At 51.1% G+C, this 67,589-nt stretch overlaps 7 protein-coding genes across 9 annotated transcripts; all 7 read right to left on the bottom strand.

Annotated features, from left to right (window-relative positions):
• Positions 1-4,280: 4,280 nt before the first annotated feature.
• HOXD4 (homeobox D4) lies at positions 4,281-20,979 on the bottom strand. 2 transcript variants are annotated; one of them, XM_074594433.1, is made up of 3 exons: positions 20,573-20,979; positions 12,375-12,401; positions 4,281-7,420 (listed from the first exon to the last, which is right to left on the bottom strand). In XM_074594433.1, exons 1-3 carry the CDS (start codon positions 20,625-20,627, stop codon positions 7,116-7,118), a joined length of 387 nt encoding a protein of 128 aa, XP_074450534.1. In that variant the 5' UTR covers positions 20,628-20,979; the 3' UTR covers positions 4,281-7,115. The 2 variants fall into 2 exon arrangements, with proteins under 2 accessions (XP_074450534.1, XP_074450533.1); XM_074594432.1 differs by lacking the exons at positions 12,375-12,401; positions 20,573-20,979 and adding an exon at positions 7,821-8,244.
• A 3,359-nt stretch (positions 20,980-24,338) lies between these two features.
• Positions 24,339-26,406, bottom strand: HOXD8 (homeobox D8). Of its 2 annotated transcripts, none has more exons than XM_074594732.1 (2): positions 25,705-26,406; positions 24,339-25,119 (listed from the first exon to the last, which is right to left on the bottom strand). In XM_074594732.1, exons 1-2 carry the CDS (start codon positions 26,261-26,263, stop codon positions 24,827-24,829), a joined length of 852 nt encoding a protein of 283 aa, XP_074450833.1. In that variant the 5' UTR covers positions 26,264-26,406; the 3' UTR covers positions 24,339-24,826. The 2 variants fall into 2 exon arrangements, with proteins under 2 accessions (XP_074450833.1, XP_074450832.1); XM_074594731.1 differs by having other exon boundaries at positions 24,339-25,122.
• A 4,138-nt stretch (positions 26,407-30,544) lies between these two features.
• HOXD9 (homeobox D9) lies at positions 30,545-32,773 on the bottom strand. The gene is made up of 2 exons (XM_074594498.1): positions 32,031-32,773; positions 30,545-31,620 (listed from the first exon to the last, which is right to left on the bottom strand). The coding sequence occupies exons 1-2, from the start codon at positions 32,683-32,685 to the stop codon at positions 31,379-31,381; spliced, it is 897 nt and encodes a 298-aa protein (XP_074450599.1). The 5' UTR covers positions 32,686-32,773; the 3' UTR covers positions 30,545-31,378.
• Positions 32,774-36,682: 3,909 nt separating this feature from the next.
• On the bottom strand, positions 36,683-39,136 carry HOXD10 (homeobox D10). Its single transcript, XM_074594721.1, has 2 exons — positions 38,395-39,136; positions 36,683-36,960 (listed from the first exon to the last, which is right to left on the bottom strand). Exons 1-2 carry the CDS (start codon positions 39,134-39,136, stop codon positions 36,683-36,685), a joined length of 1,020 nt encoding a protein of 339 aa, XP_074450822.1.
• Positions 39,137-46,538: 7,402 nt separating this feature from the next.
• HOXD11 (homeobox D11) lies at positions 46,539-48,327 on the bottom strand. Its single transcript, XM_074594992.1, has 2 exons — positions 47,721-48,327; positions 46,539-47,135 (listed from the first exon to the last, which is right to left on the bottom strand). Exons 1-2 carry the CDS (start codon positions 48,325-48,327, stop codon positions 46,900-46,902), a joined length of 843 nt encoding a protein of 280 aa, XP_074451093.1. The 3' UTR covers positions 46,539-46,899.
• Positions 48,328-54,792: 6,465 nt separating this feature from the next.
• Positions 54,793-56,172, bottom strand: HOXD12 (homeobox D12). The gene is made up of 2 exons (XM_074596264.1): positions 55,299-56,172; positions 54,793-55,031 (listed from the first exon to the last, which is right to left on the bottom strand). Exons 1-2 carry the CDS (start codon positions 55,858-55,860, stop codon positions 54,793-54,795), a joined length of 801 nt encoding a protein of 266 aa, XP_074452365.1. The 5' UTR covers positions 55,861-56,172.
• A 5,598-nt stretch (positions 56,173-61,770) lies between these two features.
• On the bottom strand, positions 61,771-63,565 carry HOXD13 (homeobox D13). Its single transcript, XM_074595765.1, has 3 exons — positions 63,481-63,565; positions 62,836-63,447; positions 61,771-62,021 (listed from the first exon to the last, which is right to left on the bottom strand). Exons 1-3 carry the CDS (start codon positions 63,563-63,565, stop codon positions 61,771-61,773), a joined length of 948 nt encoding a protein of 315 aa, XP_074451866.1.
• Positions 63,566-67,589: the final 4,024 nt, after the last annotated feature.

Consider the following 67,589-nt stretch of genomic DNA (forward strand, 5'->3'; position numbering starts at 1 on the left):
GAAAGAGGAGGTATTTGGGACCGGCTGCAGCTGAGAGTCTGCGCCAGGGGCAGCTCCGCAGCAGCGCTGCTCTGGCGGAAAGGCGCTGGAGCTCACTGACTGGCGAGCGCGAATTTTTTCTTTCTCCTCCGTGCCGGGAAGATGCGGGGCAGCGGGGACTACCCCTGTCTGGAGGCTAAAGAAGCGTTTGGGGGGGGGGGGGGGGAAGAAACAACAAAAACCAAAAACCCAAACCTCATGACATTTGTGCGTGTGTGTGTCTGCCCTGAGCCTGCCTCGCTTCTCCGTGTGTGTGAAGAGACATAGAGCAAACCCGATGTATATCCGTCATGTGTGCCCACAAAGCTTCCCAACAATTCCAGTTCGGCAGGAAAAAAAAATTTATATTAGCTCCTCTGTTTGATTTTTTCTAACATATCTGTAGCTATAAATACACCACACCTAATCTAACATCTGCTATGATTTCATTACCATCCAAAGCATGGGGATGTGACAGTAACGTATTACCTTACAATACTAACCGTAAGTGCATTGTAACATTTATCTAAATTACATTGCTTTTCCTGACTTTGCAAACCAGTTATAAAAAGATTGGAGTCCAGTGATGGAAACATAAGTTCAATGTAAATTATTGTGTACGGCTTCGGATTTATAATCCTATATTTCTTCCAAATGATGCACTTAAATCTCGCCTCAAGTAAGAGGTAATGGTTCTTTATATCCTTTTCCGTCAGCCATATATTTCGACGTCTGGGTAGTTTTGCAGAGCCCCCCGCGCTCGCGTGTCTGTGTGTACATACAGCAACCCCTACACGCACAGCGTGTTCTGCATACTTGTGTACATACACACAAAGCCGAACATAATTCTGGCCGCTGTTTAGACATTTTGGATGACGGAGAGGTCTTTCGCTTCCTACACAAAAGTGCGAGGGAGAAGTTGGGCACCGGTCGAGCAAAGAGCACGAAGAGGATTCAGAAGAAAATGCCTTTTTGGAGAACAGTTTGGAACCCCCCCGGAAAAGAAAGCCCCACAGCCCTCGGGTGTCTTTAGGGCTTAAAAAAAGAAAAAAAAAAAAAGCGAAATTTAATATGAAAATGGAAGACGGCTGAAAGAAAAGAGCACCTTCGCCACCGTCACCAGAATTAAGACATCGTAAAGGGAACTGAAAAAAGTATTAAGGAAATGTTAATCCTTTGGCTGGTGGGACTCCAGCTTTGCGTGAATTTGTCTCCAGTAAAGGATCTAAGACTTCTTCAATCGAAGCATATGTTCATAGAGCAATAAAACAGAAAGATTTACAGTCTCCGCCCGCCCCCCAGCAGCCTCGCACCCTTTCAGGAATTACTTATGATGATTTATAACAACAACTCCGGCAATTGTCAAACTGATAAAATAGCCCGGGCTATATGCGGGAATAAACGCTCTTATGAAAGGGCTGCGATTTATGTTCGGGTCCGTTTTACTGCGTGTCTTGGTGGAGTTTGGTTTCTTTCCCGGACCAACGGGATAATATAAAACTTCATTGATAAAAACGTAGGAGTTCTCGTGAAGTAGCAAATCTGTTCCTTAGTCACTACCAAAGCACATAAACATTTGTCATCTTTGAATAATTGAATTAATGTGTTATTGTTTGAATGTATAATTCATAACATAGGAAACTTTGTCTCTGTCCTGCCACCGAAACGGAAGTAATAAAAAGCTACAATCTAGGGTTTTTTAGAAATTACTCCAGCAAGGGATAATAAAGAATATCCTGTTTGCAGAAAGTATTTCCAGCTGACTCTGGGATTTCACAGCGAAATCTCAGCCTCCTTGTCCACATTCTACGGAGTTTCTAGAGAGTGGTTTTGTATAAAAACACAAATCCCATTTCCCCCTTAGTCCGGGCTATTGATCGGGGGCTTGAAAGGCGATGATGCCCCGATGCTTCGGTGCGGCTGGATGTGCCCGAGCTCCTCGGCTGCCGGGCGGGGAGGGAGGGCGGGTGGGCGGCCGGGGCAGGGCGGGAGCGGGCAGCGGGGCCGGGATCGGGCGGCCTTTGTGCGGGCGGCGGAGAGGAGGGGGGGGAAGGCGCTGGCTCCGGCCCCGCTGACAAGAGGAGCGGCGAAATTTACGACCCGGCTTGCAAAGGAGCTGAGGGCCTTTCCCAGCCGATGGGACCGGGCAGCGGCTGCCCTGACAGCCGCATTGTTCCTTCCGCGCCGCTCCGCGCCTCCCCGCGCAGGCGGCCGCCGCCAGCGGTCAGCCTGACCTCCTCCGCGGGGTTCCGCGGGGCTGCGCGGCGCTCCGCGCTCGCCCTCTTCCCCCCGCTCCCTGGGAAGCAAAGGTCACCGCTTGCGCCCGGTCCGGCTCCCGGCCGCTGCCGAGCTGGAAATCAGGAAGCAGCGTGCCCTATTTGTCAAGCGTTTGACAGCTGAGTTCATTAAGGCTTAAATAAGAAGGAATAAAAGTAAAAAATGTTTACGTACCGGGCGTCTCTTTTTCGGCAGCTACCAAAGAGCTAGGTGTGCAGAGAGAGGGACTGCACCCTTTGTATATTATATTCTTGGGATCTCTTCAGTTTTCAAGTCTGATAGAGTCCTTTGCTTGGCAGATTAATGACGACTCCGTGTTTCTTAAGGGACGTGCTGAATTAATTATTTCGCAAATCACGTGGTCAGGACTTGTAGAAATCTATTCTTATCATCTTCCTTGCACTTTGAAATTCTGCCTGTTATGACTGTTCCTAGCAAGATTATTTTGGTCTCTAGGCTTGGGGAGGTGGGGGGAGGGAGGGGGAAAAAAAAAAAAAAAAGGAAAAAGAATCAGGGGAAAGGGCTAACAAACATGGCCGTTGGAAGCGGTGTAGCTCTGCACCGAGAGGTCCCTATTTACTGTACTGTACAGTGAGTGGGGTTTGCTATTGACTCTGCCTTTCCTCTTCATTCTTACCTTAACGACTAGTGGTGATATAATATACAGAACTGTATTGATGTATCGGGGGTAACAGGAGGAGCCATTAAGCAGCAGAGAGAGAAAGTATAATCACAAAATGCGCCTCGATATTTAAACTTAGCGAGCGTGTGCAGAGAAACGCACCCGCAGCCTCCCCTCCGCGCTCTCCAGGCAGTAGGGGCACATCCCTTATTCTGCGCCCCACGCTCCTTCCCCGGCCTGAGCAAGAGACTCTTCTATTTGGACTCGTGCCTTGACCACGCTCCAGGAGAGGACAAGCCCTCAGTGACAAATACTTATGACAAAAATAGTGCCATCGACTTCTCCTGGCCAGAGGTATGTGTTGTTGTCTGAGGTGCTTACGCAGGGGAGGGAAGAAAAAAAAAAAAAAAAAAAAAAAAAGATGTTTAAGATGTTTGCCTTAGGTGCACGGGAAAGTTTAAACTCTACAAGTTTGTGTTTTCTTGTGATCTTTCGTTTGTATCGGCTGAAAAAAGTGAAGCTTGCACCTCAGAGAAAGCTACTCAATGCATTTCAGTTTCAAATTTCCATTTCTTTTTCAAATTGGTTTCTTCCAGGACTCACCTAAAAGGCACACATCTGTGTGGGGATCGAGGTGACTTCAGGTGTGGCTCCTTGCCTGCTACCACACACGCATAAATCCGGGAGTCATTCTAGGAGGGCTTGTTAAATGCAAAGCAGTAGCAAATGGATGACAGGCACTTTTAACTGCAGCCTAAATGTAAATATAGACTCCAGCTTGGCCTAGAGTCACACCATTATGGCTGGGGCAATCAGCAAACCTGTTCAAAGGGACATTTGGAAGGATGCTATGCAGAGTCACTCATCTTTTAACACTGATGATGGGAGGGACCAGCATGTTCACAGAAGAGAGACCCACCTTGTAAGGACTGTTTGTTCAAGGTACAAACCAGAATCTATTTCTCTACACTTTTTATTATTTCAAATGTATATGGAGGGCTTACATCAAAACTACAGGCGACAATTAGTATAAATAACGCTTTAATCAATGGCAGCAAAACATAGGTAAAGTCTATAAAAAGCATCACACTTTAACAGAGATGAGAGTATTGCTGGACAATGCGACCATTTAACAAAGGCTCTAATGCACAACATTTCACCCATGATAAACAAAAATAACCATCTCCCCTTCCTACACAAAATAACTCTGGATGAGGGTTAAAACCCAATAAAAATAAACCCCAGGTTTGTTTTCCACGGGAGATAATGACCTGTGGGTCCTTCTGATGGTTACTATAGACATTCCTGACCCTTCAGAGCATTGGCAGCTGGAAACTATTTCTTTTTGGTACTTTATGCCTCCAGTTCATGTATTCTCCGAGTTTACAGCGCAATTACAACTATGTAAACTTACAGTGCCCCAGCCTCACTCAAAGGGGACTTGCGAACAGGGTTGTGAGAGCTGTGCCTGCTGAACCCAACACTCGTCCTGGAGATATTAACATTTCAAAAGACAATGAGACAAATTCTGCTCGCAGCTACGTCCCTGTTTGACTTCAGTGGGCGGGGGAAGGAAATCTGGGAGCAGAATTTGGCCCTTTAACTTCGGGAGCCATCTCTGTCGATAAGAAGCACAAAGCAAGGATGTGCTTATCCAAGGCCATTATTTTCCAGCACTGTACCACAGATGCCAAAGTTGGTAGCTCTCTGTCGAATAACACGTTTGTCCTGCTCGCAGCCAACTTATCACAGACTTCAAGTTAAACAGCGGGGGTCCGGGAGGGGGATTTTCATGAAGAGCAGCCAGAGTGGGTTTTCTTTTTTTCTTTCCTTTTCTTTTTTTTTTTTTTTTTTTTTTCTTTCCACAGATTCGTATGAAGAGCAAAGGGAGGGCTTTGGACAACTCTGGAGACGAAAGGCTGCTACCGCAGGAACGGGGTGTAACAAAACTTGAAAACTTGTCTCAGGAATTCCCTCCTCAAGCGCTGCTGCTAGCTGCTCTCCATGCCAGAGAAAGGGAAGGGTAGTTTGGGTCCAAAAGGTTAAGGGTTTAGAGGTCACTCTTCCCGGCTGAAATACAACTAATCGAATAGAAAATTTGTCCTCTGGGTGAACCTGTTCCTGCAATTTAGCCGAACTTCAGTAAAATACCTTTTCAGCTTCTCAACGTGAAGGCGTCAGAAAAAAGACGTCTTTACTATGTATGAACTCGGTGCTTTTTGTCATAGAAACAATGATGCGAATAATGCGGGAATATCCATCTTTAATATCACGACGTGGAGATATTCAAGTATTGCCATGTGCAAGTCTGAGAACTGGGCTAACCCTAAGGAAGAACAAAGAGTTTTCTCCAGGCTCTAAAACAAAAGGCCAAGTCTTACAAGACACTTCGCGGACTTCTAGGGATGAGAAAAGGGCAGAAATTAACCGCTGGCCACAGTTAATGCTGCCGAATACACTCCTGTTGAAAAGCTCGCCTTTTATTTTCGAATTCATTCAAGCCCATTTTGGCCAGTGTTTTCCCGAGCGAGCCCAGAAAGCAGTGACTCCTCGGTGGGAAGCACCCAGCCTGGAGATGGGCACGTTAACTTACCCCCTACTCTTTCCACCTCCCTCCAGCGTTCGCTCTGGGTTTCCTTCTTTGCCCCCTTTTCTCTTTAATAAAAGGATCACCTCGTTACAATTTCGATGATGTGGTCCCTCTCCCAGGCTGCCCTGAGGGTACAGGAGATAAGGGTTGAGCTTTCAAATCGCCCGAGCGGAGGTGTAAGTGGTTGAGGGAGCTGGTTTGGCTGGGTTTGTTAGTCACAACGCACTAAAACTTTGGCACGAAGCAGCCAGGGACAAATCCGTGGGTATTAGACCAGCTCTGCTCCCATCCGAGCCTTTCCCCTTTCCTTGAAAGCAACTTGCTGAGATTTCCAACCATTGCAGTCATGTGTCGTGGTTTGCTTAAAAACAATCACTTTCTTCCAAAAAAAAAAACCAAAACAAACCCAAAGCAAAAACACTCAACAAACCAAAATAACCCCAAAACAAAACAAAGCAGCGACACACATAGCCTGCCTCTCTCTTGGGCAGAAAGTAAATTTAAAATCTGATAGAAAGAATGCATTCAGCTTTGAATGGCCCAGGTTATATGAGAAATATCAGAAATCGCACTAAATTTTCACTCTGGGGTTTCCTTTTTAGCTTTTTTGTTGTGGGAGTTGGGGGTTCTGTGGTCTTTTTTTCTCTTTTTTCTCTTTTTCTTTTTTTTTTGTTTTTAATTTTTAAATGAGGTATCGATGGTTTAAAGTACAGCGCTGAGCAGAGCAGACTTTGGAAACAGATTTCAAGCCTGTTAGCCCTGGATGGCACACGGTAAGGAGCAGGGACGCTTTCCCTATTCACAAAGAAGGAAATTCAAAAAAAGGGACAAGAAAGTTGTGTACGTTCAAGACAAGTAAACATTATACATGTGTTTATGAGACTGGGAAGGAGAAATACTGTATTTCAGCTCCCTTTCCCCGTTTTTGGTTTGACTATTTTTCTTTTTATCTCCACTCTTCTATGTAACAAATAAATAAATACGCTAACACTATCGGTACATAAAATAACCCGTTTTCACTTAATTCCTATGCACATCTTCTGAGACGTTATGGAAATGAGCAAGTATTTTCATTACACCAAGAAAGGTAAAGCAGCACAAAAAGTTCACAATTACTAGCCTTTATGTTCAAATAAAAGACTATACTATAAATTTCCTGTCCTCAACTTGTCCAAACGCATCCTCCCGAAATTGCATGGGATAAAAAGACAATTAAAAGTAAAAATCCCAGAATAAAGCATCAAACCTTCACTTTCGAATTCCACACTGAAACACAGGACAGTTTCATTTTCAATGATTTATTACTTTTTATGGACAGAAGGTCTCGTTTAATATTTTCCCAATTCCCACTGCCTGCATGATGTTTCTTTTTTTTTTCTCTCCCCCCCCCCCCCTTTTTTTTCCCTTTTTTTTTTAGGTTGTGCTAGCAGAGGCAAATAAAATAAAGTCCAAAGTAGCGTCATTTTGTCTCCTTTGTACAACAGTACCTTAAAGAAAGATGACAATTTCTCGAGTCCTTAGCTGCTACATGCAGGTTCTGCTTGGGCAGTGTCAGTTATGTACAGTACTGGTCAGAAGCGAAGGATGAAATGGAAAATTTCACCTCTTCTACAAAGTTGTCAAGTCAGTCTGATGGTCCTTGGAACCAGTCTGTAAATGGGGGTTTGAACCAGAGGAAGAAGACCTGCCCTTCGTGTTGGGCAGTTTGTGATCTTTTTTCCACTTCATTCTTCTGTTCTGAAACCAGATCTTGATCTGGCGCTCAGAGAGACACAAAGTGTGGGCTATCTCGATACGGCGGCGCCTGGTCAGGTACCTGTTAAAATGAAATTCTTTTTCCAGTTCTAGGACTTGCTGTCTGGTGTAAGCTGTGCGGGAGCGTTTAGGTTCCCCTCCGTTGTAATTGGGATTCACTGGGAAAAAAATACGGAGAACTTTACAAAGCTAATCTTGACTTGCCGGTTCGACTTTACAAAAGAAAACCTTACGAGCTGCGAGCATGTGGCCGGGCTGGATTCGTCCCAGTTGCTTACAATGGACGGGCTGCTCTCCCCCTCATTTAAGGCAGGCACCACAGGCAGCTTAGGTAGGCTGGGAGCCTCTAGCAGGCTCCCAAAATGGAGTTTTCTCCTGCACGGCAAAGCCCCGCATGGCCAACGGCCTATTTCCTCAGCAATAAAAATTTATGACGAGTGTAATTGGCTACCTCGGCTTAAAAAAGCTCGTCCCCGAGTCTGACGGGGACTCGAGCGAGCCTCGCTGAGGACGATCGGGAGCGGGGTAAGAAGAGCAAAGTAAGAAGAGGATCCTTACCCGAGTTAACATGGACTTTCTTCATCCAGGGATAAACTACTGCTGGCTGCTTAACTGCTGACCCGTTTGGGGGTTTGAGGGCCGGCTGCTGGCTGCAGGCTCGCGAGTTGGACATTGGAGGCGGTGGACAATGCTCTGCTTGGCCGGGGAAGTGGCTCGCCGGGCCGGATTGCTCCTGTCCGTGACCCCGCGGCTGCACGGCAGAGCCTTGGGCATTGCTACAGCTAAAGGGCTGCTCGCTGTAGTTTGACCGTGGGTAGAGTCCCTGGTGCTGGAAATCAGAGCCCTGCGAGGCACTGTAGTACTCGGCCCCCTGCTCGCCTAGGTAGCTATTCTGCAAATATTCCTCGCAAGGAGGAAATTTGGGATCCACATACTTAGAGTTCACCATATACGAACTCATGGCCATTAATTTCTGAAGGTAGAAAATACTAATTTTTCTCGTGTTGTCTTTTTTTCCCCCTGCCATAGAGCCCTCCTACTTGCTGTCAACTGAATAAAGTTAGGCGGGCATGTGACCGGCCCGGCCAATGGGGAGGCGGGAGCCGATCACCGGATTTCTCCGCAGCTCAGCATTTCCACCAATTTCACTCAATAATATCCCTGTAACCGACTGACCCCCCCCTCCCCCCCTCCGGCGGGTCGCACACCCCCAAATCAGGTACCGGAGGTGTAGGGGTACTCCTGGGGCGGCGCCCCCACCCCACCCCCCCGGTACGCAGGTAGGGCCAGCCTTTTGTCTGAGCTGGCTTCCCTCAGCCCCCGGTGGCTGATGCCCCGCCGCCTGGTTTGCCAGCCACCACCGCCACCGGGTTCGTTACCTCGGTTTAAATAAAAAATATCGAAAGAAACACACGGAGCGAGGAGCCGAAGTGGGATTAAAAGGGAGGAAACTGATAAGGAGGCGAGGAAAAGAAAAGCCATCAAAGAAGAGGGTAATATGATGTACAATAGCTCTGTCCTGTCTTTGTCTCGCAGAGGTCATCCAAAAGTTACCAGAATTTAGTTCTGCTGAATAAAATTAGGCAATCAGTAACTTCTCATTCACTTTGCGAGCCTCAATATATATGCGGGCATACGTATGCGCGCACAGACGCAACCGCACACGTATATGTGTAAATCTATACGCGTATGTCTGTAAAATCACACAGATGGCAAGAAACCGTTCACTTTTAACCACTAAAGTTCAATCAATTGAACTGGAGACGGCATTTAATTAGGCTAAAAATATCACGGGTTTAATGAGATAAATTCGGTCTTCATTCATCAGTATCATTCCTGGAGCACAAGTAAATACGTTCCAGTGAGGCGAATGCTGCTTTTGCTGCTGTCGTAAATATTTTGATGCGATCTGGACCCTTGACAGGAAAATTTTGCTAACGGCTGGCATATCTAGCTAATTTATGAGTATCTTTTAAAAGATTCATTCACTGATTGGTAGATAATTTATTTTGTTTTCCTGAAAATTTGTAACTTCTGGTGAGATTAACTGTTTAAATTCACCGTCTGTCAGTGAGAGTTACGACTGAACGACAACTGAAATTTTAAGAGACGTCCTAAAACCTGGCAAATAGGAGCGAGGCAGCAAAACTTTTATATTTTCTGAGTGTTCAGCACGCACATGCCTTTTGATTCCTCCAGTATTTAAACTTCTAACCATTTGCAGAAAGGTGAAGTTTTTGCATCGACCATATATTCCCCTAGAATCGAATCTGTGACTATATGAATATCACACAAATTCGGTTCTACAGGGTATATATAGACAACGTAATAACATTCTGTTTTCATCTACAATATAGCAGGTCTTTGCAATTCTCTTAGTCTTTACTGTCTTCTGAGGAATGCAAACTATTCTGCTGGGACTCAGTTCTGAAATACGGATTTGCAGGAAGGTGGGATTTCAGAAAAGATTCACGCTTGTTATTATTGCTACAATCGATCTATACGACTCTCCACCAATTTATAGCGACGAATTTCGCCTACCAAATTCTCAGAAAGACCTGCTGCTCACTTTAAATTCTCTGCCGTTTACGTCCTCGCTACGGAAAAACGGACGTTACCGGTCAAATTGCGCTATTTAGAATAATAGTAGCTAAAATCATTTAGAAAAGAGTCTTTATCTATTTAGGCTAACATGAATCAGAAGAGATTTTTTTTTTCCCTAATTAGAAACACACACACCCCCAAATGAAAGAGAATTAAAAAATAAAAATAATAAAAAAAATCGAAACAGAAGTAAAACAGCCGAAAACAGAAACAGCGATTTCTGGGGAAAAAAAAAAAAAAAAAAAAAAAAAAAAAGAGGAGGTTAAAGGCTGGAGTTAGTTGCTCTCGGGAAGCAGAGAGTTTCCAAATTTACCTTCATCCCATTATGCTGGTCTAGCTATTATCCCTGCGAGCTGCCTGTGAGCCGCAGCCTCGCACCCTCCCAGGTTCTCCCCGCCGTAGCGTTTATGGTGAAGGGCAGGGCGAGAGGTCAGCCGAAATCATTTACAAACATATCACAAAGTTTCATTATTTTTACTTTGTCGACAGCAGCACACAGGAGTACAAAAGTTCATGAATTGTGTCTGACCCAGCTCCTCACTGCTGTCCTGCGGTCAACCTCTTCTCCTTCCACTATTTAAAACAGGCACCATAAGGACAAATAATGGTGCGGGTGTGATACATCCAACCACTGCGGAGGGCAGATTTGGGGGTGTTGCGTTTATCCGAGCGATGTGTACCGGTTTGTTTGCCTGCCTCCAACTCCCAGCTGCCTGAGCTGGGGGATGCTATTTTTAAACATCTGCTTTCTTACCGCTGCGGCGGTGTCTTCTTTACAGCAAGTGCAGCTCGAAACGACTTTGTGTCCCTAATCTCTTCTCCCCCCCACCCCTTTCGTATTATTTAAATCTCTACCCAACTATTTTAAGCGGCTCGCCCCGCTTTCTCCTCCTTTCTCCGAGGGGAGGGGGGATACCTCCCCCCCGGGGGGGTTATTAGCCACCCGGATGAACAGGCAGGGGGACACTCCCCGCCCCCCCTCCCCCCCAAAAAAAGCGAGCTCGCCTTTGGGGCAGCCCCCGAGAGGGGACAAGCCCGCCGAGGGCTGCCCGGGAAGAAGCGATGGGGCTGGGGAAGCAGCAGCTCCCCGCTCTGCTTAATACTACACATTTTCATATTTGTTAGACGCTGTGACCTGCGTTTCACCTTATTGCACGACTTGCTCAGACAGGTCAAAGCCAAAGAGTTATTGATGAACAAAAGCGTTATATATTCACCTCCTGTTCAACTGCCCATACAAAATGCTTTTGATCTATCAGGCTTTTTGTGTTCTGGTTCATAATCAGTATGCTAAATGTACGTTGGCAGAAAACAAGTAATCCATACATTTAGGGCCGGCCCTGTAATAAAATGCCAAGGGCATCTACATAGCGCAGGGCTGAGCTACGGGGGGAGGAAAGTTACCTATGGAACACAATTAAAACGCAACGCTGGAGGCTATCCTTTATTTCGTATTTAAAGGGCTCGAAAACCAATATCGCAACGTAAGGCAAAAAAAAAAAGGAAAAAAAAAAAAGAGAAGGAGAAGCCTGGCACAAGCAGTGAAAGAGATTATTTATCAGCAAGCAGGAAACAGGGAGAAACGCAAACAAACACAGCTCCGCTCCTCTACACGCTCCCGCTCGGAGCGGGGCTGGCAGAAGCAGGGGGGGCAACGTGTACCTAATGGACCTCCAAATACCGCGGGCTTCCTTGTCCTCTTTGAGAGGCAAGTCGCTCTCAGTCTGAAGCACCGGGACTAATGCATTTAGCTCCTTACTGCAGCCAGAAAGGTCCAACAGCATTTCCTGCTACACACTCCTCTGATGCCCTCCCCTCGTCCCCCCCCAGCGCAGCTCATGCGGGACCATGAAAGCCCCCTCCAGTAAAAGGTTGCCCTCCAAAGCTCAGTCACCCATTCCCCTCCGTGCCTTCACAGCATTTTAAATCCACGTTTGAATGTCCCTTGCCCGGAGAGACCTAGTACCGGAAGATCGGAGCCACCGCCCCGCAACGACCCGGCTGCAGCGTGGGCTGGCCCGGGCTGGGCTGGGCTGACAGCCCCAGTGGCCACCGCCTCTCTCGCCCTTTCACCAGGCTGTGCCCAAGGAGGTTAGCGTTAGACAGCAGGCACAGCTCGGCTCGGCATCCCGTCTTGGAGAAAAGAGGGGGAGTAGCCAAGGTCCGCGATCTGCACGGGGAGGCGCTGTACAGGTCCGCCGAGGTAAAATGGAAACGCTGCTAATTGCTTCAGAGGTGCTCAGGAGCAGGAGGACACCTGTACAGCCCGATAATAAACCCTCGGGAGGCTGCATCTCTACTTTTAATCCTAGCCAGGATTACGACATGGTACCACAAACCGACTCCACAAGAGCCTTCACATGCTGACATAGCCTTTTTTTCCTTTTTTTTTTTTTTTTCCGTACCAATATCCAGCAGAGATACACCAGTTTTAATTCTTCCAGTCTGAAGAGAAGAAACAGGATTTTCAAACAAAGCAGACTTTACAAGAAATAAGAGGTTACTTACCGTGGATGTCCTTCCATGCTGCCGAACCTGTTGCAACAAAAACGTTTGTTACTGTTGTATTCCACATACGGGTGATATTTCTGGAGAACAGTTACAGACCACATTTGATAGATGAAGGCAGAGAGGAGCTGGTGGTAAATCCTGCGAGCAGCGGAGTGGTGGGGTGGAAGCCCCTTCCGAGTGAGGACCACGTTGCATTCAGGCAGTTTTTTTATGAACACATGCTTTCCCTGTGCCTGGGGTGTGATCTTTCACTTTTAATATTCATAGTCTAGATTTTATACCAGCTAATTTCTAAAGGGACGAAAAGTCAGACCTCCCTCTTTCACTGAAGGAAAAAAAGAATAACAAAGGCCTTTTTTTTTTTGGGGGGGGGGTTGTTTTGTGGCAATCCAGTCACTTACAAATGAAATATTGAGATCACCTTTGCTAAACCATCACCCATAAAATGTCACTATATGCCATGCAGCATCGTATCCATGCTTAGCACAAAAAGAAACACAAATTTTTAAGGATAAATCTCGGATTACTCTAGGATATGTCGCCTTTAAGACCACCTAATTAACCAAACAGTAACCACGAGACATGCGTCTTTGTTTGCATTATAGAAGGACGGATTTGACTTGAACTTTCCTTCAAATCTTTTAATAAATACATTCAAAGATCACATTAAGGAAAACAAAAACACACGCTCCGTCTACTGCTCCTGAAAGCCATCCTCTATTTTAGAGTAAAATACTAATATAGGGGGTTTATTTTCTGTGAGCGATTTTTCACCCCTTCTATTGCCTTCCTAGGATACCTTAGCGAGTTATTGTATTACATACAGAGCAATTGCCTCGGTATCTATAGTTCACCAGACAGAGCTTCCCAAGACTATTTTTGTTAAAAAATATATTTTTTTAGTTCTGCCCGCTCTTGATAGCATTCAGAGCTTGCGAGGACAGTGGAATAATATCAGCATTTCGTCACTAAACATTCCCTTACCGTCCCTTTCCTTTTATTTTTAATAATAATAATAATAATAACAAAAATAATAATAATAAAGGTTAGCTTCGAATAAGATGTCCCATTAAATTCAGAAATCTCAGACGGGGAGCATCCCGCTCATCCCGGCGCTGCCCTGGCCACCACCTGAGCTCTACCTGTCCATTTTCCCCCAGCAAAGCTGTTCCGCGCTGCCGGGGGCAGCAGCGTTGGTGCCCCCACTCCCACGGGGGCAGTTTTCCGGGGCACAAAGAGAGCCCGAGCGCGGCGGTGGCAGCGGGGATGGGGGATGTCTGGTGGCGGACTTACTGCGCTCTCCCCCCGCGGCCGGGGGGACCCGGGAGCAGAGGTGCCTGCACGGCCGCATTCCCGCAGACGGTTCCCTGCTAACACTTTCCCGATTACTGCTTCCAGGAACGAAAGCATCTGCACTTGTATGCTCTTAAACTAATTTATGGTGGGAATTATATTTTGGCTTGTCAACTCTCAAGCCATAAAACAAAGTTTATTGGAATCACGTGCTTCTAAATAGCCACTCAGGACCTATCTCTGCGGAACCATAAATAACCTTCAGCTTTAAACTTTTATTCGCTAAATAAAGGTTCGCTGAATCTGTCCTGTAAAACAGGACTGGGTCGGAATAGCGGGGATGGGCGGAAGGTCAGCTCCGCGGCGTTACGCCGGCCTTTTTGAGGAGCGTGCGGTAGGAAAAGCTGCTGAGAGGGGAGTTAGAGCTCCCAACTTGCTCTCGAGAAGGGACCCGGGTGCATTTTGCCGTGGGTACCCGTTCAAACCTTCCTGTGCCTCTCTTAGGGTACAGGGAAGCCCATCGTCGGGAAAAAAAAACCAGAGATACTGCGGGGAAAGTGGGGGGTCCCTCTCTCCTTTCCCGGGATGTTTATGGCATTTTAGTCAGGCGCCCCTGGAAAATGGTTTTGACTCGTTCGTCTCCTGAGCTATTGCTCGGGCGAGCTGTGCCAGAGGCTGCGGGCTCGCCGGGCACCTGACAGACCTTTGCAGGCGACCAAACTGCTGGAAATAGCAAGGGCAGCGGGCTTTGGGAAGGGAGAAAGTGTGAAGCCTGCCACAATGAGATCTTTGAGGACTGGAAGTTTAAGGAGGGTTATAAAACAATAAAACGGCCCTGGTGTGAAGGGAGCGGGGTGTGAGTTAGCAAATGAGAATTTCAAGGAGCCCGAGCACAGGAAGTCAAATGTCCCTGGCAGTCACACAGCATAAAGGAACCCGGGCATCAGCTCCCAATCTATCATGGCTAAAATGAGCAAGTTGGAGCGGCCAGCAGCTCCTGGTGCCTCCAAAGGAGGGGCTTGTCCCTTCCCCAGCGGGCGGGGAGCCGCGGCCGCCCCGTCGGGGACCAGTGGCGGACAGACGCGACTGGCCGCTCCCCCGGTCCGCGGGTGCGGATGCACCTCCGCCCAGGGGCTCAGCTCTGAAAAATGAGCCAGCTTCAGCTCCTTGATGGGCGGTGGCACCAAATGTCATCAATTGGGTGGTGCCCGTCTAACGCCAGAATTAAGTCCCTCCTGGTCTGCTCTTACTTGATCTAACACGACAGTTAGGTCCCTCCTGGTCTGCTCGGTCTTGGCCATTTCCTACCGAATCTGGCTATAAAAGTTTGAAGCTGACTAGAAGGGGCAGCTTTTCTCTCGCCGTACTCTTTAGGCAGCTCAAATCACAGCTGATCAATTAAGTTTTCTCCAGAGAGCAGGAAGCGTCCTGATCACCTTTCCTGCTCCTACTTCCCAAAGCAGGGTTATTTTGCACTCCGCTGTTGTCCTTGCTCTGTGTCAATACTTTGATCATACGACATAATTTTCGTGCTTTATTAATGGCCTAAGCTGGGGAAAGGCTCTTTCTCCCTGTAGCCTCACTTGCCCAGGACAGCTGGCAGGGGCAGCGCCTAAGGTGACATTTCAGCAACTTTATCGGGCGGCCGATGAAAACCTGGGGGATACGGCCAGGCGCCCCCCGGCAGAGGGGTGGGCTGCCCTGCGTGGGGCTGACCCGTGGGTTGCTTTCAGGTGGGGCACGGCCCCTGCTCCCAGCCCCGGGCAGGCAGGGGAAAGAGCTTCACGGGGTTGTACGCCACGCTCTGCTCAGGCACCCGGGCCTGGGCACGGCAGCCGCTGGACGAGGCTCCGCCGCAGCCTTCGGAGCCCCCCTAAACCCCCCGTCCTCGCTGTCCTCCGGGGAAATGGCTTCAAGCTGCAAGAAGCCAGGGTGCTAGTCCCCTGGGAAGGCAGGCAAAGAGGCTACGTATCGGGACGTGAGGGGAAGGGTGCAATGGGGAAATCCAAAAAAATGTGAGGAAAACAGGCTGGGACGACAGGAACCGCGTTGTGGAGTCCAATGCATTTGCCCCGTGCCTGGCAGCCGGTGCTGGGCACGGCGGAGGTCCGGTCCCGGGCAGAGGGGGCCACACATGGGCTTCAGCCCCTGTGCCGGTGGCGGGGGGCGTCACGTCCCTCCCCGCGTGTCTGCCATCGCTTCGGCTCCCTCGGCCCACCTCGTGGGCAGGAGAAGCCCACGTTTTGGAGGAGACAGGGCACTGTCCCGTGGGTGCAGGAGGAGCGGAGCAGCGGCGAGGCTGGCGGCGTGGCAGCACGGCGGGCGACGGAAGCATCAGCCCCTGGCAACCGGGACGGGCATGTGCTTCGGGAAAACGTGTCGGGGAGGCTGGGGCTGGGAAAGGTGAGGCTGCGGGACAGCGAGGAGTTGATGGGTGAGATACAGCTCCCTGTGATCTAGGGGCAAGATGAATCTTTCTGCAACCGAGTAATTCTAGCCCTGAGATTTTGAAAAGGGAATTAGGAGGATTTTCACATTTCCTATTCTAAAATGCAGATGTGAAAGTTGACTTTGAAGCTCTGGCCAGTTCATTCTCTAGGCTTTTATGCGAGTTCTCATATTCGTGGCTGACGATCTGGAGACGGATAAGATGTGGAATGAAGTAACCCAGTAACAATTGTTTTCCCTCTGGTAATTGTTGCGATAAAAGGCTTGGGGAAATTGAATCGCATGTGTAAGCCACCGTCGCTCTACATGCTACTTGACAGACATGACGACCAGCATCCTACCCCGAGGACCACACCGCCAGAAAATGACAGGCTCCATCTCTGACTTTGAAGACCTACTGAGCGCCTTGATAGCGTCCAATGCATTAGCCCTCTCTCCTTTTATCCTAACCCCGACCTTTCTGCAGTCACCTCACCGCCCATGCCCTCCCCGAGCAGGATGTGGGCATGCAAAGGCCCCTGCCCGCAGCACCCCGCGCCCGCGGGCAGATCCGGCGGCAGCAGAGCCCCGGAGCGGGCAGGGCGGCGGCGAGACGCGCCCCGACATCAAACGGGGGCAGCGGCGGCGGCACCCCGGGTCCGCGGGGGAAGAGCGCGAGGAGCACGGGGCAGGGAGGGGAGGCCGGGGGCCGTGGGAGCGTCTAGCTGGGGCAGGCACGGCCCGGGGGGGCGCCCTGGGGCCACCAGGGTCATGTCCGGGCACGGCTGGGGAAGATGAAGCCTGGAGGCAACAGGTGAGGCGGAGGCAGGGAAATGTGCCGGGCCCCGGCTAGCAGGGGGCAAGGGGGGGATGTGCGGGGGGGCCGGGGGCTCTGCCCGGGGGAAGGGAGCCGACGAGGAGGAGGGTGCGGGTCGCCACGGTGCTCTGGCACCCACATCAAAGGGGCAGAGAAGGAAGCGGTGGCTGCCCGACATCAAAGGGCGGGCCGGTGACCGGGAGGGCAGCGGAGCACCCGAGGTGAGCCCCGCCGGCACCGTGGGGAAGTCAGGGAGTGGGAAGGTAGTGGGACAACCAGGGCCCAGCTGGGAAGGGCCCCGGGGACGCCGGAGAAGGGTGGCGGAACCCCACCCGTGGCCCCCGCCCGCCGGTGGGCCTCTCCCGTGGGCAGGCGGGAGTCCTGGGCCCGGGGTGAGCGGCGGGGGGCGGCGGGACCCTCGCCCAGGCTGGGAGAGCGGCCAGGCTTGTCCTACAGCGCCTTCTCCTGGAAGAGGCCGTGGAGACAAAATGGCTGGTGGAGGTGGCCAGGGCCTGCCGCGCCCCCGGCGGCCGCTCCGCTCCTCTCCGCGCCCCAGCCCGGCCGCCCTGAGGGCGGGAGCCGCGGGCAGGTGACCCCGGCCAGGGCCGTCGGGGCGGGCGCCCACCCGCGGGCAGCGGCGGCGGGGCCGGGCGGGCGGCTGGGTTCCCCACCATCACCCCGCACCCTCGTGGGGTCTAGCTCGGGTCGCCCCCGCGTGGGGCGCTGGGTGGGCGATGCGGGCTGCCTCCCCCCGCTCCTCGCCGCCCCCTCCCCCGCGGGTGATGGGAGGCGAGTGCTGGGTTTGGGCAGAGCCTGCTGCCGCTGAATGCACTTTTATTGCCTCTTGTCTCTGGCAGAGACCCTTCCTCCGCGCCCCGCCCGGCCCCCGCGACCTGCTGCAATGTTTATGGTGCCTCATCTTTTCCTTTCGCTTCCTGTTTTTTCCTCTCCCGCTCCAGCAGCATTGAGTGCCGCACTGCAGTAGAGCCGTAAATACCTTTAACAGCTGCCTGCCAACCGAGGGGTGAAATACTGTCTTTGTTCGGATTTTTTTCTGCCCCCAGCGCTCATAAAACACCCCGTGAGAATTATATTTGCTTGGGGAAAGAGAAACATTATTGGGAAATAAACGAATCGGCGGGATTTGCTGTTCTTAAGAGCGCAAAACCAACGTGCATTTCTTTGCTCAGTCTCATCGGGTTTCCCGGGTCCGCAGTTCGCATCGCCTCCCCTCCTCGCACCAAAGCCCTGCCAGACTTGGGGAGCAGAGGCTGCACTTCTCCTCCAGGCAACTTGCAGCAGCTACTCGGTAGCCCAACCTGACTTCCCAAATGGCAGCCGGCGCCAGAGGTACCTGGGCACTGCCAGGGTGTGCAGGCTGCCATTTCCTGCTGGTTATTTTGTGGTGTTGTTCTTTTGCTGCCTGTGCGTCAGTAAAGTGTGGGCTAGGGATCGTCTGTTTCCTTTCAACAACAACAAAAAAATGAGATGAGTCATAAATTCTGTCGAACACGTCAGGAAAACGAAGCAGGTGTGAGAAATGTGAATGTGAATTCTGTATTCCAAAAATTAAAGCACACCAACACATCTACACTCATACAGGCGTCCATGTTATATAGGTGTATAAATATATATAAAAATACAGTCCTCATGTGCCACATATATACACACATATACATACAGAGTTTGTTATGAATACTCGCAAACACATAGGTATATTTATGAGCATACACATACTTATGTGTGCTTCAATGTTAATGAAAGAAATTAAAGAAATGGAAAAAAAAAACAACAAACAAAACCAAAAAACACCGAAGACCAAAACAAGAAAAAGAGAAAAAACAAGGAAGGAAGCCGTTTAGGAAGGAGAAAAAGCCAAACTCCCTTATAAACCAGCAGGATCATAAATGCATATGTGTATCCGCATGTGTCAGCATATGGACCCGCAGACACACACATGCACATTAGAATTCGTTAGAACATCCTGCTTTTGTTTTCTTCTTTTCCCCCAGGCTACGAATAATTTCAAAACAGCTCAAGGACGAGATTTTTCGAAGTTTTTGGGGAGATTTACAGCCAAGCAGCTATAATTACTGTCTCACCTAGGAGGGATTCTGAGAGTGAAACCTAACGCAATACATACTTTCCAAGTTATTCTTGAAGACTGTTGCTATGTTGAAAACGATTCCTCCCAAATAATCCCCAGTTCCTTCAGGGCGGTCGGCTGTGCAAAGAGCCAAAGCATGAGGGAAAGCATCGCTGACTGTAGCGGGACTCGGGCTTAGCAGGCTGCGGAGCTGCTCGGGGATGGATTAAAGCAGAATTTATTCTGCGGGTTCAAGATATGTACCTGGGGCACGTCCCACACCTTTCCACCCTCGCTGGGTATCCTTTAATCAGGCATTTTGCTTTACCGTTAAATTAGTGGCTGCCTTTGAGGTAAAGGGCGATTCGGTAAATTCCTGCAGTGCAATGGCACGGTGCATTTCCATCACTGACCAACGATGTAAACACTAAATACCAGGCAGCGGCTTTTCTACTGCCCATTGATATTTTGAAAATGAAGAGGAGATGAGTAAAATATATGCACGTTCAAAATAATGCACTTCAAAAGAATATATGTTCTACAGAGAGAAGCAGGGGTGTAGATACATATATACACGTATATAGGTAATGGACTATGGATATATACACATATATAGGTAGTGCAGATAAAGTTTTCTTGACTCTTCTATCTCCTCTACATATTTCAAAATAAACCTGGGAGTTTGCTCGTGGTTTGGTGGGTTTTTTCTTTTTTTTTTTTCCCCAGAACTCATCCCCGATTTAGCCCCCCGTGATTTCCACGTGGGTAAGCACCCGTGCTGCAGGGGTGCACTCCCGGCCGCGGCTCGGCGCAGCCCGCTCCTGCTCTGCCCGACGAGGAGGAGCCCGGGGCTCCGAGCTCGGCCCGTCTGCCTCCCGCCGAGTCGATGGGAGCCGCAGTCCCGGCTCCCGCACGGTACAGCGGGGGAAGGACGTGCTTAAACCGCCCCGGCGGGGCGGGCGGGGGCTCACCGGAGCTGGCCCCGGGCACGGCCCCCGGCCCGACCGGCTCAGCGGGGCCGCCCCGCGCCCTCCGCCCCCGCGGGAGCGCTGACCCCCATTCTCCTGCGAAAACACCTGTTAAGCTTTAAAGTTACGCGACCGCCCTTCCGCCACGGGGGAAAGAAGCCACAGCCTCACCACACCGCGCTTCAGACTTGGCAGGGGGGAAAGCACCCCTCAAAAAAAGGCCTTTTACTGGAAGAAAACCCGCTGCCTACGCGCACTGCTCCCCAGCCTTCCGCCCCTCGGCGCGGAGGGTCGCGGATCGCCGCGCGACGGCGGCCCGCAGCGCCTTTTCCGCTCCAGACCGCGCAACAGCCTCACGCACCCCGCTGCACGCCCACAACTGTTGTTAATAACATCGATAATTACAATAGCAATAACAGCAACAGTAATAGCAGCAGCAATAATAATAATAATAATAGCAATAGTAATATCAAGAATAAGGGGCTGCGAGGGACAGGTGACCAAGCGGGGCGGGAGGAGAGGGGAGCCGGCGCCGTGCCGCGGTGCTGGACGGTGCGCGGGCGCGGAGAACCGGCGGCCAGCCCGAGGGGAGCCGAGTGCTTACCGGTTCGCGGCACTGCCCGCCTGCGGAGGAGCCCGGGAGGGTCGCTGTAATCCATTTTGCGCCCGCGTAGCAATCCTTGTGCCGGAGGAGATAGCGGCCGCGGGGGCAACAAGCGGCGGAAGAGGAGCGGGGGGCTGGAGGCGGCGGGCGCAGGGCTCCGCGCATCCCCCCGCGGGCGCGGGAGAGGAGGTGGTGCGGGGCCGAGGAAATGTCAGCGCGGCGGTGGCGGGACCGGCCGCGGGGTTTCGGGGAGCGGGACACAAACATGAGGGCGACTGCCATACACCTCAGCCTAGACAAAGGTTAGGAAAAGAGGGGCTGAGGCTCTCTGAAGGCAGAATGCAGGGGGAAATTCGCCAGGGAAATCAGGAAAAGGCCATGAAAGCGCTCGCTGCCTGCACATGACCAGCCGCAGCCAATGACGAGCCCAAATAGGTCATAAAAAGGTCTATTACCAAGTTGTAAATTTTCTTCAAACAAAAAGGAATTTACTGCAATTCCTTGCGGATTTTGCACATACTGCTTCCCAGCGCCATGTTTCTTTTCGCCTGCGCGTTGCGTTTTTACTGAGGACTCGGTCCCGCCTGCCCGCGGCCTGCGCCCCCCGGGCGCAGTGGCGGGGCCCCGCGGGCGCGGCCGGGGCGCGGGAGATCCGAGCGGAGAGCGGGGCAAGACCCCGCGCAGCGGCCGCGGGGCCGCACAAAGAGGCGAAGACACCGCGCTTTCCCGGTGGGACTGTGTCTTGCCCCAACGAAAGGGGGCTTTACCCTCATCCCCCCCCACCCCCGCTCCGCCGGGCCCCAAAAGAAACCGCATTTCCTTTAGCGCCCACTACTGAAGCCGAAGCCGTCGCGGAACTAAAAATAGTCCCAACGGCTTCCCCACCCCAAGCGTGCGGTTCCCACAGGTTGCGGCGGGCGCTGTCATCGCGCCCAGGCTGCCCGCAGCCTCCCCGGGAGGGGCTGCCTCCGCCCCCACTAAAACCTTCCCGGGGGGCGCTCGGACCGGGGGCACCAAGAGGGAAAATACGATTCTTAGAAAGCACTCGAAAAGGCTAAAAGTGGCCCCGTGTCCACAGGGAATGCTCAGCTCGGAAACGGTTTATTGTGGGTGTTTCTTGCTCAGTTTTTGTTTCAGGGAATAGCCAGAGCCCTCCACCAGTGACTCCCTTGTTGATTGTACCTGCCTCGAAAATAGAGCTAACAAAAAAAAGCTAACCTAAAGGCGTAGAGTCTTTTTTAACCCGCTGTTTCAGGCAGTTGCACCCCCGTGTATTTAACACGCGTGCAACGTGTCCCTTGACCGAGGCACCAGCACCTTCCGCGGTGGTTCCGCAGCCCCACGGCCGCGCAGAGCTGCTCGACGTGGGAACGGAGAGATTCCGCGGAAACCAAAGGCGCGGTACTTCCGCACTGCGGTCGTCGCAAGCGGCCTGTCGCCGCCGCGGCAGCCGCCACCCGCGCAGCTCCGGCGTTTCTCTGCCAAAATACCGCTGCTTGCTCCGGGGATCGATGGCTCCGGTTTTACCGGGGGTTTGCTGACCGCCTGGGCCAATTTCTGTCTCGCTTTTCTTTTTCTTAGCAAGTCTCCAAGTACAAACTAGGGAGAGATACAGCTGCCAGGCTACGGGAGGGAGTGGGGGTGGAAATACATTAACAACTACAGGGGTATTTTTTTTTCTTATTTTTCTTAAGAAATGAGACCGGGACGATCCCAGTTACCACTAGGCCTTCGCAAATGACGTGTGCACAAGGAAGTTAGTTTTCGCCTGCGTGGCTGCATTCCCAGTCGGCCCAGGGAGCGCGACGCTAACGGAAACTTCGTCAGGAATATTTTAATTTTATTCTCTTTGTCTGGAAATTAAAAACAACTACGGCAGCAGCTCTTCCCCGGACAATTATTAGCCTAGGAAGTGCTCCGCTCGGATGCGAAGGTCTCCGTTATGCGTTCCCCCCCCCGCAGGCACTCCGGATTTGCAGCGGGCGGCACCAGCGCGGTTTCCCCGCGGCAGGGCCCGTCGGGGCCGCCCTGCCCCCAGCCTCGGCCGCAAGCCCAACAGAGGAAAGAAGCTCATTCCCTGCCCGGAGACCCAATGCCGATGCCATTGGCAGTGGGGATTATTTTGAAAAGCGAGGGGGTTTTTTTATGCGTCAAACGACTTGGGTTTCCTTAACCGCGCCGCCATCAGCCTCACATCCTTCCTGGACACTGGGGGTACCGGTGTATTTATGCAAATTCATGCAGCAAAATGTTTACTTCACTGCTTTGCTGCAGTTTCCCCGCGTTTACAACCTTTAACCAATTACGCGATTAAAATAAACCGAGAACAATAGCTCCGCTTGCTTGTGCCTCCCTCTAGAGCTGGCGCTTTGCAGGAGTGGAAGCGTGCCTGGCTCGGAGGGGGGAAGAGAAAGGGAAACGAAATGAACCAAACCCCCCGTGCAAATCCCAACCCCGGGGAACGACGGTTCCCTCCGTGCCGTGCCGGGTCCGTTCCCGGGAGCGGGTAGGTGGGAACGGTGGGTTCCGGCGCCCGACACCTCCCCAGGCCCCTGGATGTGAGTTTCCGAGGGGGGCCCCCGCTCGGCCTCTGCTCCTTTCGGGAGCACGCTTGTTTCTGAGGCAGATAATATAAATTTGTCGTGTTTGTCGCAGCGGCTGGCGCGGTTCCCTTCGCGGAACCGTCACTCACGGGGGCGTGAGGCGGTGGGGAAAAAAATGACGCAGAAACCTCAGTAGGGATTTATACCTCATACCTCAGCCCTCTCTGCCTGCTGTTCCTAAAAAGGACTGCTCTCGGCCGTCCTCTCAGATACCGCGGTCTGCGGGACCCCGCCGCGGAGCGGGAGAATGGGGAGGGAGGGGAGAGGGGGAGATAAATTAAACCGTTTTACTGATGAGAGCGGACTTCTCTTCCCGCGGCGGCGGGGAACCGTGCGGCAGGCTCTGCCCTCGCCGGCTGCGACCTCCGCTGGGAAACTCACCCAAACCGTGCGATAAATTTGGGGGGGGAAGCCCTATTTTTTCCTTTTACGCGTCTTCTGGGACGACAGACCATTACAGCTCCCGAGAAAGCCCCATCCAAGGGCACAAAAGCTTTGCATTTCTCTCCTCGTCCGCCATCCGCGGGGAGGCTAGGCCCGGTTTGGCCGCGGCTTGCATGGCGGGGCTAGAAGCCCCGCACCGGTCGGGAGTAGCCCTCGGGGCTGGCGGGGATCCGGCGTGCGCCCCGGTCCTGTCTCCCCCCAGCCGGGCTGGCAGCGGACGGCGCGGCCGGTAGAGAGTCGTGTTTGCCGGCAGAGGCCCCCTCTGCCCCGCCGCCCCGCAGCCCCGGGGAGGCAGAGGAGAAGGCGAAGGCAGGGCCCAGACGCACACGTCGAGGGGGATCCGAGGGCTCGGCCGCGGCGTAGGCTCAGCCCGCAACTGGGGCCACCGGCCCCGCTGCTTCCACCCCGGCCCCGCAGATCCCGTGGCCGGCGGCCTCCGAAATGTCGGTGGCGGTGGCAAGATGTGCAGGCGGCAGGGAGCGAAAATCAGGGTTTGTATCCAATCTGCCATTCCCAGGCTCCACAGAAACTCCCAGCATGGGAGGAAGGACGGGGGAAAGGCGCAGGAGGGAGTTAGTCCAGACGCGGAGAGGCTCTGAAGGTGGTTGGGAGGAGTTGGGTTACAAAAAGGATATCAGGAAGCCGATACATTTTTATATTTGAATAAATTTGGTTTATTTTAATCAAATATCAATAGCAGAAGGTTAAATATATTTCTAAGGTCTTTTCTTCAAATTTATTAGATTTATTTAATTTACTCAACATAAGATTAGAACAAGAATTAAAATAGTACAAGTGCACTTGTCTTGATTAATAAAGCGTTGTTAAATGTCTTGCTTATTGGTATTTGTTATTAGGAAGTTTATGTCGTTTCCCGCAATCACCATCTTTTAAGATTGCAAAAAAATATATATTTTTATATATATATATCATTAGAAATGTATTGCTACAAACTCTGTATCAAATTTCCAAAAGAAGTAGATGTACTGTTAAATCTAGAGATTGTTCCGGATACAGTTAAAAAACAAAACAAAACAAAACAAAACCACAAACAACTGAAGCACCCGAAGCAAAGAAATGTCAAGCGGAGGGACACGGGGTCACTTGTCTCACGACAGGACCACGTACAGGGGGAGACGGGCCGAGATGTCGGGCTACGGCGCCGGTTATTTTTGATAGCCTTTCTCAAAGGCTTTTAGGGCAAAATTTAATTCGTCTGGCCTTCATCTCTGTCTTCTTCCAGATCATGTGCTTCCTTTTTGGCCTCCCCTTCCTTTCCCTCCTGTCTGGAAGCGGGGAATTTGTCCTTGTTGTTCTCTTTTTTCCATTTCATCCTCCTGTTCTGAAACCAGATCTTTACCTGCCTCTCGGTGAGTCCTAGTGCGTGGGACACCTCGATCCTCCTCTTCCTGGTCAGATAGGGGTTAAAGAGGAACTCCTTTTCCAGCTCTAGAGTCTGGAATCGACTGTATGTTTGTCTTCCTCTCCTCCTACCCGGCGCTGCTGTTTAAAACAAAAACACAGGGTTTTGGAGGTTGGTGTGGCCGTTCAAAACAAGGCGCAAGGCAGGGAGCGAGGGCTCGGGTCCCTCTGGAAATCCCTCGGGGGAAGCCCCACAGAAACGCAGGGGGAGAAAGCAGAGGCCACGGAGGAACCTAAAGCTTTATACACACGAGTGCGGGAAACATAGCGACAGCAGATGCACGAAGATGCAGACGCTCTCCCCCTGGACCGAGTTTACGGGGTCACTTTATTATCTGGCAACCGGCACCCCCCGACCCCTGCACCCTTCCCCTTCAGGCAGCGGCGGCGGGAGCCGGGCGAGCGTGTCAAGCTGCGCCTCTGTGTCCGAGAGGCGACTTTAAGACTTGGGGTGGCAGCCGCCTTCTGCAGAGGTTTCTGTTTGCTTACTGTATCGCTTTATTATCGCAAGCCACCGCGGCGATAGGAATCGCGGGGAGAGAGGCAAGGGAGAGCGGTAGGCAGAGGCAGGGAGCGAGAAGCAGAGAGAAAGAAGCGGGAGGAGGAAAAGAAAAGTTTCGAACTCAGACGTGAGATGGAAGCAAATTTTTGACTGCGTCCAACCTTGTGGTCTCATCCAGGGAAACATTTGAGCAGGAGACGAGCTCTGATTTAAGTGGTCTGGTTCCTCGCCAATATTAGCACTGGACGATTTACAGTCAGGATATTGTACCAGCTCGGCCTCTTGCTGTGTCGTAAAAATCTGCTGTCTCTGTAAGTTATCGTATCCGTAAAATTTAGCGGGCTCCCCGTGACAGGTAACCCCGCTGCAGGGGGCAGGAGGCGGAGGCGCGGCGGGGGGAGGCGGAGGCGGCTGGTAGGCGGCCGTGGGGCTCCCCCCGGCCGGCTGGTAAAAGTCCGGGGCCGCTCCGCCGCCGCCCCCCGCCCCGCCGGGCGCGGGGTGCGGGAAGCCGGCGGCGGCCGCGCCGTTCCCGTAGAGCAGGGCAGCGGCGGCGGCGGCGGCGGCGGCGGCGGCGTGGCGGCCGCTCACCTCTGGCGCGAAGTGACAGTCGTAGTAGGGGGGATTGATGGGCTCCCCCGCCGCCGCCGCCGCCGCCGCTGCGGCCGCCGCCGCCGCCGCCTTGTACTTGGAGTACAGCGGGTTGACAAAGTAGGAGCTCATCGGGGAGGGGGCAGCGGCGGGCGGGGGCGCGGGCGCGGGCACGGGGGGCTGCTCCCGCCGCCGCCGCCGCCGCCGCCGGTGCCTCTACGCCGCGCTCATGCCGCCGCCGCCGCTCGACCGTGCGCTCCCCGCTCCTGCTCTCCGTGTATGTGGTGACCAGGACTGGAATATAATCGCTCCCAAAATGACCTGCCTCACTGCTTTTACTATTTCCTATTAGGCACACAGCAGCCCGCGCACGCACACGCACACGCACACACACACACACACATGCTCATGAGCTCAGGGGGGACTTTTGGCTTCAGTTTACATGTGCCGCTCCTAAGGCAAGAAAAAAACCCGGCCCAGCCCTGCCCGGTTCCACCCCAGCCGCGGCGGCCCCGCTCCCCCCGCCGGTGCGCTCTCGCCAGGAGTCGCCGCAACCCCCGCCGCGCAGGGGCGAGGCGGCCGCGCAGATCCCGCGCGATAACCGCGGGCGCGCTGCCCGGGGCGAGGCCGACCGGGCCCGCCCAGGCTGCGCTGCCCGGGGCTCGGCTAAGCACCGTACCGCGGCCTGCACCGCCGGCCGGGAAGGGCAGGGACCCGGCCGAGGGAGCCGATGCCCGGCCGAGGGAGCCGATGCCCGGCGGAGGCAGCTGGGGGTGTCGGCGAGAGCAGCTGGGGGGGGTCCGAAGGGCGGCAGCGTGCAGCGGCCGGGCCCCGATGCCCGCGGGGTCTGCGGGTCATTTCCTTGCAGGCGAGCAGAGCGCTGGGAAATGAGATGCACATTTACCCTTGACGCCGTGCACGCATGGCTGAGGCTCCAGGTTAATTGATACTTAATGGAAATCATGCCTATGAATATACTTTCCATCATTTCACCCTTGGTGGACGTCATTACCCAGGCAGAGAGAGGGAGGGGAAAAAAAAAAAAAAAAAAGAAAGAAAAATGTGTGGGTGAGCGGTTAGCACCGCTCGGGGACGCGGTCCGAAATAAGCGAGCCCTGTTCTCCGGGAGGAAGGAAGGAAGGCGCTGCCCGGCAGGCTCGGCGCTGCCCCGGCTCCTCGGGCCGGCCGCCCCCGCGGGGGGAGCGCGGCCCGGCCGCCTGCCCTCTCCCCGGGCTCCCAGAAGCGCCGTCTCCAGTCCTCTCTTCCCCGCTTCTTCCTGCAGTGGGAACAAGCTTTTCGGACAGACACCCCCCAGAAGCTCGAGTCCGCCCTATTTTGAAGACAGACGAAAAATGTAGGTGAAATATAATACTGGCCCCGCCAGAGCCACGTGTGACCGTCTGGTGTGAATTGACAAAAAATATTTGTGGTTACATAAAAGGCATCGCAAGCTCCTTCCCCATCACACCCCGCTCCCCCCACCACCATCCCCACCTCCGTGCCAATTAATTCGCTTTGTCTAGGTGACCAGCCCGGCTGCCCCGCAAATGAGCGCCCGGATGGGCCCTGGGGCCCGCAGCGACACCCCCGCCTGGGCAGGGTCCCCGCGGGCCGCGGGCACAACATTTTGGGAAGCCAGCGGAGGCTCAGGGACCCTCGTGTATCCCGGGGACAGGCTGGGGGGAAAAGAGGCGGGGGAGGGGAGGGGTGAAATTTTGGGTGCTACAAGAATAGGCAGCAGCAAAAGCTCATCGGAAGGGAGTAGGGGCGAGGCAAGAGGCCAGGCCGGGCAGGGCGGGAGCGGCGGCAGAGAAACCCCTGCGGAGGGGCGCGGAGGAGCGCAGACGGGCAGGCCCGCCCCCCCGCCCCTTGGCGTGCTCATCCCGCCGGTGCCACCAGCGAAACCCCGGTGTGTGTGTGTGTGTGTGTCCCGGCGGGGGGGTGAGGCGCGGAGAGCGGGGCGCGGGGCGCGGAGCGGTGCGCGGGGCGCGGCGGCGGCGCTCGGGTGGAGCGCGGGCGCCCTCTGGCGGCGCGCGGCGGCGGCGGCAGGCAGCGCCCCCCGCCCGGCGCTGCCCGCGCCGCCGCCGCTCCCCCAGCCCCGGTGCCGGGAACACGAACGGCCCCGTCAGGCCCCGGTGCCACCGCGGGACACTCTGCGCTCCTCAGCCATGAGCCGCTTTTCCTTTGATTTCTGGGGTTTTTTTGGGTTCCATTTCTTCCTCTCTCTTTCTTTCTTTCTTTCTTTCTTTCTTTCTTTCTTTCTTTCTTTCTTTCTTTCTTTCTTTCTTTCTTTCTTTCTTTCTTTCTTTCTTTCTTTCTTTCTTTCTTTCTTTCTTTCTTTCTTTCTTTCTTTCTTTCTTTCTTTTATTTTTTTTTTGCCGGTCGGAGTTTACAGAGCCATTTTCTTCGCACATTTCCATGACCCTCTTTTTTCTTTTTTTTTTTGTTTTGTTGCTTTTTTTTTCCCCAGCGCTATAATTAACTACATACAAAGAATGCGCCTCGTTTACACATGGCAGCCAGGAAAGACGCCTGAGCTTTGAAGACCGCTGCTATCGCGTTTTCGATCATGTTTCCCCCACATATTACACCGCGAATTCTCCGTGTGTGGTAGTTTCGGAGTTAATACGGGGGGTTTTGTCTCGAACATGTTATTTTGTTTGCCCGTGCGTTTATGTATTTATGGATTGATTTATGGAAACGAAAGTAAAGATGAATCTTTGTTCGCCCCCCCTTCATCCCACATGCCTGTGAATTATTCGGTGTAATGCGTGTGCGTGTGCACGCGACTGTGCATATGTACCAACATGGATTAACGCAACCAACGGATAGGAATTAAATTATTGTTCGGTTTGACACTAAAAATAATTTCCACGGAAGAGCAGCGTTTCGTCTTTCAAGACGTTTGGTTTTCCTTCTGCCATTTTGAAATAAACGCACATAGTATTAGAAATAGGTAAACAAAGAGGAAAAAAAAATAATAATAAAAAAGAAAACATATAAGGTAAAACCTGTCAATCTGCCTGAAATAAAATACTGAAAAGAGATGGTGGTGGGCTTGGTGACAATTTCTTACCAGAGCCTCTACTGGAATCAACATAATAGTGTTGCGTGGCAAGAATCCTGTTTACGTGTTGTTAGTTATAGATTACCCTCCCGTCATGGTTATTTTCGAAAATATGAAGAATAACACCGTAGGATTCGTCGCAGTAGAATATCCAATAAAATACATTTCAACATATCAGTGGACTTTGTAAAATCCCTCAGTTTCCTGACCTTCGGGTCCTTTTTGAGTCTGTTGCCTTGGCCCAACGCTGACATATTGAAATTTATAGTCCAAGATTTTAAGACCTAGTTTGTCTGCATTTTTTTGCTTTTTCTCCCCCCTCTAACAAACACAAACATCAAAATAAGGTGGTTTCAAAGAAAAGCGCCATAGCATATCGTAAACTCATTAGGTCCAGACGTCTAGCCATCTCAATGGTTTTATTATACCACGGTTCTTCCTGTTTTAAAAGAATTATAGGTATCTTCTCCACAATGGATGGGAAGCAATGCAACACCTTTTCCTGGCACTGCATGCTTTTGCCCTTTTTTTTCTTTTTTTCTTTTTCTTTTTTTTTTTTTTGTTTTTGTACAGAGGTAAAAAAACATAAAACACCAGGTCTCTCAGCTCTCCCCTTAATCTTGAATTAACCGAACTGCTCGTAAATATTTACGGGTCCTTCATTTTAATGGTTGCTCTTTAAACAAAGCATTTTTTACAATGAACTTCATCTCAATTATCTTGATAAAGTCATGTGTGTTTATAAATGCAGAAGGCATGAGGCGCGTTACTAAATGAGCTCTCGTCAACAAAGCTGAGCGTTTGGAAGCAGCCGTGTGTCCCCCCCCAACACCCCCCCTCCCCCCAGACCTTCCCAACCTTCAGATTAAAGAGCGCAGAGGTTAGAAACGGGGAGGGGATAAAAATTAAAAAAGAAAGGTTTTGAGCGAATTTGCATGATTTTTCTTCACGGGCCCGGGAGGACGGGTGCGGAAATATTTCCTAAATTATCCCAAGAGATGGCTGGTGTTTCAAAGACCGCTCGCACCGCCGGCAGAGCGGAGCGGTGCGGCAGTAGCGCGCACCTACGCGGCGCGGCCGAGGCCGGCCTCTCCGCCACTGACCTCCAAGAGCAAATAGCCTTTAGGCGAAGGAGGCGGGGGAGGAAAGGGCTTTTCCTCCGGCCTTTGTGGCTGCCAGAGGTGCTGCTGCCCCGGCAGCGCGGCCGGGCTCTCCCGCGGCCCCGGCCCGGCGGCGCTGGGCCGTCGGCGGGATGCGCGAAGGCTGCGCGGGGGCTGCGCGGTGGGGTCAGCGGGCGCGGAGGGAATCGCGAGGGGTGCACAGATTTCTCTTCTCACCGCAGGGCTGTCGTTCGGTCACGGCAGACTTTATTGTGTAATAACTGACAACAATTACAACAGGTCCGTAGTTCGAGACACGGGGTGGTTAATTAATACAACAGTCACCGGGGGCAGGGACGCCAGCTAGCCGAGGGACCGGGAGACGTTAGGCCTATTGCGAACGGCTTCAAGGATGAGACAACCTCCTAAAAGTGCACTAAGAGGGGGGGAATAGCTCGTGGCCTCGCGGTGGCATCTATTGCGAAGGAGCGAAATTCAGACCTAGAAAGCAGAGGTTTTGGGTAAGGTTTCCTCTTGGTTAATCGTGGACAACTCAGCACCCCCATTGATTTAAGCGGCTGTAATTTAATATATATTTTATTATCGTAATTATAATTAATTTCCTTACCTTTATTTTGGCAAAGTAACTATCTAGACTACATCACTTTTAAGAAACATGTCAAACATTTAACATCAGATAGAGTTCCCAAAGCTAACGTGCACTCACAATATCATCAACCAAACGGTCTGGGAAGGGCGGGGGGGGGATGAAGCGACTCTGCAAAACACGTTGGCGAGCAAGACAAAATTTCCCAAAATACCTGACATAGACCACGTTTCACTTCTATCTAAAAAAAAAAAAAGGGGGGACCTGATTGATTTAAAGTTCCCGGGGTGGGGGGGCACGGGAGGAGGAGGAGAAACGTATGGGGGGCTGAGAGGGCAGGGGAAGAATAAAACCAAACAAAACAAAAAAAAAAGGCAAAAGCCAACAACCAAAAACCCAAACCCAAAACAAACACCAAAAGCCCCAAACTCAAAACTAAAATAATATTCCCTAACTGCGTTTCTACCCCAGCGTTAGTCTCCTTTATTGCCTTTCTCCTTGTTCATCTTTTTCATTTTCATTCTTCTGTTCTGAAACCAGATTTTGACCTGTCTCTCTGTGAGATTTAAAATCCTAGCTACTTCGTAACGGCGGTCTCGGGTGAGGTACATGTTAAAGAGAAATTCCTTTTCCAGTTCCAGAGTTTGATACTTTGTGTAGGGACAACGCTTTTTCCTCGTTGAACGAGCGTGGATCCAGTTTGCTGCAGGGTTATCTGGAAGAAGGGAGGTATATAGGGAACGGGGCGGGGGGGGAAGAGAAAGGTCGTTAAATTAATTTAACGAAGGATGGACTGTTTTCACAACTTTGGAGGAATTATCATAAAAGCCTTAATGCCCCAGTCTGTTTACTGTACAAATGATGTCTTGATGGTAGGTGGTTATGTGGAGTCTTTTATGGGTGCTTGTTGCTGCTTGCGCTGGGGTAGGCGTCTAGACGTTTTTATAGGTTAGTAAAACTATCAGTTTTGCACATTCGAGCCTTACAGGTTTCAGCAATAAATCAAAGGGGCAATTTCTTTCTTTCTTTCTTTCTTTCTCTCCCTCTCTCTCTCTGTCTGCCCCTCTCTCTGCCTCTCTCCCTCTCTCTCTCCCCCCCTTTTTTTTTTTTTTTTTTTTTACTTACTTGGGTCAAGTTGCTGCTGTTTCTCCTCCTTCAGATCGCTGCTCGGGCTGGGGTTGTGGCTGCAGGCGGCGGGGTCCTTGGAGCTGCCGGCAGCCGCCTTCTCCCGGGGCTCCTGGAGGAAGGAGCTGCACGTGTACTCGGGCACACCGATCCCCTGGGACTCCCGGGACGAGGAGCACTCAGTCCTTTTGGAGGAGGAGGAGGAGGAGGAGGAAGACGAGGAGGCGGCTGCTCCCGTCTCCGGCTTTATCCCGTAGTGGCGCCCGTTGGAGGAGCCGGAGCTGGACGCGGAGCCGCCGCTGCCGCCGCCGCCGCCGCTGCCGCCGCCGCCCGGGAAGCCCGGGAAGGGCTCAATCCAGGAGCGCACGTAGCGGCCGGCGTCGGCTGCCCCTAAGTGGGGCTGGTGCATGTAGGGGTGGTAGATCCCGGTCATTGCCGCAGACGGCTGAGGGTGAACCGTGGACCAGGAGGTGGAGAACACGGTGGATTTTGGTGCAAAGCTACAGGAGGAAAAATCTGAACTCTCTGCAACACCTGATGGCCTGGAGGTCGCACTGTGACCTCCCTGGACGAATCTACTCCCGTAAACTTCTTCGCTTTCATGGCCTATGAGAGAATCGACATAATAGTTACTTATGGTGCCACTAGACGACATTTTAGGCTCCCCTCTTAGTCATATAAAAGGTTACACTGTTAACTGTATATGATACCCTCCCGGAGAACAATCGTAGTATTTTGCAGACTGCAACCCTCAACCATTGGTTGCGGAGCCCACGTGATCATATTTACCAATACTGCGAGTAAATCAATCCGCTAAACTGGGGCTGCTGTGATTAAAAAAAAAATCATCATCAACAACGGCCCCGCACAGCGCGCCGCGCCGGGGCCGCCCGCCCTGCCCGCCCTGCCTGCCCCCTTGCCCGCTTGCCCGCCCGCCCTGCCCTGCCTGCCCGGCTTGCCCGCCTGCCCGCCCTGCTTCCCCGCCTGCCCAGCCCGCCTTCGCTGCCCGTCTGCCTGCCCTGCCTGCTTGCCCGCCCGCCCGCCTGCCCTGCCTGCCCTGCCTGCCCTGCCTGGCCGGGGCGCGGCGGGCGTGGCCGCGCTGGCAGCCCACGGCCGCGGCGGGCGCGGACTATTTCTTCACCTCCTCTTGAGTGATTTCTGCCATTCATTTCTTAATCAATGAGAGGCAGGGTGTTTAAATAAATCCAACAGCCTTGGCTTGCTAATCACACTCCAAGCTGCTGAGGAAACCCGCTGGGAAAGGGGGATTCTTGCCTGTAAAAACAAACCATCGCAAGCTGGGACTGTAACGACTTCTCATAAAACAGGAAAATGTTACAGTAAAAGCACATTGCGGTACTTCCATATTTCAGAGCATGTGCGGGTATTATTATCCGCTCCCCCCACCCCCCTCCCCGGACTGAAAGTTTCCATGGAAAGGATACACTTTTTAAAAGAGATGCCCATTGTGTTGTTTTAAAACAGGTGGAAGACCTCTGTAATGATTTTATGCCTTTCAATAAAAATTTTATGAGGTGTATTTGATTATAGATTAATGTGTCCCTAATAAAATGGACGGATGGAAACAGCAAAGCCTGTGTCTCCGAGCACAACTGACGTGTGGCTGAACACATGCTCCTGTATCTGCCAAACTTTGGGGCTACACAGCTCCAAAACAGCCCCCCTTAGGGGTGCCCGGCACGGCCCGGGAGGGGACGCGGGCAAGCGCTGCCCGGAGGAGGCCGCCCGGCCCCGCAGGCAGGCGGGCGAGCAGGCAGGCATGCAGGCAAGCTGCCGCTGCCCCCCGCTCGCCGGCAAAGCTGCCTCCTCCGCCCCTAGTTCAGGGGGAGCCGGGCCGGGCCGCGCTGGCCACGTTCAATGCCTACGTGAGATTTTTTTTTTTTTTTTTTTTGCCCCGCTTTGCTTTCTCTTCCTTCCCTTCCCTCCTCTCCCTTTCCTCCCCAGCCCGGTTGTCCTTCCCCGAGCGAAACGGTGCCCGGTTAGAATTGAAATCTCGGTTACCCATGGTCTTCTGCCCACGCCGGCTCTCCCGGGCGAGGGACGGTGGCTGTGCCGGGATCTGGAGGAGACGCAGAGGGTTAGTGCAGAGCCCCAGCACGGCCCGCCGAGGGCACAAACAACAGCGCTGAGAAAACACTTCCTACTCGCGGCCCGGTGTGAGGAAGGGACTGAAATTCCTGTTTATTTAATGATTTATTACTCTCTTAGGTTGTTTTCTTCCTTTTTTCTTCTCTCTCTTTTTTTTCTCTCTTTTTTTTCTTTTTCCTTTTTTTTAAGCTTTTTTTTTTGACATCTCACTTCAGCATTTTCCTTTGCGTTTTCGTATTTCTCTCATATTTTTTTTTTTCTCTAGAGGCTGGGTTTGTGGTATGGCGAAGGATTGCCCCTCGCTTCACACAAATATAAATTGATAAAGCAGGCAGATTAGAGTGAGCCTCCTTTTTTATATACGTTAAACACTTGGTATGGAGCCAGCTAATTACTTTCCACTGCTGAAACTTCTTTGGTGATGTAGCGACTGTCTTTAGAAGGAAAAGAAAAGACGTTCCAAATGTATGCAATATTTAAGGGGGGGGGGGGTTGAGCACTGTTTCGTTGTTTGTTTTCGAAACGAGAGCAAGCACAAAACACCTACGTACTTGCGGCTCCCGCAGCTTCAAAATGGTGATGCTTTGGTTTGAGGAAAATATATCTTTGCCCTACGAGTAAACGTGCACATGAGAAACTATTAGCTTAAATTAAACACCAGCGACAAGAGAGCAAAACGCAACGCCACCAGCTGCAAAATGAGCAGTATCAGTGCCACCAAATCAGACAACATTGGCACTATCTTGCGTTTAATTTCTTGATTTAGAAACTGCTTAGGGGAGGAATGGGCGTCGATTGCGAGCAGGCTGGCTTTCCAGCGCCAACGGTAGCCACGCTGTTTTTCCAGTACTGTTTGAAGGTGAAAGTATGCCCAAGTATTTGCACTTCAATTTGGAGTCATGTTCATTTGCAAGCCATTTGCAGTTCTGCTTAGTATTTCTGCTCACACAGGCACTCACCCGCTCTCTCTCACCCACACGCCCTTCCTCAGCTTCCAGCGCAGAGCCCTGCTAATAACATTTTCCAGCTATGTACAGAAAGGGTTAAGAGTCGTGAACTTCATTCTCTGAATGTGTGCTACTAAAATGGAATTGCGGGAAATAAAACGATCTCTGAGCGAACAGAAACGGTGCAGGGTGACAAAAGTAGGTCTGAAGAGGCTGGTGTACTTTTGTAAGCACGCTTGGGAGCGTTTCTGCTCAAAAAAAGCCAACCCTGCCAGATGTTTGAGGGAATATTTTCCCATCCACCATCTTCTGAAAGCTCTTGAGCTGACCAAGAACCAAAGTCCTTAACATTTACTTATACCCAGCTTTGCATTTGGTATGATGGTTTTTTAAAGCGAGTAAAGACACGAAATCAAAGCCTACACATTGTAAGCACGCAGAGAGACTGATATTTTTTAAATCAACATACGAACGTCAAATAAAATGACACACATATTGCTGACAGCTTGTAGTAGAAAGATTTTTTATCACTTACCATTTATGAGTTGATTGGATGAGGATGTCCAGTTTAGGTCATAAGATTTTACTACGTTTTTCTTTCTGTTTTTTTTTTTTTTTTTCCTTTCTCTCTGTCTTTTTTTTTTTTTTTGCATTCAGTTTTTCAGACTGCGAACATCACACAACATTTTATCAATTAATCATTTGTTTACAGGCACAATTATAAATGAATTAAGTTTACATCATTTCCCGCACCAGTCTCCACCCCACCCCTAAAAAAAAGAGGAAGGGGAAGGAAAAAAAAAAAAGAAAAAGGGGAAAAGAAAGAAAGAAAACAAGGCAGGCACACACAAAGACCAGAAAATGGCAAAGAAGGTACATCAGTCCAAAGAGCTGCTGATAGAGAAAGTTCAGGAGACCAACCTGCATCCATACTTTAAACATTTGTAGAAAACCAAAGGAACCGCAGTAGTTTACAGAGTTTATTGCATTATACATGCGAACAGAACATGCACAAGAAGGACATATTGCTGCTGAACGACTACTATTCCACATATGCACCACAAGGAAATGTCTACAATGGAGAAGAAGGAAATATTCCATTTTACGAAGGACAATCTCTAAGTTCATTTGCGAGGATAGTTACATTATAATGTGCTTCTCTTTCCCCCCGCCCCCGAAGTTTTCCCCCCTTCTTTTTCTTAAAGTATTGAATGTACTCAAAACGTTATGGCCCGTGTAACAGCCCCACATAAATACCATTTTGTTAGTAAAAACATGAAAAAGTCACATTGCTTGGATGTTCGACAGTTCCAATAAGTTAAGACCAAATGATAATATTCAATAATAGTTACCCTGCATTACGATGAGAACAAAAATAAATTACACGTGCTAGGTTTTATATATACTCATCATAGTAATACATATTCACTTGCAGCGCTAAAAGAAGGACGAAGAGTCACATTCTATCAGAAAAACAAAACAAAACAAAACAAAACAAAACTGGAAAATGCCGGGTTTTGCCAGAGTCTCTCCTGCCTTTAGCAAGTGGCGGTGCTGTGCCCATTCCTCACTGGTGCCCCCCCCCGGGGTTAGGGTTTAAGAGAAGGTCAGATTAGCGGTCAGTTCCCGGATTCGGTTCTCCCTGCTCATCTTCTTGAGCTTCATTCTGCGGTTTTGAAACCAAATCTTGACCTGCCTGTCAGTGAGGTTTACGCTCTTACTGATCTCTAGACGGCGCTCTCGAGTGAGATACATATTGAATAAGAACTCTTTCTCTAATTCCAGTGTTTGGTGTTTAGTATAAGGACACCTCTTCTTTCTGCCACTCTTTGCAGTTAGCCAATTGCTTGTTGGAGTATCAGACTTGATTTCCTCTATCAAAATCAAAGAAGAAGAAGAAGAAAAAAAAAATCAAAAATACCTCAGGCTGTTAGAGTGTACCCTTGGCCATGACCCCTCCTCTGAGTGTCTGGCAGATATGGTGGATGTGGGCATTAAAACACAGCTGGGGCGAGGTGTGGGCACAGAGAGGGGACCTTCTGCCAGGCTGGGGTCGCCCGTCCCCGCCACACGGCACCCTGCCTTGCGGCTGCCCCGCTCGCCTGCCCCGGCCAGAAATGGGCTTGCAAGTTTTCAGCTGGCGTTTAGCTTTTCAACAATATTTAACCTGCCATCAGCCCCATGGCCACTTTTTAACGGGTCTAGCCTCGCCATGGCCGTCTCGGGCTCCCACGACCCTTGCTACGAAAATATCCCAATTACAAAATACCCTCGCACGGTATTTTGAAGCAGCATCCCCCCAGCCATCAGCTGAATTACACAAGCACACCTAGGAGCAGACATAGACGTTTTTCCAGCCAAAAAGATATACAAGAAATTAACACCCTCTGCCTCGATTTTTTTTTCTTTTTTTTTTTTTCAATTTTCCTTTTAGATTTCCCCCCCACGCCACCAGAAAGAAATCTGCCCCACATCAACCTAGACCTAGGCTGTTAAATATAATTCAGATAAAGAGAATCTCCATGCACACGTAGGGTAAAAAAATCGACCTAGAGGTTGCAAAGTACATTTTGATAGGAGAAAATTTCCCGTTTTGGGATTCTTCGACACACGTCGTTTGAAAGGAAGGCTTTAGTGCACTTTTAAAAGGAAAATAAAACCAGATTACCGCCACCTTTAGCTTTCAAACGCATTTCAAAATACTGTTGCACTTTTGGAGACCAACCCAAGGTTATCTAAAGCACCACATTGAAATATTCCACCTTTGGACCAGGCAGACAGCGGGCTGCTGCTTTCATTGTGCATTTGTTTCCAACTTTACCCAGACTGGTAGCACCTATTCCTCACCTATTTTAATAGGATCGTAATTAACTTTAAATGCAATCAAACCGCAGTAAGGCTCAGTGAAAAAAAAAAAAATAATAGCAATAATTAAAAAAAATGATCAGCGAAATATTACGAGAGAAAAGTTGAGCTGGTCGTATTTTACAACCTCCAGACCTGCTTTTTTAGAGATATGGGTCTGCTTTTGGCTGCTGCAGCGCATTAAGGAGCACACGGCTATATTCCCCGCATCAGAGAGGCGGTCTGCATGCACGGGAGAGGCAGATCTCTACAGAAAATCTTTGGACCCTTTTGTGTAGCATTGTTTTGCCTGCCAAAATCTTCAGAGACACAGCACCTGCAGCCCGATACTCCTTAGCATTAAATGTGATGGCTGTGATGCTCGTTAGTATATTCGAGCGTGCTTTATGGTGCTGGCGTGTTGGAGTTACACCACGGCACGGCTTAAACTCGGTAATACAGACCTTTACTCTCCTTCTCCTGGACTTCTGGGCTGGACACGGAGCCTTCGGGCAGGCAGCTCCGCTCGTCTTGCAACGTGGACTTGGGCTCGGGACTTTCCACTTGAGAGACTTTAGCGGTGCTGTCTTGGTTGTTCGGGTTTTCATTCATTTTCTTTTCCAGCTGAAGTTGAGCAGATATCTGCGGTTTGGAGCTGCCGCGAGGGTTTAACTGTAACATTACAGTTGAACTCGTTTCAGGGCTATTATTGTACTCTTGGGTTTTCCCAGTGGCGTAGGTCTGGCTCAGTCTAAAATATCCTGGGACGGGAACCTCGGGGTTCTCAATGGGGCATGATTCAGACACCAGCCTCTGGTAGGAAGGGACGTCTGCAGAAATGAGTTTGGATCTCTTATCGGAATACATGCAGCAATTGCTTTCTTCTTTAATATTTGTAGTGAAGGAACAAGTGGGGACCTGCTGTGTAACAGGTTGCTCTATTCGACAAGATCTGTTCGGGTCTGTCCAAGTGTCTACTTGAGGTATATAAGGATGTACATTCATACCCATATTTTGGTGATTAACTTCTCTTTTAGCCAGAGACGGAAGGAGTCCACAGGTTTGCATCCCATACGTCCCAATGTCTGTGCTAGGTGGCATATACATGCTGGCGCTGTTGGAGTAGAAACTGTCACTCCTGCACGCACTGATGAGAGAATCTACTAAAAAAGTATTAGCGGCAGGAGAGCTGTTGGGAAAGGACATTTTGGGGCGGAATTTGAGGAAGAGAGATTGTGTCCTTTGTAGGCTGACATCTCTAGGAAAACATTCCCGTGTAATTGCGGATGCCTCCGCGCGACCACATGACAGCCGGGCCAATGGCAGGGCCCGCCGCCCCGCGCCCCGCCGCCCCGCCGCTGACGCGCCCCGCCGCGCCGCCCCGCCGCGCCCCGCCGCGGTCAACAGCGCCCCCTAGGCCGCCGCCGCGGCACCGCACCGCCCCGCCGCGCCCGCGCTGCGGCAGCCCCCCCCCTCCCGGACCCCTCCGTCCCCAGCCTTCCCACCACCCCCCCCGCCTTCACCCCTCCGCGGGCGCGGAACCTACCCCAACCCACCCCCCCCCATCGGAAAAACCGCGCCTGCCAGCCATGGCTGCGCTACTGCCCCCCCCGCGCTTCTGACAAGTGCGGGGACAAAAGGTTGCGGGATTTATTAAGGCATATTAAGGAGAATCAGGGGCGATCAATAAAAGCCTCATCTACATTCTTGGGCTACTTGGTAATTTTCTTGCTTCTGAAGCTTTTTCGAGAGTTATACCCTCTGTTGCCGCGCACGGGAAGATATTTTATTAACAAATCAATCGAGACTTTGTAAAGGATAAGATTAATAGTTAAGATTTAGCATAATGGCGTTCGCGTTATGAATTATTGAAAATTATACTATTGATTTTTTCCCTCGCTGCTAACCGAGAAGGTCAATTTTTGTTTTAACACAAATCGTCAAATATTAAAAGCTAGACTTTTGTCATAACTCGAGTTTTATAGGGAGGCTACATTCCTAAAATTATTTTACAATGCTCTCTCCCGACCGCCTGGGAAAAAAAAGAAAAAAAAAAAAAAAGTGGGGATTTCACTTGCCCTGGAAACTGAAAGCATCATAAAGATAATTTCTTCTTCTGTAATATTGCTCATTAAAAACATACAGAAACTCGTATCCTCGCTGCAACTCTTCGAGCAACTTTTTCTTTCCTTTTTTTTTTTTTAAGATGAAGAAGAAAGATAAGTGCATCTGTATCATATATATATGTATGTATTAAAAAAAAAAATACCGAAGGCAACAGTAACTGTCTACATGGCAAATCCAATTTTTCCGTCCCAACATTTTAAATGTGTTTTACTGTTCCCCCCCCCCATTTTGTACATATTTACACCCGAAGCTATTACATTTTAAGTAGTGATGGTACAAACTGTTTATTAGTCCTTTCCTTTTCTTTCTTTTCTTTCCTTTCCTTTTCTTCCTTTTCTTTCTTACTTTTTCTTTTCTTTCTTTTTATCTTTTTTTTTTTTTTCTAGAGTGTTCTCAGATATTTCTTATCTGGGACGCATGCTGTCAAGGACTCTCATCCAGACAAAGTGAACTTGTTGATAATTTTTGTTTCGGATTCATCCGCCTGTTTATTTTGGGCCTTTCTACCATCATAACACCCTCTCGGATCCCCGGGAGCAGGCAGCACGTGAAAGGATTTTAAAAAATTTAAATGCGTCTTTCGCACAGCTGAAAACATGCGTTTTCCACCGGCGTGGATTTGAATTTTCCCCCGTTTCCTGGCATTTGGATGTTTTGCACTTTACCGCACACTTTACACTGCTGGAAACAATAACCCTATTTAAAATTTCGCTGTGGCAATGAGACAGACCTTTTAAAACCTTATCGCAGCTGTTCAAATACAACATCATTGTCAGGTTAAGAGCCGGTCTCTTTTACAGCCGCAGCCTCCAGCTTCTGGGTTGCCGGAGAGTTTAAATATTACCTTAGTAATATTCGCTCGCTTTCGAGATCTTTTCGCAGCATCCCCCTGCGCCTGGCGCGGCCCCCCCGCCTTGCCCTCCCCGGGCACGCTCCGCCGCCACCGGGGGCTGAGCAGAGGACCGGGCTTTTGGGCGAGATGGCTATTTAAGATCATGATCAGAGCCATTGCTAAGATTTGCCTGCGCCGGGAGAGAGAGAGAGAGGGAGAAGCTGCGGCGGAGCCCACGACGCTCCCTCCGAGCCCGGCGTTTCCCCCCCTTGGTTTTCTAGCAATTTCCTCTTCTTCAACAACAGCCCGGACAACCCACAGAGTTTAAAGAAACAAAATACTATTTTCCTTGACGCAGTTTAAGGCTCGACTGTTAAATCTAATCAGGAATTTTATGCCCATCAAATGGCTCTTTCATAATCTTTATTTACACTTTAAGAAAAGGGTGTCCCAGAAATATCCCGGCTGAAGTATCAGCCCAGAGGTTTGCAGCGGGTTTCGCCCAACAGTAAAGTTAAAACAATAAGCAAATGCTGAGCCGCTTTCCACGCCAGCCTGGCTGGTGCTAGGGAAGCTCACTCCCTGGCTCCTGATTAGACATGAGGGCTCTTTGATTTTTTTAATTGAAAATATGAATTTCTTGCATGTCACTACACGGAAACTCAGATGATGGCTGTGAGGATAATGATTTAAATATCGTATTCAGCACTGGCAAACAGCTCCGTAAGACCCTTCGCTCACGATAAATCATGAGGGTTTTTAAAAACGGGCAGCAATTTTTTATTGAAAATGAACAGTAGGAAAGTTTAAGTTTGATGTAAATAGAAGTTGAATAAACATGCGAGAGCCACTGGGGAACTGGGGACTTAGGCTCTGGGCATTTAATGTCACTCTTGTTTTAAATCATATTAAAATGGAATCAAGTAATTAACATTAATAAATAAATCAATATTGTGCAATAAATGAGATATACAATCTACATTAATATAAAGGTTTTGCTCTCAGAGCCCCATATTTTTCCGAACAAGGGAGGAAAAAAAAAAGAAAACCTCAACCAATGGGTCCATGCAGATGTAAATTACTGTTTGTAATAAAGCATAGGTGGACATTACAGTTTTCTCCTCTAGCAAATGTCAGGGCTAAAAACTTGAGGTTACCAGACGTGGCAGCCGGGCTTAATTTTCACTGCCTTATCTTCCTAAACCTTATTACTGGTAATATGATTTTTTTTTTTTTGTCTCGGCTGTGCTGAGGATTCTCATAGTTGCAATTTGCTGTGTTTGTGTCTCGTTATGGGAGGGGGATGGGAGAGAGGTACGAAAGAGGCTAGATATTTTGCAGATGCCTTCAGTAACAAAGGTACTGCGAGAAATATCTTATTTTTAAAACAGGCGGGAACCCAGGAAGCTTTTAGTAAATTTCCTTTCATTTACTCGATTTCAGCATTTTATTTAGGGTCTCTTTAAACGCGCGGATTGTATATTTTATGCCACGCTGTTATATTGCAGGGATATTGAAGAATAGTTTTTGTTTAAGGGAAAAAAAATTGGCTACGATATTGTGTCCTTTCTTCTTTTAATAATGCAACTGTCACGTTGCCCAGATTTCTATGTGCCATATTTTCATAGAAAGAGTCGGCGTCTGGGCTGAGGGCTCAGATTCCCTGGAATTTTTTGACCGAGGGCGTGAGGGGGGAGAAGGAGGGGGGGAAACATACTGATGACATTATGCCTTTTCCTAAATATGAAAGCTTATAAAATAAACAAAATAGCACGCTGGCCATTTCTCCAAAGGCGTTATTTCTGAGCGTGGGGATCGCACAGTAGCACTGACTTCGCCCGAAGCCTCAGCCCTTCCCCTATTGTATTTCTCTATTTCTCTGGACACAGAAGTGCGTAACTGATATGATGAGGTTTTTTTTAGCGTGTAGTTTGGTCGCCGATTCTGCCCTTAGCCTCAGTATTTGGGCTGCACATTTATCTTTCGGCCGATTCCTGCCGCATTTGCAGCTTAATCAGAAAATAAGCAAACGCCCTTTTTGTTCCCCTTAAAGGACAAGCCCAAAGACGTTTGGAAATAGCTCACAGCTTTTTCTGTCTAAAGGAATGAAACAGAGAGAGGGGTAAAAAACAAAAAAATTTTTGAAAAAAGTGTAAAAGATGTAGACTCTCACAGAATCATCACTTTTACACGATGATTCAAAAAAGAAGAAAGCGGCGTTTCCATATCCCAGTAAACATTTTTTTTTTTTTTAATTAACAGCACATCCTGCCTCCCATCACTCGTTCATGTTCGCTGAGATCGGCCTCACTGTTATTGCGAGGGGTTAAAGCACCTCGTATGGAGACTAATGGGGTTGGGGTTGGTGTGGGCTCTCACAAGGAGCACTCCCACGCCAAGAAAAACAAACAAACACAAAAACTTCGCTAAACGTTTCCCTCTCGAAACGGGTATCTCCACCGAGAGACCAGGGGCTTTTCCTTCGGGCTCCGGCTGCGCCTGCGAGGGCTACCTTTGGCGTCAGGGATCCCGAGGATTTCAGATGGTACAATGCCATTTTATTACCGACGGAAAGGCTATTTCTAGGAAACTGTTAACAATGAACTTCTAAAAAAAAAAAACCAAAAACAAAACACCAAAAGAAACCCCAACCACCCAGCAGACAAAGTGCCAACAAATGCTTTCACGAGAGACGGGGCTTTAAAAAAATGCGGAGTATGGCTGAGCCAACGAGAAATAGATGTCGATGAATTCTGCAAATAAGCAGAAAGCAGCGAAGCCCTTTCTGTCTTCAGATTCTGACCAAAACTGCGCACTGGAGGGAAAAAAAATAAAACAGAAAACCAGAAAAACGGAACATGCTCGGTCACTGGAGAGCGTCCAGGAAATTCATAAGCTTCCCTTTAATTTTCTAATCTTTAGTTTCATTTTAATAGATCTCCATAGTACTTTTAAGGAAAGGGATTTAATTCAGCAATGCCTTGGCAAGGTGATGTTCGGATATTAAAAATATCTTCTTTTCGCTTTAGTCTCTCTGTCTCTCTTTAAAAAAATAAGCACTCTCAGGATCTAACGTTAATCTCGCCTTTAAATAAGGTATGTTTTTTAAATTATGATTTCTGTACCTAGAGGTTTATTTAAGAAAAGCCTCAAATAAGAATCGAAGATAAACTGTGGAAACGCATGGTTTTTATATTACTTTTGTTCATCCGCGTTAAGGCTGTCTTAAAGAACTAAATAGATTTTCGTTCTAGGGAACGAATTCTGAATATCACTGGGTGTTTTTCTTTCTTTCTTAAAATTATGGGATTTTTTTAAAGCTCGGATGCATTATAAAAGATTACGACCCAAAAAGAAAAAAAAATTCTTTTAAAGTGGCATATTTCTCCAGCACGTCACGGTTATGGGTTATTTGTTTAATAAATCTTTTTGATGCTTTATTTTCTCATTTGGAAGGCCCTGAAATCTTATCGTTACTTATATATTAGATATTTTATTAGCAGTGGAATTATTATTAGGGGGGAGAAGCCGGTTGAGCACCAGGAGTGCTGTGGGCATTGCAGCACATGGGCGCGCCCTCCTGTGGCCGATGGTCGCCCAGCACCGGGGAATTTCTTCCCCTCCCAGGCTCTTTCTCCTCAGCTCAATTCTCTCTCCCGTCATGGGTTTTTTTCCCTTTCTTTTACAAATAGAAACTTAAAACTGCTATCACTGAGCATTTATGCAAGATTAATGCCAGGGTGTTTCGGTTTCCGCGGCCGCCTTTTGCGGTGTCTTAGCATTTTAAAGGCGTAATAGTCCGCTAAAACAGGCTGCTAAAAGCGCTGCAGGAAACAGAAAAATCAAACGACTCGTTCTCGCCCTGTGGATTAAGGCTGGGGAGAGGCAAGAGAATTTTGCTATAAGGTCAGGCGAAATGCTCTGAGAAATTCCCCGCGACTTTTGCGCATTGCTAATTAATGGGCTTTGTGGGCAAACGCACAGCCGCAGAAAAGCTGCCAGGGAAATATCCTCCTTCTCCCTAAATTACGAAGCATTTCCTACAGCCCCCGCATTATTATTATTGTTTTTAAGCGAAAAAAAAAGAAACTAATTTTTATAGAGCTAAAACCAAAAATAATAAAAAAGGCGATTTGAGGCGAATTCCCGGAGCGCGGAAGAGAAAGGGGAGGGAAACAGGGAGCCCGCCGTGCTTCGGATGGCGGGGACCGGAGCGGGGGACGCTCCCCGCACGCCGCGGAGGGCTCACCTCGACCCAGCTGGGATTTTTCTCTGCGTTATGATGCATTTGCTAATATGGCCAGCTATGCGGTAATAAGCGTGTGTGTGGTTGTGCGTGTGTGAGAGAAAGAGAGAGAGGGAGGGAGGGAGACAGAGAGAGAGAGTGGGTGGTGGTTGAAAATAACAGAGGAACCTTAAGGCGCCTAATTATTCAGAAAGGTTAAAGGTGATGACCTTGACATTTTGGAAGTTCAAAGGCAGACACTTATGTTTTTCTTGCTAAAGAGTTTAAAAATTATTTTTTTTTGGTCATGCCTCCCTCCGCTTCCAATTCTCGATTTTTTGAATTATCGGCTTTTCCTGACTTATTTGGGCACTTTTGCCTTCCCTGCGCGCGAGCGTAGCGAGAGCCGCTTCGTCCTATTCAAAAAAGGCAAATTCTTTTCTCACTCCTCGCCTTTATTGCACATTGCGGAAATCTCTTTTTCACCCACCAGAAGGTGTATAATATAACCCAATTAAGCTGTTTAGAACCTCGGGTTTTATGGTGTTGTCTAGACAGTTCAAGGTTTTGTAAACAGCCCAGCCAGGTCACGCAAGATAAAGCGCGGCGAGGCGCGGAGCGGACCTCCGCCGGTGCCGGCCCCCGCGCAGGGCCCGCCGCGGCCGGGGCACCGGGCTGCGCACCCCGCTCCCGGCCCAGCTCCGCGCTCCGCTCGCCCTGCCCAAGGATGATTTTTCAGAGCTCCATCCCTCTGCCTCCAAAGCTTTTTTTTTTTCCTTTTTTTTTTTTATTTTTTCCCCCGCTAGTGCCAATTGTTTATAGCTCCCTCTTGTCTGACTCGCTCCGAGCCCTCCGTCTTTCTGCCTTACCCTTCACTAACAAGTAAACAGTCATTGGCGTTGGGAATTCTGGGCTTACTGGGAGCCTGACGAGTTAAAAAAAAAGGGGGAAAAAAAGCCTTTTTCGTTGCTTACAGCAATTGTAGTACCATCAGAAGTGATGGGCTGCAGACAGCCATGTTGGCTCTGCCTCACAGCGAACAGGGAAGGTTGCACATACCTACAAAGGCAGAGTTAGACATCTAAACTATTATTTATTTAAAATGCATTTAAAATAACCCGACTAGGCTTCCTCCCGTTATTATTTAGCTGAACTTGGCTCTAGCCCGGGAAACGCTAGGATCCTTCGGAGATGGAAATCCATACAGTGCACGGAAGTTATAACCTTAACTTTACTAGAAACCATTTATTCACATGAAAAAGACAGTGGCCCATGCTTTTGGATGACAATAGAAACATATATATATATATTTTATATATAGCGAACGTACATTTACCATCTCTTAAATAAACCGCATTCACTTAAAGGGAGGAAAGTGTTATCCTAGCTCAAAAGCAACAACACAGCCCCCCCCGAACTCAATGAATTGTAAGCAAAAACTACCAGACACACTGCAGGTCCATTGCTGGTACTGTGGGAGAGGAATAAAAAGCACCTTTGGCGAGAAACACTTGAGAGTGGACAGTTGGATTTACCCTAGTTTTCCCTTATCAGGAATCTGCTCCGCCAAGCCCCGAAATCTCCAGTGGCCATTCAGTGTATGGAGTTGCACATGAAAATGAAACTTTGAGTTCCGCAGGGTGGATGTGTCACGTAAACCAATTTATTTTTGCATTCAGATGGCAGGTCAGAGGGACCGAGATTTGTTTTTCTTCTTTCTTCCTTTTCTCTTTCACTTTTTAAATTTTTTTAATTTTTTTTCCTTTCTTTTTTTTTTTTTTTTCCTCAAAACAAGGGATTCCCAGTGAAATATTGGAGTCGATCTCTGTTCAGTTTCTTTTCTTTCATCCTTCGATTCTGGAACCAGATTTTAACTTGCCGGTCGGTGAGGTTGAGCATTCTGGACAACTGCAGTCTTTTCTCTTTGTTTATGTACACGTTGAAGAAAAACTCCCGTTCCAGTTCTCTTATCTGATATTTGGTATAGGGACACCTCTTTTTCCTTGATCGCTGGGGAATTGCTGAAATTCAAGAGAGAAGAAACTGATTTATGCTGCTGCTACGAACACGCTCAGCTAGGAAGAGATCAGAGACTTTGTCAACATCCCATTGCCTGGAAAGCAGCCCTCTAGCAGTTCAAAAAAATATTCCTGGGGCTTTTACTTTCTGGGCGACTTAGCAAAAAAGAGAATATTTCCCAACTTCTCCTTAAAAGAGAGCACTTCGAGCAATACAGAGAGATATTTAAATGGGCTGGAAAAATTCCAAGTTTCTCAAACTCCTCTCACCCACCCACCCACCCACCCCCCCCGCCCCAAACAAACTAAGATCTTAAGCTCTAAATCGAAGGCAGCTCTGAGCACTACCTGTGAAATCTCCCCATCTTCCCCCCCCAAATCAACAATTTAATAACAATTAATATCCTCTTCCAAGAATACCTTAAGCCCACCTAAATTGGTTTCCTATCGTAAACACGCTTTACAACGGTAAAGGAAATCTTATAGGATATATAAAATCCTTTGGATGCTTATAAAATTGCACATAAAATGCGGCTTGACAAAGTGTTGGCCTTGTACTCTTGCCCCCAATTTACTACTGATACCTACCTGAACTGTTGCTCTTCTCTGCAACAGCCTCACCAGAAGGGGAATCGGCGCTGTTTGCTGGTGTCACTTTCTTCTCTTGGCTGGAAGGTGTTTTACTACAAGTGCTGTTCTGGGCTTTCAAGTCGCCCTTCTCCGCGTCCCCCTCGCCCTCGGAGTGCTGCTGGTACGGGGGTCCGGGGGCTGTCTCGTAAAACTGGTCGAAGCCTTGCGGCAGGATGCCGTTCCTCCCCACCGAGCTGTAGAAGTTGGAGGCGGCGGGAGACGGTCCGTGGTGGCCGCAGACAGGGTCCGTTTTGAATAACATTTCCGTCCTCCTGTTCGCAGGCTGCAGAAAGTCTCTGTGCATCACCTCTTCAGCTGAGTAATAAGGAGCATAACTGCCCCTATACTGCCATTTGCTGCGCTCTAATCCGTATTCCCTGAATGCTACTTCGCGCACAGGTTGGACATGAGGTAAATTAGAAGAATAAGGAAAAGTCATTTGACAAGACGAGGATTGCGACAAAAAAGAGGGTTTCGTCGAGAAATCTGAGGGTGAGACGTAATAAGCGCACCCTGGCAGATACATATTGGATGTGCCGTGACTGCAATCGTCAAACTCAGTCATGTCTTCCTTTTTGCGATTGCAAGCAACCAGGAGGCTTCAATGCATTGAACAAGATCCATCTATTGCACAAGAGGGTTTGGACAGGATCAACTAAGAAAAAATCCCCACCGTGTGCTGACGTGCAATTCATCTTGATTGATTCTAGTGGTAATTATGTCACGTGACGCGATGTAGAAATGTCCTTATATCTATATCAGCCCCTCGGAAAGGCTCCTAAGATCTCTCCAAAGAGCCCTCCCAGCACGGAGAGCCGAGCGCAGCGTTTGTACAAATATAGACGGTTTTTCCCCCCCGCACACCCCCTCATCTTTCCACCGGGCGATGAGATACACGTAGGTGGTGCGGTAATCACCTGGGGCCGCGCCGCCCGGGCAGGCGCCTGCCCACCGCCGGAGCCGGGCGCGGAGCCCCGCGGAGGGCAGCCCCCCGCCCGCATCGCATCGCACCGCATCGCCGCCCCAGCCCGGGCTCCCGCGGGCGACGAGGTGCGGGGGTGGGGGGGGGGTGGTGGGTTACACAGCCGCCCCCGGGGAAGGTAGCCCTCCCAGCCGGGCACCCGCCGCTGGGAAACGTGATCGCTCCTCGTTAGAGGGAGCGATGTTGGCTGGCCGCCGCGCAGGCAGGGGATGAGCGGGGGTGATGGTTCACTCAGGAAAGCGAAGTCCCATTCACGCGTACCGGTGCATCTGCCCGCCCGGCTCCAGCAATCCACAGTTGGCATCCAAACCCGTCACGCAATTTCAAAGCCCGAGTCCCGATCACCTCGCTTTTCCCTCGCTTATAAGCCCAAACACTGAGCGCTTGTCTCAGGGCGCCAGAGACAAACTGAACTGAGAAACAAGCAAACAGAACATCTCTCAGTAGCCGGTTTTATGAAAGGGAGACACTTTCGGGCTCTTATGGAAAGCAAAGGGCTAGGGCAGGAATAGAAGTCCACCAAGCACGGTTTCCTTGGGAAGCAGAGCAGCACACAAAGTGACCTCTGTTCCCGTGTCTCCAACTCCCACCAAAATGTTCATTTTCATTGGAAGGGAACAGCAGGGTTGGGAGCGGGAGACACGCACAACACCCGCCAGCCCCGCGGCCGCCCTGCCTTCGAGGGCTCATTTTTTGCCAATTTTCTTTTTCTCCTTGAAATATGATTTTACATAGACGAGCACAAACCAGGTCACAAAGGCTGAAAAGAGAATAAACAATACGCGCCAGCAACAGCCCTATGCTCGACCAATTCCTCATTCCAGAAGCGTTTGCCAGCTCTCTATGGGAATGCCTTTTTCCGTCACTGTACAACATAGCCAGAGTAGCCTCGCCACATGCCGCTCTCCAAATAAACCCGAAATCTGGGCGAGCTCTCCACGCCGAGCAGGGTCGCCCCCTGGCCACCCAGACAACCCCCGGGCGCTCCGGCCAGGCGGCAGGCCCCGCATCGCCTCCAAAAAGGCAACCTCCAAATCCCACAGCACGCAGAGAGCCCGGCAGGTAGGGAACCGGCCCCAAAGACCCGCGGGCAAGTGGGGGGAAGGCCCGGGGGGCTCCCGGCTCTGCGAGGCGGCGGTGCCCGCGGAAGACTCAGCCAGGCGCCTCCTGCGCGCCCCCGGCTCCGCGCTGCGGAGCGGCTCCGGGGGCGGGAGCCCCCCAGCCCGGGCTGCGCCCCGCACCCTGCCCCCCGCCCCGCCGCCACCGGCACGGCCCCTCCTGCCTCCCCCGGCCCCCCAGAGCAGGCGAGGGCTGCCCAAGGGGCTTCCGCACCGCACCGCAGCTTGCCCTTTCTAGAAATCAAAAGACCAAAGCCAGGCAGATAAGATGAAACTCATTCCTTTTTTTTTTTCCTCCTCTTTCTTTCCTTTTTTCTTTTCTTTGTACAGTATGGTATTTTTTGCCTTGGTGCCTTGCTCGCGAACCACCTCAAACGCCACACATTGCTCTCAGTAGATAGACTCCCGCAAGGTATCACCAGAAATCAAGGCACAAAACCACGATTCCCTCCCTTTATCGGTAACTTTCGACCCTTCTCGATTCTGCTGCAACACATGAACAACCTCCTAAAAATGATGCCTGCGCAGTTAAAATGGCTCCTGTGTCACTTACCACCCTGAGCTTGCAGCAGAGCAGGGCAGGGATCCGTTTGGATTGTGCCCCCAGGTTTCTGATCGCCTATCTCATCAGGAGAGATGGCTCTGGGAACCTATGGAGCTTCATTTTCTTTACCGTTCAGACAACTAATTACACCTTAGCCAGAATCCTTCACCTTTCTTTCGATGCAGCAAGCCTAGCATCAATTAAATTTTGGCGCAGGAGCCAACCGGTTTCAACTAATTCAAGTTCAAAGACATGGCGACGATTTGTTAATACGAAAACAGCCCTTTTAGGAAACAGTCCCTTAAAAAGCGATCTAATTTGGGAAATGTGAGACCAACATCGCAGCAGAGACCTCGCTGGAATAAGGCAGAGCTGGGGGTCCCCGCCTGCCAGAGCATTTTCACCCTGGGGTCCGTTCCCAGCCCAGCTCGGAGCATTACCTATCCCCCCACTCCTTTTTTTTTTCTTTTTTCTTTTTCCTTTTTTTTTTTTAATCTCCTTACGCAGATTAAATAGCATCGAAACATAAATGCACATCATGTACACAGTCAGGCGAATACTTTACCGTTAGGCGTCTTGAAACATCTGCAACCGTTGCCTGGAATTACCAAGTATTCGGGTCCAAGTGACATTTCCAAAAGCCCTCCGTGGAAATTAAGGCGACTTGCATAACATTCAGGCTTAAAAATATACCCGGTCCGGCTGGAGAAGATGCGGTATTTTTGTGCCACCCAAGATAAGACACTAACTTGACCTTAACTTTGTTATGGCGCCCCTAGTATCTGGAGAACGTGAACAGACACTGTCTGGCAGCTCTCGTAAAAACCGACTGGAGAAGAGATTCTGAGTCATTTCATTTATTGCCACTACAGTTCTGCAAGAAAGCTTTTCCTCCCTGCCAAACTTTAATTATTTATGCTCTTTTAGGAAGCACAAAGGCATCCAGAGCCATTCCCAACAAGCCGAGTTGCGTTTGCAGCCTTATCAAACGAGGAGGAATGGAGAGCCCCCCCTCGGAAGGGCTTTATCACGTTTAGGCTGCGGTCGGAATGCAAAGATAAGATGTTTATGTTGGCGTAAATAAAGGGATGGATGGTCGCCTGCATGCTGGGGGGGGACGCGGGCGTGGGCGCAGCAAGCGGGTGCCCGCTGCTCCCCCCCCCCAAAACCTCCTCGCACCCCTCCATGCACCCACAAAGCCGGGGCAGGGGGGCGAAATACAGCTGGAAGGAGACCCGAAATAATCCAGCCGGAGGGCGTGGGGGTACATCCACCTCACCCGGGTGCATCTCCCGCACGCCCACCCGGCGTGCCTCACACGCGTGTGCGCACATGTGCCCATAGGGCGGCTCAGGCGGGTGTGGGCAGGCAGGGGCGCGCAAGGCAGATCCGCGCAAGGCAGATCCGCGCAAGAGAGATTTGCGCAGGGCAGGGGCGCGCCCCGTCCCCGCAGCTCTGCCACACGCGTGTGTGCCTCCCCACAAGCCCGCAACGGCTGTCGTCGCCCGCTGCTTGAGAGGAAGAGCTGAAACCTGCAGCATGGGCACGCGTGAAATCCCGCACCATTTTCTCCCGCCTGTGTGTCTAAAGCGCCGTGCGCGCCCGCAAATCTGTGCGCCTGTGTCTGCGCACACAGGGTTACACACAACAGGCGCTGCCGAAATCAGCGCATCTATCTATGTACGGGCACATACGCACATACCTATCGCACGTACTTTGGCATCATATCTCAATTTAGATCCTACCTCCTCTGTTTGTTTTTTTTCTCCTTTCGTGGGCGATTTGGACTAGAAGCTTTACCACAAGCCATCGTCGTGCATCAGACACGTTTAATAAATAATCCATTGCCTTGCACATCTTTTCACCCGAGATTCCTCTTCGGATTTCACATCACCCGTGTAATAAAGGGACTGGTTGTAATGGGGCGGGTTAGGACAGGGAAGGACGGCATAAAGGGTCCATTTCTCATGGACTGTAGCCGGCTGAATAGTATTCCAGGAGGGAATAAGAAAAGGGGCTTTATCTAGTTTTTGCTTTTCTCCTGGCTTGCATCATTGGTGTTGCTTCTAGTTTTTTTAATTAGGGAAATGCTACTGAATTAAGCGACTTTTATTGTCCGCAATGCGCCAGCTCCCAGCAGAGGGGCTGAATGCCTGGAAGATTTGGAGGGACCCAGGGGTGGTGCCTCTGGCTGTAGGTGGCTAGGTGTGCATCTCCCCCCCTCTCTCCCTCCCTCCCTCCCTCCCTCCCTCGGGGAGCTCTCGCCCGGCGCTGCTTCACCCCCGCTGTTCCACTGGCAGAGTCACCCCGCCATGAGCGAGGTAGGTTTTTTGTCTGCTTTGGGCAATGCGGTGAGAGTGGCCATTCTGGACGGCGAGAAATGCGCCCCCAAGTTGGGCTGTTTTTCCTTCTCCCTCCCGAAACACCACCCGAGCGTTACCTTTGGGGGCTCTCTGGAAAGCTTTCGGGAAGATGGCTGTATTTCTGCCCTCCTAGAAATCCGGCTTTTACCTCCAAAATCATCTGGACCACAGTGCCCTTGCGAGCAGTACTTGCAAGCAAAGGAGTGGGGTAGGAGCAAAGTTCAAATATGCCTCTTTATGAAATAATGAGTTTATTGCCTTCAGGAAGGCAATAGCCCCATGTAAATAGGCAGCTGCTTTGTGCCGTTCCTTGTGGTTGTTTAGCCTTGTTGCATACGCCCCGACCAACCATATCTGAGCCTACTTTATATACCAGAAAATAACGCAGGCTCCGCCAGCGTAATTATTATTACTGTTGGGAGAGGCAACCGAAGGCTTTGCGTGTGGAAACGCCTCTTCATTAGAAACAGATTTAGGTGGTAATTGCAGCCAAAAGGCGTTTTAATCCGGACCTAAAATTCCGTGAGAATTTTATTTATTTTTTTATGTTCTGAAGTATCAGACCAAGGCAATATCTCGCATTTCCCCTGGCTCTGCAGCTCCGGCCAGCCCCGGGTGCTCTGGTGCTGCAGAGGCCGGCTGGAGGCTCCCGGCAGAGAAAGCCTGTCAGCAAGATGCGGGGAAAATCGATTTCATTCTCCTCCTAAAACAATAATCAAACGGCTTGGGCAAGGCTCCCAGCCCCTCTGCTTGGGTTATCCTCTGAGGTTTGTATCTGGGCAAAAAACCGAAAGCGTCCCCCCCTTTCCCTCATAAAACCTCTGCGGAAACAGCCATGGGGACGGGTCTCAACAAAATAATCAAACCCACCAAGGCCTGCGGGCTTTTCCCTCTCCTGTGCCTACAGCACCTCGGGGTGAGGGGAGGGTGGTCCCGGCTCCCCCCAGTTCGGGCCCCTGCCCCGGCCCCGGCCCCAGCCCGCCGCGGCCTCGGCACCGCCCGCTTTCCTCCGCCTGTTTGTTTGGGGCTGCGCTTGGACAAGGCCAAAGTCAGCGGCGCTGGAAGGGCAGGGCCTGGGCCGGCCACCTGGGGCGTCACCGGCGGCGGCGGCGCCGCCCGCACCGGCTCTGCCGCCGCGGGACCCCGCGCTCCCCCAGGGCCCGGCTGGCGGGCGGCGGGGGAAGGGGAAGAGGATGGAGGGGCGCTTCTTCCCGGGAGGGGAACCTCTCTCCGGTGCCCAGGGAACAGCCCCGGGGGCGGCGGCATCCCCCCGCTCTTTCCCGGCGGGCGGGCAGGCAGGGCTCCCCCACCGCCCGCGCCCCTGCCGTCGGGGCGGGCAGCCGCAAGCGGAGCGGCCGCCGCCGCCGCGGAGCCAGCGCGCAGGTTACGCGCGGGCCTTGCGCGGGTGTCACGTGCCCTCTCCGCCGGGCTGCGGCCGGATCTGCAGATCCGAGCGGGGGGTGGGAAGAAAGGAAAAAAAAAAAAAGGGAAAGAAAAAGAAGAAAGAAAAAAAAAGGTTTATTTGTTAACCACTTTCCCCCATCGCTGCTCGAGCAGGTTACTCCAAACCACAAAACAAGCCGGCGCCGCAGGCTCGCCCCGGCGTGCAGGGCAGCAGATGAAGGGAGCAGCCGGGACTCACAGAGCTGACGTCTTTACTAGGCGTTTTTTCCTTTATTTTGCTGCAAAATGGTGTTTACATACAGATAAAAGAAATCGATTTTAGTTTAGCACCGCTCGTTCTCCGGGGAAAGAGGGGGTAAGAAGCAGGAGAAAATCTATATAAAAGGAGTAAGAAAGGTAAAAAAAGCTGATAATACAGGTTTCCGTGCTGGTCCGGCTTGTCTTCTTCGTTTTGGGTAGGAACTCAGCGCTTGCCAATTTACGCAGGGATCCTACGCGTTTCGAGAACTTGGTTTAAATGGTAAACACACAGGGTCCCCGCGTTGCGCTCGCGAATACGCTCTACTCTAGGGGTGAACACTCCGGGCACAAGTTCATGCAGGAACGGGCGGACTCTGCTCTAGTACATAGAAAGCGCCTGCTCTCGCATTACTACTCTTTTCTTTTTCATCCGCCGGTTCTGAAACCAAATTTTAACTTGCTGATCGCTTAAATTCAGTCTGTTTGATAGTTCTTTCCTCTTCTGTCGGTTAATAAACTCATTGAGGAGAAACTCGTTTTCCAATTCAGCAATTTGTTGTTTTGTGTAAGGTTTCCGTTTCTTTCTTGATCTCCCCTGGGTGGGGCACCAAGGCAAACCTACAACAAACACGTCGATAATTTAGTGGATCAGGTCTGGGTATTAAAAGAGAATATACAAAAAAACCGCAAGATAAGAGGGCTAAACTAGGTCGGCAAATCGGGCAAAGCACATCTGACACCACAATTTCTATCTACCTCCGACTCGGATTAAGCGATTATCGCTCCGAACGGTTTACAGGGGGGTTACAAAGCAATTACAGGCAACTCTTAGAAAGCAAGTATCGCTAGGTCGCCTCTAACTAAAGCGAGATATTTAAGGCATACCATCCTGCACTGAAGGTCTGAGGCATGACTGGACTGCTGCGGGCTGAACTGTCAGGTTCAAGTTGACGGAATTCTTGATGTCCTCCTTTAAGCTGGAAGTGCAGGAATTCACTTCAAAAAGAGCAGCCGAGCCATGCAAACTTCTCTGCAGGCTCGAGTGGTCATACTTTACGGGCTTTATGTTGGCTGCGTGAGTAACAGTTGGGTCATTTGCAAAAGGTTGCCTCTGCCTGCATCTCTCCTCTTGTTTGGAGCTCGCATCGTGGGCGTAATATTTATTGTTGTCTTCCAGGCACTCTTTGTTGCCGTTGGAGCTGATGTTGATTGGAACGGAGCCGGGGAGGTAAGGCTGCGCCGCGCCGCTGAACGCGTGGCTCTGCGGCTGGGCTGCGCACGAACTTGAGCAAGTCCAGGGGATCGAGCTCCGGGGGTAGGAAATGGTGGGCAGAGCCGCCAATTGACTGCCATTCGCCCGCAAATTAGGAAAATAAAAGGAATCTGGAGATTGCAAGTTCAGGAGAGAACCAACGTAGCCAGATCTGTAGAGACTGCGATCACACATTTCCAACAAAGGACTTCAGCTGTTCTTACAGCAGTATTTAGTTACAACAGGGAATAAGCGGAAAGCCTGAAACGATTGGACGAAACTTTGCAGACAGGTTCTTCAAAGCCGGTAATTTCAGCACCGCCTCCAGCCACTGAGCCACAGAGTCCCCCCTCTTTTTTTTTTTTTTTTGCTTCTTCCCTTTTTTCCCCCCCTTTTAAAAAGTCTTATGATAACACTTGAAATATGAAAATACCGAGCTCGCAAGGGGGAGGGGAAAACATGGTCTCCGCTTCTATAAAAGTGGCCAGGGCTGGCTGGTAAAGCCGCGGCGCTAGCGGAAAGATGAGGGGAAAACAAACATCTGCGGAGTTGCCGAGGGGACAGGGCAGCCCCGGGCGCAGCCCCCGGCACGGCGGTGCCCCCCGTCTGGCAGCACCCCCAGGGCCAGCAGCTTCCGGGGCGACAACTATACCCACGATAAGAGTGTTCACCGCAGGCTGGGAATAACCTACCACTGCCCCTTTCCACTACGGGGAAGGAGATGTGGCTGTTTAGGGCACACGAATATATTTCTGCCCCTGTACAGACGAGTACACCTTGTGAGTGCCCAGAACACGTATTTTGGCCGTTTTATATATGCGTTTGTTTTAATTGCGAGCAACATGATATGCATCTGCATATGTTTGCAATTAAAATCTTAATTGATCGGATATTACCAGGATCGTCATTCTGGTACACTAATGTGTATTCTCTCAGGTCCCCACGTCTGCCCTTTTTACCCCTTTTACCTTTCATCCTCACTCCGAAGCGAAGGCAAGTTTTTAAACAACGCTTCTAAAACTCGGGTTTTATTTTGTCTGTAAAATACAATCAAACAAACATCATCAAACCCAGAATAACAGCAGCAACAACAAAGAATCACTTGAGCAAGCCGCCGAGATAGGAAACAAACAAATAAATAAATAAATAAACCCGAGCGACTGCAAGAAAGAAAATGCCCGGGTCTGCTGTGCAGCAGAGAGTGCAGCGGTGGGCAGAGGAGAGTGAGCCTCAGCTGGGTACCCCGCCGCTGTCTCCCAAATTGGGTAGGAGGATTTTTTTCTCCCCTGACAAGAAAATTATCCCTTACTGTGTTATTTTGGTGGCTTATACGTATTTTTACATTTTTGAGAAATCAAACGAGAGCTCCGTTATCCCGTTATCGCTCCCATTTCCCCCGTAGCACCGGAGTAAGCACGAATGAACTCATAACTGAGAGCATCCTCACGGGAGGTTGCTCGTGTCCTTCTCCAAACCGTACGGGTCGGGACAAGCGTACTTCCCACGGAGGCGAGCCGAGGCCCCCTGTGCTGCACCCAAAGACACCATATTCCCTATAAGAAAACCCACAACGGACCAAGGGGCTGAAGGTGCGGGGAGGAGCACCCCGCTAGAGCCCAGCCGAGCCCCGCCGCGGCCGCGGGCACTGGGCTCCCAGAGCGCTGCCGCCCCCGCCGCCCCACGGGGGACTTTGGAGGCCCATCCGTCACCGGACCGGGCGTTTCTGTCCTCGGCCTCTTCTCCAAGAGGATCTGCATTGGTCTGAGCCAGCCCAGCTTCAAGAAGTGCCTTAATGCCCGGGCTTGGCCACTTTTCATTACCTCTGTTCAAAACTCGAACCTAGTTAACAGGTAGGGTTAATTTTCCCCGTTATTGTCCTGTTAATCATAGTTTTAATCTTGGTTTTATTTCTACGCCGAGATCAGAGACGCTGCCCCTCTTGACATTTTCCTAATCAAATTCATCTTTCTGCTTAATGGGAAATTGGGGTAAATTCTGCAGTAATTTCATTGCCCTGGAAGAAATCTTTAACTGATTGCTCTCTCCTAGACCACACAGGACCACACAAGCACCGCTGGAGGATATTACTGACCACTGCCTTTAATTTTTATTGTTTGAGTTATGTCTAGCAATTGAATCTCCCTCTTATTAGCTTACTTGTTTTCTGATTTTTTTTTTCTCCCCAAGAGGATGGGTAATAGTTTCTTTTCATAATCGCCTTTTTCAGCTGACTCTGATTTTCGGTTCTCGGAAGACAGAAGGAACATTTTGTGTTCAAAGACTATATTTTTTGCCCGCAATAAACACAAGGAATGGATGTGAGTTCCCAGTTACCGGAAAGAAAGGTGACACTTCAAACTAACTTTTATGGGGTTAGAGAAAACAGAGCTTTCAATTAATGCTCAACTCATCTGTAATTGCTAATTAATACCGTGAAAAAAAATATGAAAAGCTAAATCTGGCGTAGCTGGAGACACTCACAGCTGCGGAAAGCGATGTTTATGTTTAAATCTGTAGGGAAAAGAACTGACAGAAACATCTTGTTCCCGGGGCGGTGGGCCCTTACCGCGGTGCGGAGAGCCTTGGACGGACTTGCGCTGGTTTTTCCAGCCACAGCCGGCTTCTGGTTTGGGGGGCGGCGTTTTAATGCCGCGGGTGTCCCCCTGCCTGTGTCTGTACAGGAAATGTCACCGCTGAGGAACAGAGCGACCCGGAGGGCTGCTTTCACACGCTCCTTTCCGCTCTTTTTTTTTTTTTCTTTTCCTAAAAAGGCAACCGGATCGGCCTGAACATCAGAGCTGACCACACGCTATAATTTCACTGGCATATTCTTACAGTTTACAGATGAAAGTTGCTCTGCGTGTGACCGAGTAGTCTCCCTCGCTCGTTTATCACTGGGAAACGCGGCTCCTGAAGCGAGGGGAAGGCTTCCCCTGCCTATGCCGGGGGTTGTCCAGGAGATGGCAGGATTGCCTCAGACATGGCTGGGAATTCGCGCTGCCTGACAGGAGCCAAGCTCCATGGTAGCCGCGGGGCAGGCGAGCCGGCCGGCCTGCAATGCATCATTGTGCCACCGCGCATTTGCAATTCACTTTGTCGAGGTACATATTAATTATCTGTAATAACGCGGGCTATATTTCAGGCGAATCGTTATGCCTTTTTCTTTAAACACGGATGGCTGCGACCGGCCGCGGCTGTGAGTTGGGCGGCGACGGCCCGGATCCGCGCCCGCGGGAGGGAAGCGCGGAGCGCCGGGGCCCGTCCGCGCCCGTGCGCGCTGCGGAGAGCCCAGGCTGTGGGCACGGGGATTTTGAATAACCCCCGTCAATGCCCCAGTTCCAGGCTCTGGAAACCCTTTTAATCTGCACTGGTAATTGGACGGGATGATGCGCCCCGGCCCGCGGCCGCGGCCTCGCCTTCTCCTGGCTGTAGCTGCTGGTTTCTTAATGTTTCTGCACGTTGTTACGAAATTAAAAGGCAACTCCTCTCCATCTGGTACCCATTTGCCAGCCAGTTCGGGTTTCCTCCTGCCCTGGGAAAGGGCGTTTTGGCCGTGGCAAAGCTGCGTCTTCTGAGAGCCTGGAGACCGGCGAAGCCAAAGGTTAAACCTGGAAAGGAGGGAAGGGAACAGCCCGCGACGGCTCCGCGACCAGGAAAGACAACAGCTCTGGCGGTGCCCGGCCTTCCCTCCGCGGGGGGACTCGTTGGGAGGAAAAATTTCTCCAGAATTAATAGGACCGAAGTATGTGTGGATGGGAGCGGGGGGGAGGTGCCAAGGGGCGGGGGGAGAAAAGAAGAATTTTAAACATTCCAAGAAAACAAGGCTGCATCAGCAGAGAGGGCTGTTCCAGGTACCTAAATGATATGTCCCACAAGTCTCCTCTTTTCCCAGAACCGAACAGAAATGCACTTTGCGATAAAATCTGAAATGCTCCGACGTGGGCTCTTTTCATCCGTTGAGGGGAAAATTAAACGCCTCAAAAGCCATGAACGTGCAAGCGGAAGAGAAAGGGGAAGGAAGAGGGCGGAGGAGGCGGAAGATAACCCCCCGCTGGAGCCAGCCGGTTGCGGAGCGAAAGGAGCGGGGGACGCCCCGGGGCCCGTCGCCCCCGCCGCCGCGGAGCCCCGGCAAGTGCCGGGCCGGCTCGGAGCAGGGGAGGGGGGAACAAAGGAGCGCTGGGGCTACCCTCGGCCGCCGGGTGCCGGGCAGGCAAAGCCGGGATCCGGGGCGTGAGAGGAAAGACAAACTCTCCCCTGCCTCCCACCCGGGGAATTTCTCGCCAGCAACGTTTCTTTCTCCCCAAACCCCCTTGCCCAGCAGCAAAGTGCTCTCCGATACGCCTTTCCCTCCTTTAACGCGCCTCGCATCGTATCTACCTCTCCTTTCCCAAAAACCGCGTCCTTTATAAGTGGCCCTGGGAAGATCCCAGGCAAACCCGGAGCCGGCGAAAAGCCCTGCTGCAAAAAAAAAAAAAAGAAGGCGAATTTCTTCCTCTCTTTTTATATATATCGAAAAGAAATCGTTTTATTAAAGACGGTTCAGGAACAGTTTGGCAACATCGTTAACAGCTTGGAAGTTCAGCCCGTATTTCCAACACAAAGTAAAAGCAGACTTTGAGACAACAAGAAGAAAAAGATATGGTTTATGGACAAATAGTCTTACCGTATGTCTTACCCACATACACTGGTAATCAAAGTGTTTAGAGCAATAGTATATTATAATAAATAATACTAGTTCGGAACACACACATTTTAATAATTAGACGAGGCACATTAACAGAGAGGATACCGCTTCTCTCTCCTAGTAGTTGACTAGCGTGTCTGATCACCCTGTGTATATCATAACATGCACACTAGGTTTAAAATAATAAAAAAATCGACAAAATCCTAGCCTTTCGGCCTGTATAAATTATGGCATCCTTTGAAATTCCTTATTTATTGCTTCTGTCATTAACACCCGTTTATTTTTGTAAATTAAAAGTTAGCGGTGAACTTCACTTCTCCGACCAGGATTTGGTTTTGGTTTTTCCTTTTTTTTTTTTTTTTTAGCGCCGTGGCGGGAGGAAGGAGCAGAGTCTTGTGCTTGTCCGGACACACAGGTTAGAGCGGGCATTTTACACAAGCTCTACGCAGGTTTATACACACCTCTGCGGTGGCAGCCTGTCCCCTGGCCGCAGGACGAGCCAGCCGGCCCATCAGTCCCCCCGAAAGAGCGTCCTCCCGCCGTGCCCCGACCCGCGGTTCCTCCGCGGAGCGCCCAGCCGCGCAGCGCCCGCCCGGGCCCAAGCACCCCTTGCCGGGAACCGCCGGCTCCTTTCTTTTTTCAATCGGGGAATATAAAATCCTTCCACTGAAAACAAAACCGCAGAAAAAAAAACCCCAAAACAAACAAAAATAAGCCCAAAACAACCCCCCAGAAAAAAACAACCCAAAAAACCAAACCTGCGGAAGCGGGGAGCGAGGTGGGAAGTGCCTGGGACCGTGCTTTGCGCCCCGCAGCAGCTCGGAGAGATTCTCCCTCCCTCGAAAAAGCAATTAAAAATCCAGCTGCAGACGTTACCCCTCCACACAACTCGCAATTCTCTCCGGGTCCCCGTGGGGTCGGCGGGATTTGGCAGCAGCCACGGGTCCGGACTCCGGCTTTCTTGCATTTTCCGATTGATTATTTTTTTTTTTTTCACTCGGCGTGTTTGGAAGTTTACGATACCAAATCAAAACTGACACTTTTTGGCACTGGTTGTTGTTCAGAGAAAAAAAAAATTACACAAAACCCCCCAAAGAGTTAAGTATTTAAGAAAGTTATAACTGTAACCGTTCAACATATTTAAATTCGTTTATACTGGCCTAGAGGGAAGAACAGAAAATATAATTAATATTAATATTATTATTATTTTCAAAAGGAAGAAACAGAACTATAATTCAAGATTTGTCAGCACTTCCTTCCACTGAGAGAAAAACGCTGACTTTCATGGAAAACAATTCCCGAAATTTCGCCACCGCTGGAAGGAGAAAAAAAAAATTAAATATATTTTCAAGTCTTTCCAAAAGTCTTTAGCTGGTCGTAAATTGAGTTTATAATATCCATCACTGTCCGCAACTAATAGATCAAGATACGTTGTCTTTCAGTTTGGAGACTATTTTCTTATCCTTCACCCTCCTGTTCTGAAACCAAATGGTAACTTGTCTCTCAGACAGGTTTGTGGCTGCGGATATCCTTCGCCTCTTGTCCTTGTTAATGAACTTGTTAATGGCATATTCATTCTCGAGTTCTTTAAGCTGCAGTTTTGTGTACGGCACTCGCTTCTTTCTCCCACGCCGGTAGACACACATATCGGGCTGGTTTAGTGCAACGTCCCCTATTGTAAAAGACATTATGTGAAAAATTAGAATTTTATTACAGGCGTTTAAAGCTTAACCGATACTTGTTGGACACTGGTTTTCACGGGCAAATAAATAATGCCGGCTTGTTTACAGTTTATTATTATTTACACTGCCACATTATTTGCACGTTAGTAAAGCACCGAAAACTTGATGGACTGTCATCACTTTTCAGGCATGCATCGCTAGCGAGCATGCAGGACGGCGGGGGCATCGGCTGGGGGGGCCGAGAGCAGGTCGGTCCTGGCAGCGCACACACAGAAATCGCTTTGGGGTGTGTGTGTGTGTTTTTCCCCGGGTTTGTTTGCATGTGGTTTGTGCCTCTGTGCCCTCACTACTCGCAGCCTCTTAAGCGCTCTGGGGCCGGGTCAGTCGCCAGCCGGAGAGGCGGAGGAGGGCAAGCCTTCGAGCCATCGTCCTGCAAACTGCAAACGCGAATACAAACCCGGGCACCGAGGGAAGCAGCAGGAGAAGGAGCCCGAGGCCGCCGGCGGAACGGGGGTCCGGGGCCCTGGCGCTGGCTGGCGGGGGGTGGCTCTTGGGGTCACTCCCGCGGGGTGGAAAGCAGAGGGTGAAGTTTCCTCGGGGGTAGGTGTAGGGGAGGGGGGGTAGGGAAAAAGGAAAATCCACAGTCCCCCCCCTCTCTCTCCGCTCTGTGCGTGTCTGTGCAGCGTGTCCACCTCGGCAGGCCGCCCCTGCAGCCCGGGGGGCGGGGGAGGGGACGGGCAGGCGGAGGAGGCGCGGGGGGGGGGGGGGGGGATTCAGCTCAGACCATTTCTCTCCCTCTCGTACCTGGAAAGGACGATTTCCAAAAGTGTGAGCTCTGTGTCTGATCTTTGGCACAGTAAACCTGACTATTCCAGCCATTAGCCAGAGTCCAAGACTGATAGCCCTCCATTGATATGTATGTTTCATGTCTCGGTTCCCCAGAGCCAAACGTTGAGACCATGTCTATGTACCCAGGAACGTGCTGGTAGGGGGTTGTATAGCCCTGGTAGAAGGACACTTCCTTCGCCCTGGAGGAGACTTCATTGGCGGGGACACTCGTGCTGGTCAGACTGGAGACGTCCATGTACTTTTCCACGGGAAAGCCGCCAATGGAGGCATGGGGGGGAGACTTCAGGGCGTTTTGCTGGATCCCAACCCCGTGGGACATCCTGCAGCTATAGTATCCATTGCCAAAGTGATACCCATAGCCGAGCGCGGGGGCGGCGGCCGGAGCGGCGGAGCCCGGACAGTCCTTGGCCGGGGGGTCGGGCCTCGCCGCCGCCCCCGAGCGCTCCCCTCCGCCGGCGTAGGCGAACCCCGAGGCGGCGGCGGCGGCAGCGGCGGCGGCGGCCGCTCGGCCCGTGTGAGCCGCCCCGAAAACGGGCGAGGAGAGAAAATTACGGCACTGCCCGGGGGCTCCACCGCCGCCGCCGCCGCCGCCGCCGCCACCACCGCCGCCGCCGCCACCGCCGGTGCTGTCGCCGCGCAGTCCGTCCATCTCCCAGCTCGCTGCTTTGCTCATGGCCTTGCACATCGCGGGCGGCGGCGGCGGCGGCTCGGTCCCCGGTCGGGCATGATGCAAAAATGGATATTTGCCTCCCAACAGGTTGGATCCTGGCGGTACGTTTATAAAAACGAAGTCCAGGTTGGGAGGGGGGACGGGGGTGGGGGCGGCCGGCTCCAGATTAGTTTTCGGCAGCCCGGGGGGCTGCTCATAGGCTGCCGTCGAAACATGTGACCCTCCCGCTGCCCGCACTGCCCCTTTCGCCTCGCAGCCCCCCGGTCCGCACCGACGGCGCCCCCCCCCTCCTTCTCCGCCCCCCCCGCTTCCCACCCCCGCCCCGCCGCGGCCCCGGCGCTGGGGAGGGGTTGGGCGGGGGGGTGGCGGTGATGCCCCTCCGGGCCAGCCTCGCCCCCGTCGCTTTCACCCCCCCCTTCCTCCTGCCCGCGGCTTCAAAAGGGCCAGCGGATGGTCCTCCGCTGGCCCTTTTGAAGCCTCGGGCAGGGGCCTTTTTGAAGGCTCGGGCAGGGGTCTGACCAGATCCCCATCGAGACCTTCCCCAGCTCATTGTTGTGTCTGCGGCAGGAGGAAAAACCCGACACGGTCTTTGTATCCCATTCTCCCCACCTCCCTCCTTCCCAGCGATGTATGGAGGAGAAGGGCTTTGTTATAGGGAAGAAGGGGTCTCCTGGCTCTCCACTGAGTTCTCGGTCCATAGGAGACACCCCCAGTCTTCCACCCCCTTTAGCCCCCCCCAGATATTGCTACCAGCCAGGAAAAGGCACCGGGTCTGCGCTCAGCGGAAGATGCTAAACCCGGCACTCATTAGATGTGGCTTTTTTCCCCTTGCAGTGTCAGTTCATGTCGTGGTAAGGCAGCCTAGTTAAAACGCAGCGTTCGCTTATGCTGACGGCTGTTCTGGTGGGTGACTTCCCAAGACTGTGGCCAATCCTTCTGTCGTCTCTCTCCACTCTCCCGCTGAGCCGGGATGGAAATCGGAGGAGGGCGAAGAGCTGGAAATGGAGCGAGCTCCGAAGACGAGTCCCATCCCCAAGCCCTGTCCCTCTGGGCCGGCTCCCGTCGCTCCGCGGCTGCGTATTGCAGACACTCAACCCTCTCCCGGGCGCGGAGGGCAACAAGTTCCTGGGAAAGGCGGCAGCTCCGCGGGGAAGGGCAGGGAAACTCCGCGCCCGCTGAAAAGCGTGTAGCCGGGCCCGTATTTACTGTCCCAGCGGAGGCTCGGTCCCTGGAGACAGGAGAAGCAGCCGCTGTGGAGGTGAAATTCAGTGCTGACACGATTTCGGGGCCCTTGCTGGGAAGCCCGGGCAGGCGGCGGCGGGTCCTCCGTGCTGCTGGGCTGCGAGGGGGCGCGGAGGGGCCGGGAGGGAGGGCGACAGGTCGCCCAGTAGCCGCCCGTCCCGCAGCCCCGCTTTGTAGCCGGTCTAATAGTGGTTGGCAGTTTCTGGAAGCGGGGTGAGGAGTGGCAAACGGGTGCCAGTAATCACAGCAACAACCGGCTGGCAAGCACGAGTTCACGTTCATTAGCTCTACCCACTTAATTGATATTAATCTTTCATAATTAGCTAAGTGAGCCAGAAGTGATTACGTGTTTCCCTCTGTTATAAGCCGAATCAGTATTTACTCTCAGCACATGAAACCCTAAGTAATTAGGAGGATGGTTTGTGCAGGCACAAGTTTCTCATCCTTTTATGTCCCTGCCCGCAACTTTCTGGTGAAAACATTGTTAATACGCTGAAGTTCCGAGAAATGAGAGACGTTGTTTCTCGGGACATCTTTCCATTTGTATTCCTGTTGTGTTTCCTCTTGCAATAAATGCGGTGAAATTTTCCGACCCGTCACGACATTTGAAATAAGGCCGCCGAAAGAAAGGAGCACCTAAAGCACAGGGTTTCAGAGTTTTTTGAGCTCCGTTACATCAAAGCAAATCACGGTGCAGCAGCAGCGACGCCCGCAGAGGACCACAGCCCTGCCGAGACCTCTGCGCCAGCGACAGCCCTTCGGTGTCCCAAAAAACTGTGTCTTTGGGCGGGTTTATGACCAACAACTTCAATTCCATAAGGAGCCGTTTTGTGGAGGGTGTAGAAAACACAGCGCTGCCTCGCATGGCAGGATATTATGCACATGAATAAAAATAACGAGCTCATGAACCAAGGTCGGATCTCTGAGAGCATCCACCCGGTTTACAAGTGGCAGGACGCGTCTCGCACGCCCAGCCCCGGGGGCCGTGCTGCCACCCCGGCCCGGAGCAGCCCCCCCGTCTCCCCTGCCCGGGGAGGACAGTCGCCACCGAGACTTGGCTCCGCGGCAGGCAGGGCGACGTGCGGCGCTTGCCGGGCCTCTGCCTGCGGGACGGTCCTCGCCTTCCCCCGGCAGCGGCTCTGCGGGTGCCCAGCCTCCCGCGGAGCCACTTCGCATTTTCCATTGACACATTGCAGGGGAATCTGCGTAACACACGATATAGACAGTATCGCTGCACAAAGTGGCTCTGTTCTCCCCCCGAAAAAAAAGAAAAAAGTTTGCTTCCCCCCCTCCCGAAATTATCTCATTTCCTCAAATACATTTGCCATGATTTAACACAGCTAGGACTCCACTCAAGCTTTTAGCGCAGGCTTTTAACGTTTGCTGTCTGCCCTCCGCCCGTTCTCTCCCAGGAAAAACAACTTATTTTTTTTTCATCACCTCCCTCGCCAAAACTTGCCGATGGTAACTGTGTCTTTAGGAAGTTGCTTCTCTTGTTAGTGTTTACTGTAGGGGAAAAAAAAAAAAAGAAAAAAAAAAAAAAAAGGGTCGTCCAGGACAAACGAGGAACGCAAACGAAGAGAAAACCAATCGATTTATATCTCCCCAAAACTTTCCCCATGCCCACTGCGTTTCGTTGTTACTTTTTAACTTGCGTGGACTTTTAATAGCTAAACTGAACAAAAGAGCTTTCATTTTCCCCTACTCCTTTAAAAAAAACCCAAAAAACAAACCAGTTACGATAAAGAAAAGATTTAACAGCAACGCGGGGGAAAACGGTTAAACAAAAAGTTTAACAATATTTTTTTTTTTCCCCTCCAGATCTGTGACACAGCTTCTCATCTCTTTATTTAACTCCGTTTCGAGTCGGAGGAAGTTTTCTCGGGACTCCCTGCGCGGCCCCGCTGCAGCGCTCAGGGGCGGCTGAGCACCGCGGGCGTTGAACTTGAGCTCCCGGGTCACGGGCTGGCGCTGCCCGCCCCCCACCTCTGCTCTGAAGCAGCGCGGGGACTTCGGGGACCCCGACCCGGGACCATCCCGCCACCTCAAAATTAAACATGGGGCCGAGCCGCTTTGAGACGGCAGCAAGGCTTTGTCGTTTCGATTAAAAACCTCTCCGTGTGGGGGGGACAGAGCCTCACCATTAACCTTGCCAGGCGGGGAGGGGACAAAGTCACGGGCAGAGCGGGCAGAGACCGCCGCCCCCGCCGCGCAGTGGCGCCGGTGAACCGCCAGATGGCGCCCCAGCGCCTGCCGCCGGCGCTGCCGCGGGGGATGCGCGGGGGATGCGCGGCTCCTCTGCCCTGCGGAGCCCCGCGGGGCAGGGGGGCCGCGCATCCCCCGCCGGGACCGACCCCTGCACCTCTGCACCCCCCGCCGAGACCTTGCGCTGTCGCGGATATCCCGCTGTTGGCAGCCTGCCTCGCCGGGGAGGAGGAGGAGGAGGAAGGAGAAGGAGGAGGAGGAGGAAGCAGATACATCCTGTCCGTCTTCCCAAGCACGCTCTAAGTGGTGAAAAGCTGTCCGAGATGTTGTTTGGCTGATTTAATGCGAACTTCATATCCAATTAAGTTGCGTGACCTCTTTTTTTTTTTTTTTTTTTTTCCGGGTAAGATTTAATAAACGAGGGCTGAAATACGCTTTGATGCCTCGGGTAATAACGTTCAAGGTAAAAATGAAAAGAAGTTTGGCCGTAGGCCTAAGCAGCTATTTAAACTTAGACGAACAACTGAGTAAACAGCGTCTGACAAAACCTTGCAATTTCGGCGGTCTCTGTAACTTCCTCCCCCCTTTGCCC

This window comes from Larus michahellis, chromosome 7 (genome assembly GCF_964199755.1).
Source record: "Larus michahellis chromosome 7, bLarMic1.1, whole genome shotgun sequence".
Taxonomy (NCBI): Eukaryota; Metazoa; Chordata; class Aves; order Charadriiformes; family Laridae; genus Larus; species Larus michahellis.

Excerpts from the sequence above, each read along its gene's own strand:
- HOXD8 (XM_074594731.1), bottom strand. The coding sequence starts at position 26,263 with ATGAGCTCCTACTTTGTCAACCCGCTGTACTCCAAGTACAAGGCGGCG. Across the intron at positions 25,123-25,704 it reads TCCCTGGATGAGACCACAAG|CAGCGCCGGGTAGGAGGAGA; the intron begins GTTGGACGCAGT and ends TGTTTTAAACAG.
- HOXD9 (XM_074594498.1), bottom strand. The coding sequence starts at position 32,685 with ATGTCGTCTAGTGGCACCATAAGTAACTATTATGTCGATTCTCTCATA. Across the intron at positions 31,621-32,030 it reads ACAGCAGCAACTTGACCCAA|ATAACCCTGCAGCAAACTGG; the intron begins GTAAGTAAAAAA and ends CCCTTCTTCCAG.
- HOXD10 (XM_074594721.1), bottom strand. The coding sequence starts at position 39,136 with ATGTCCTTTCCCAACAGCTCTCCTGCCGCTAATACTTTTTTAGTAGAT. Across the intron at positions 36,961-38,394 it reads CCAGGAGAAGGAGAGTAAAG|AGGAAATCAAGTCTGATACT; the intron begins GTCTGTATTACC and ends TGATTTTGATAG.
- HOXD13 (XM_074595765.1), bottom strand. The coding sequence starts at position 63,565 with ATGTGCAAGGCCATGAGCAAAGCAGCGAGCTGGGAGATGGACGGACTG. Across the intron at positions 63,448-63,480 it reads CGGTGGCGGCGGCGGCGGTG|CCCCCGGGCAGTGCCGTAAT; the intron begins GTGGCGGCGGCG and ends GCGGCGGTGGAG. Across the intron at positions 62,022-62,835 it reads TTGGAAATCGTCCTTTCCAG|GGGACGTTGCACTAAACCAG; the intron begins GTACGAGAGGGA and ends CTTTTACAATAG.
- HOXD12 (XM_074596264.1), bottom strand. The coding sequence starts at position 55,860 with ATGTGTGATCGCAGTCTCTACAGATCTGGCTACGTTGGTTCTCTCCTG. Across the intron at positions 55,032-55,298 it reads CAGACCTTCAGTGCAGGATG|GTTTGCCTTGGTGCCCCACC; the intron begins GTATGCCTTAAA and ends TGTTTGTTGTAG.
- HOXD11 (XM_074594992.1), bottom strand. The coding sequence starts at position 48,327 with ATGACTGAGTTTGACGATTGCAGTCACGGCACATCCAATATGTATCTG. Across the intron at positions 47,136-47,720 it reads AGAGAAGAGCAACAGTTCAG|CAATTCCCCAGCGATCAAGG; the intron begins GTAGGTATCAGT and ends CTTGAATTTCAG.
- HOXD4 (XM_074594432.1), bottom strand. The coding sequence starts at position 8,229 with ATGGCCATGAGTTCGTATATGGTGAACTCTAAGTATGTGGATCCCAAA. Across the intron at positions 7,421-7,820 it reads GAAAGTCCATGTTAACTCGG|TGAATCCCAATTACAACGGA; the intron begins GTAAGGATCCTC and ends TTTTTTTCCCAG.